The sequence below is a fragment of the Adiantum capillus-veneris genome, chromosome 3, assembly GCF_014529385.1.
Source record: "Adiantum capillus-veneris isolate H3 chromosome 3, ASM1452938v2, whole genome shotgun sequence".
NCBI lineage: Eukaryota > Viridiplantae > Streptophyta > Polypodiopsida > Polypodiales > Pteridaceae > Adiantum > Adiantum capillus-veneris.
The window spans coordinates 103,275,209-103,347,297 of record NC_140933.1 but is presented as its reverse complement, the minus strand read 5'-3'; the positions used below and the strand labels follow the sequence as shown (position 1 = coordinate 103,347,297).

Genomic DNA, 72,089 nt, shown 5'->3' with positions numbered 1-72,089 from the left:
GTACAGAAACATGAAGTTATGGGAGATCGAGACACGTAAATGTATATGTGTACATGCAATGGAGGGAAATGATAGTAATTATGCTTTATTTTTATCATGCTTTAGCAAGAAGGTGTACAAAGGTGTACATACAAAGCTTTGTATGTGCTTTATTTTTATCATGCTTTAGCAAGAAGGTATACATACAAACCATTGTACCTAGATAATGTATAGCTAATAATGCAAAGCTCATTTGCCTTCTATTGGGTTTTGGAGATTGGCCCATGGGCCATCATTAGTTGAGTATACTCTCCATCATACCACTCATCATTGGAGTGTTCATCTTGGATATGCCTCATCATTTGCATGCAGCAATTTAGATTTTTTTCTTTTAATTGTCTTATAGTTGTGCTCATTCATCAGCTTTTGTAGCCTCAATATTATCTTTGTGAGGTATTGGTATCATACAGACTGAGCAATTTCATATCGATAGTAGCTAGTTCATACCGTTCACATACCACTCTCATACTAGTAGCATATACCAATGCTCCTTAACTTTTTACATTACACCACAATCTAACTCTTAGCTTGGTATAGGATCCCCTAATTTTTTGCATGGTATTAGAGAGGGTTTGCGAACCTAGCTAGAGAGAAAGATTGAGTGAGAGCAAAAATCCCCATTGGTTGCATTATCTTCTCAAAGCTAAAGATGGCACTAGATAGTCTACACAACCCACATTTGGAGAGAGCTGAAAAGGTGAATGGTGCCAACTATGCTACTTGAAAGGTGAATCTAGATTCACTACTCTTCTCTTAATATTGTTGGAAGATGAGTCTCCAAAAGAGACCAAACCCTTATCAAATTAGTGAGGAGAATGTGGCCAAATGCAACAAGATAGCCATGTTTAGTGTCCACATGATGAGATAAGTGTCAAGGATGATATCCATCTACTTCAAGTGAAGACTCCATAGAAAGCTTGGTATATCTTGAAGTACATCTGAGTCAAAGAGAGCATAAAGACAAGCAGCCCTGAGGATTGAGATCTACATTAGCAACTAGTTCAATAGCAGACAAGATGGGCCATGGCAAACAATGAACATTCTACAAAAATCATCTGTGTATTGAGAGAGGGATACAAGGGCCTTGTTCAAGGACTCATTATCTTGAGGGATAATCCATAACTTGATGTAATGGAGTAAATCCTTAGAGATCAACCAAGGGCAAGGGCAAGGGCAAGCAACCATGAAGACCATGCATAATGGAGGAAGAACCACAAGCATCATGATAGAGCCCTATGCTCAACAAGAGAAAGAGGAAGATTAATACTCGAACAAGTAGAGCAAAACATGAGACCCCAACCACAACAATGATCAACATTTTCATGAAGGTAACCACTTCTTCTATGGAATGAGGCCATTCCACCAGAGGTCGAGGAAGAGGTTGATGTAGAAGCTCTCATAACTCTATCCAAATTGAGTACTGCTCAAAGTATGGACATTTTGAGAAAAATTATAGGAAGAATCAAACTGATTTGATGGGAAAATTAGGCAACAACATAGATGGAGAGGAAGTCCTCAAAGCTTCCAAGATAGCAACCTTTATCTCATATTTGAGGAGATCAAGCAAGCGAATAGTGAAGAGACATGGTTGATTGATGGTGGAGAAAGCTCCCACATGACCTATCATACTGAATGTTTCTCAACTTTGATCGAATGCTACTCACAATGGTAGTACCTACATTATAGATACTCTTAATGCAATTGTAGAGAAAGGAAAAGTACCCATTAGGGCCAGGGATAGGGCTCAAGGAGAAATGGGAATGTACTCTTGGTACCCTACATGACCTATCATACTGAATGTTTCTCAACTTTGAATGCTACTCACAATGGTAATACCTACATTATAGATACTCTTAATGCAATTGTAGAGAAAGGAAAAGTACCCATTAGGGCCAGGGATAGGGCTCAAGGAGAAATTTGGGAATGTGCTCTTGGTACCCTCACTTACCAAGAATCTATATCACTTGGATCCATGATAGAGAAGGGCCTCAAGGTGCATTTTGAAGCCCAAAAATGTTTCATCAAAGACCCCAAGCAAAAGTACAAAGTCATAGCCAAAGATGAGAAGCATAGAAACCTCTTCAAGTTGGAAGGAGCACCTTCACCATTTTCAACAGTAGTTGATGAAAGATCAACCCTTCTTATTCCCACAAAATTACGTCACAAAAGGTATGGACATTTGATTTCAGAAGCATGTATATGCCAAAGAATCAAGGCATGATTTTGGGAATTCCATGCTCACAAAGGATCAAAAAATGTGTGAATCATGCTACCTTAGAAAGGAAGTTCGAAGCAAGTTTCCAAGGAGCAGTAGTAGGTCTCTTGGATATTGAGTTGATCCATGCAAATGTGTGTGGATCAACCCACACCCCCTCAGAGGACACACATGTGTGAGTGAACACACTACTTGTTTAGAGATCGAGACATTCAAGCGTGTGAACAATTTTTGAAAGTTTAATATTTACAATGCAATGAAATGCACTTATGGGTTGCATTGTGCAACCATCACTATTTTCATGCCTTTCCACATGTTTGTGAATTTTTTTTTGCAGGTGATGTGCATCGTACGCCCACTGTGTGGATTGTGAAAAGTGGCGAGGCTCTAGGTGCTATTCCTCTCAATGCTTGGGAGTCAAAGGTCATCCAACACAAGGGTGACACCATCAGGTGGTGTTCCTCCCAAAATCTTTGCTCCTCCCTTCTTCCCTGCCCACACACACGGGGCATGCCTCCCCTCACGACTGGCATCAGAGCTTCTTTTCAATCCCGAGCCCAGTTTCTCAAGCCCCTCTCCACCCCTCGCATGCACAACAACTAGATCTTGACAGTTCTTCTTGGTCGAATCTCTGCAAAAAAATTGAAAGCAGGTAGGAAGTTTTCAAGGCCCGATTTTGTAGATCTACATACGAGTGAGGAATCGGGTAGTACTGTTTTCTTTTTGTGAAAGCAAAGTGTTCATGGAGCTTGGCTCTAGCAAGGTGAGGATCACTATGAGGTCAATTTCCCTTGTGCCAAGCAAGCAAGAAGCAACATTTTTTTAATAAAAAGAGTGAAAATGTGGTTGTGCACACACACACACATTGCAAAATAGAATTGGTAGCTTTGTGCACTAAGGCTAAACTTACGAGATTGAACAAAACAAGCTCAAATAGCGTTGGAATTCTCAGCTAGGTAAGGGGGAAATTCGCAAGCACAACAGATCTCAAAGATCTTTGGGGCCTAGAATCAGGCTTCAAAAAGGTACAAGAATCTGGCAACAACAAATGGGGCAGCAATGGAATTCTCAAAGCTTGTAAATTTTCTAAGGGGCTTTTTTGGGAGACTTTAAACGTTAGGGAAGAAAATACTAGCTTGCCGAATATCTTTTTGTGGTTGTGTGTGCACATCTCTCTCTCTCTCTCTCTCACACACACACACACACACACACACAAAAGCTTGTGTGTGTCCTTAGCAGCAACAGAAAGCGGTTGTGTGAGGACGCATGTATGGACGCGCACACCGCACCGTGCATGCATGCATCCATACACTCGTCCTCACAAAACCGCTTTCTATCGCAGCTAAAGACACACACAAGCTTAGCAATTTGTTGCGGGAACAGCACTTCACCTTTGCCTGGGGCCAGACGTCTGTTGTCCGACCACCCGCCCACGTGTGTACATACCCTTATTCCTTCTATATGAAGAATGAGGAGCTCCTCACTCATAGCTCCAGAGGCTGCTCCACCCACATCGTCTTATGCTTCTCCCCTTCCACACACACACACACACACACACACACCGCATCACACCACGCACGTATCCGTGCACACACACACTCATAAGTGGTATCAGAGCAGTTTGTTGTGGTAAAGGCGTTGCGCCTTTGCCCGGGGCCGGACGTCCAGTGTTCAACCGTCGGCCCACATGTGTACATACCCTTATTCCTTATATATGAAGAATAAGGAGCTCCTCATTCATAGTTCTAGAGGTTGATCCACCCACACCGTCTCGTGCTTCTCCCCTTCCCCGCACACACACATCGCATGGCATCGTGCACGCACACACATGCACTCACAGTGCGTTCCAGAGAGATTTTGGCACGATCTTGTGCAGTTTCATGCTATGTATGCATTTTGCGGATACAATTTGAGCTAGTCATAGCTCGCAGGTAGCAGGCTCGCAGGTTTACAGGTGTTTTTGGACAGATATACGTCCATAGAGACACTCAATCATGAGTGAGTTTTTTTGCCAGGGTTTTGATAGTGCTATCTATACCATTTGTGGATTTTTCTACTGAGACACTGAGTGTCTATTTTCATGCATATTTGGTGAGGTTTTTTGAGTTTTTGCTTAGTTTTCAAGAGAAACCTACCGGATTTTTCTTTAGATTTTCTCGCCATGGTTTATGCGTATTTGCAGTTACTCTCTGATGGTTTAGTGATCGAGTCTACTCCCACTCTGGCAGTTATCTATAGTTTTTAAGCTTGTGGTTTGCGTTGAGCTAAGAACTCATTTAGCAAAGGAAATTTTGTTCGTTTTTTCCTGTCTTCTCGCCATAAAGGTTTGCAGTGTTATGCCATCTTGTACAGTGGTCGATATATTCGCACTTTGACAGGTTTTATCAGCTTGGACACAACTTGGTGTTCTTGTACCACTCTCAAAGGAGTGCGGATTAGCATATGCTTGTGTGGATGCAGACTTTACCAGTCACATGTTTCACAAGTTTTTTGCAGACAATTTCTCTTGTGGGATGCGTTTTGAGCTAGTTTGCTCTCTACTTGCGTATATGGTTATGCACTTTCCGCTCGATTGAGCAGCTTGTCCCAGTTTATGCTTGCAGATAGCAGATTGTGGAGTTGTTTTATGCATATGTGAGCATCGGTTTTGATGCGATTGGTCATGGTTTTCATGGTTGTGTAGTGGTCGAGTGATCTTCCACTTTTGTTGCCATTTGGCATTCACTTATGGCACCAAAAATGTGACATTGAGAGACGATGGTCTCCTTCTTGCCAATACGTACGATGTTAGGATTGTGGTCACACAGGTCAGATTAGGCACCGTTGTTTCATGCGTATGATATAGCAGTGGAGATCTATGCATGGTGCACATGAGGTTTTGACACATGCTAGAGTAGTGGCTTCATTTGCCAGTGACGGTGATGTCACATTTGCCTTTAGCGTTCCTCTTGATTACATGTCTTTGAGCAGTGACACTTCTCTACGTTGGTTGCTAGATGAGGTGCAATTTTCCATGTCACACCGCATTGTGACTGGTTTAGCACCTTCTCTAGTGGGAGTTTTGGTTGTTTATGTAATGGAATTGATATTTTGATGATTTATATGAGAGATATTTGATATTTTGATGAAGCATTGCAATGTTGATTTGAACTGTGGAATATAATCACTTGCCGGGTGTTGTGTGAGCAAATCAGTGACTGACACATGCGGCGATAGCAGTTATTCCGAATAAAACTATTACCATTGGATCTCATGTCAATCCTTAGTATTTTATGGTTCATTTATAAGTTGAGATGTAGAAAACTATTTATTGTTATGTTAAGCTCTTTACGAGCCATGACTATTTTATACCCAAGTGTGAACTGATGTAACTCATTTTTTGAGCATGAACTTTTGTATATATAAAATACGTGCAAGAGGGACATGCTCACTCCTCCACCGGGGGGGATTGCACCCAGTGTCTGTGTTATTCTTCTCCTCTCCTCTTTTCTCTCTCGCCGTGTTGGTGTAGCACTCTGCTCTAGGAAGTGTGTCTACACATGCTTTCTCTCTTTCTCCCGCACTCTACTTCTCTCGTGTCAGGCTTGCTATGGATTGTATGCATATTTGATTAGCCAAGTACATGGATTTTTGGATTATATTGTCGATTGTGTTCTATTTGTATATTTTGCAGGGACACGACGCTTTCGTTTGTAGCAGTGGTATCAAAGCTAAGGCTATGTTCTCGGATTTTCCACAATCATGACTATGGAGATTGTCGCGACCCAAGATACGTCATGCATACCTACCACTTAATTCTTCCTGTTTAAAATTACATGTATGTGATTATTATTAATCTGCTAAGCTCACATGTGTGTTGGGATTATTTAGGAATCATAGAATTGTCATGGTTTGTGAATTGGAGTGTAATGATCGATTATAGTAACAATTTACTTAGAGAGAAAGAGTTAGGCTATTGTATTGCCTACAGTAGTTAGATCTAGGACACTGGAAAGAATAAGAATAAGAAGACCAAAATCATCTTAGTAAGCAACCCCAAGAGCAGTAGAAGAAGAGTTACGGCATAGGAAAAATTTTGAGAGATCTTAAAGATCTACCCGAAGAGGCTTTGATCCTATAAGAAGATAGAATCAAAAAGTACTATACTAGGGTGATGTATAAGGAGAAGAGCAAAGAGAATTTTTATTTATTTTTAACAAGGAACCTCAAGAGTTTGACCATAACCAAGCGTTTGGCAACCACTAACTCTCGAAAAATTCTCTTCAATAAATATAAATTCTCTTCAATCTCCCTTTCCCTCTTGCATGGCGGTGCCGAGGCTATATATCTGTCACTATTAGTAATCGCCACAAGAGATCAACCTCACGATCATTGAAAACACACACACTCTCTTTCTCTACCCCTCATTTGCATAGCTATACACACACTACACCGCCAACCAACCTCCCTTGCCCCACTTTCCTCTTGAGCAACTGGAGCAAACAATTCGGCACCACCCCATGTAGTAGGCCACCCACCAACTTTTGTTTTCTCTTTCTTGCCCTCTCGTTTCCTACTCACACACACACACACACACACACACACACACACACACACACACACACACACACACACCTACTCCGGCCACCACCAGCTTCCATGCAAGTTTTCTCCACTCTCTTCCACTACCTTGCAACAACGACCATACTGGTGCCAACAAGTTCTCTCTCTTTATCCCTTTCTCTCTATCCCCTAGCACAACTATCTACAGAAACGGATATTGACGAAGTTGCACACACATTTATGATGGTGAAGCAATTGTGCACACACACACTCACCTTATGATGACTCAAGCATTAGTGACACACCACTAGGCAAAGACAAACAAACGTCTCCGGCACCCTCTATGTCAAATGTCAAACCATCGGCTAAGTGTAGATTGCTACATACAGAAGCGTAGTTTCCCTGCAAAATATACAAATGGTGCACAAAATCGATGATATAATCCACAAATCCACGTACCTAGATAATCAAATATGCATAGAATGCATAGAATCCATAGCAAGTCTGACACGAGAGAGGTAGAGTGCGGGAGAAAGAAAGAAAGCATGTGCAGACGCACCTCCTAGAACAGAGTGCTACGCCGGCATGGCGAGAGAGAAGAGAGGAGAGGAGAAGAATAGCGCAGACACTGGGTGAAATCTCCCCCGTGCAAAGTGAACATGTCCCTCTTGCACGTATTTTATTTATAGAAAAGTTCATGCTCGAAAAATGAGTTACAATTAGTTTGCACTTGGGTATAAAATAGTCATGGCTCGTAAGGAGCTTAATATAACAATAAATAGTTGTCTACATCTCAACTTATAAATGAACCATAAAATACTAAGGATTGCCATGAGATCAAATGGTGGAAGGTTTATTCCGAATAACTGCTATCGCCTTATTGTCCAGCACATGCTAATCATTGATTTTCTCACACAACATCCGACAAGTGATCATATTCCACAGTTCAAATCAACATTGCAATGCTTCATCAAAATATCAAATATTTCACAAATAAATCATCAAAATATGCATGCCATTACATACCCCGAGGTTGAAAAACAATTGTCCTCAATTGTTACCGAAACGAAACTAGCGACAGTGGTGGTGGCTAGCCACTGGTAGAGTGGTCTAGTAATTGGTGTTGCCTAAACCGACGGATCTACACCAATGGCCGTGCTCCCTAAATCGGCGAATCTGCACTAATGCTGCCTAGATCGGTGAGTCTGCGTTTAATTTTGTGATGCCTAAATTGGCTAATCTGCACTAATGCTGCTTAGATCGACGAATTTGCATTTTAAGTTCGTGTTGCCTAAATCAGCGAATCTACACTATTGTTGCCTAAATCGGCAAATCGGCACTTGAAAGAGAGGCACTGCCTAAATCGGTGAATTTGTGTCTGTAAGTGTGTTGTATGCAAGTAGTTGTGTTGTATGCAAGTATCAACAAGGGATGGTAGTGCAAACGCAATGATTATTCAAAAATCCATTGACACTTTTCCAAATAATGATTTTTATATTTTATCAAATATTTTATGTACTGGTTTCCTGTGCGGGTAGTGGTCATGTCATGCTGTAGAATTATTTTGGAAGTCAGAATTTGTTCGTTGTCCTCAATTAAGGGGGGGTGAGATATGAAAGGAGTATTAGGAATAGGTCCCTTATGTGGTCTCAACAAACTAACATGGAAGGAATTGTGTATTTTCCAATGTGAGGGAATGCCCAAGTGAAACGCATTGTCATTGATCTTTTGAAGGATTTTGAATGGGCCACATAATCTAGGGGCCAATTTTACTTTGGGATGTTTTTCTACGCTTTTCAAGCATTGTTTTTCTATTCTAAGCCAAAAAGGTGCAGGTCTTCGTTTCTTGTTGGCTTGTGCAGTGTATCTTTGTTGTGCTCGTTTAATGCAAGTTGTGGCTTCTTGTAAAATGTGTGTGTGGTCTCTTGCTAAAGTGTCAGCCACGCAGGGACATCATTGCTAATAGTGGAGACAGGGACAGGGAGTTTTTTCCCGTAGACAATTTCAAAGGGTGCACAGTTTGTGGAGAAGTGAGGTGTGTTATTGTAAGAAAATTGAAGCATAGGGAGGTGTTGGTCCCACTTTGGAGTATTTTCAGTGGTTTAAGATCTAAGGAGGTCCATCATGGTGCTATTCGTGGCTTTTCTTTGATCACTACTTTCAGGGTGAAATGCAGATGTGAAATCCATTGTAGAGCCTAAGTTTTTGGCTAGGGCGACCCAAAAGTGATTGCAGAAGCGGCCATCTTGGTCATAGAGAATGACCTTGGGGAAGCCATGATAGGGAAAGACGGTTTTGAGGAAAAGGTTTGCAGCCTATGGTGCGGACAGTGTCTTTTTGCAGGGTACAAAGTACGCTTGTTTGCTAAAACGGTCAACTATGGTCCATATCATATAAGATGTGTTGGGAAAACCTGCAATGAAATCCATGGAGATTTGTTCCCAAGGGCCAGTAGGGATAGGCAGAGGCATTAAAAGACCATAAAACTTAGCATGCTGACGTTTAACTCTTTGACATATCAAGCATTCTGAAACAAATTTTGTGATATCGTGCTTCATTTCACGCCAAAAAAAAAGATCTTGACATGTAGTGAATATAGACTAAATTTCTTGTTGACCCATACATAGTAGTGCATGCATTTCAGTCATTGCTAGTTCCCACTAGAATGGTAACCTAACAGGACATAAAAGTGTCCTTTCAGGGTTTTGGGAAAAAAATCCAAAACCATATTAGATCCACTTATTTTGAAAAATCCTTTCATGAGCTTATAGTTCAATAACTACTACATATGGAAAAATAAGAAACTTGTAATTTTTCTCATCCCTTGGTCACTACAAGCCTCCAAAGTTGATGGACCAGTGCATTTTGCCCAAAACAGCAATTTCTTACGGTTGATTGCATATAAATAAGAGTGGGGATTTTTGTAGGACATGAGATAAAATGCCCCGTTAACTTCAATGGGTTGGTGACCAAAACATATGGTTGCTTTTACCTCACTAATTTTTTTTTGGGCAAAAGATATAGGTACAAAAAAGTTGCATTTTTGCCATTCTGCGGACCTATCATCAAAGTTTCTATAGTCACGCTCAATACAGATACTATATACATGTTTTCTTAGTTCCCTTTGGGCCTTTGGATTCAAAAGGAGCCATGGAGCATGTCAAAAGGATAATGGATCTCTTACAATTGGAACCTTAGGGGCAATGATAAAGTGCTAAATACAACAAACATGAAAAAACTGGGTTTAGCATTATGACCTCTAGAAACCCATAGAAACTACTCAATAGCTAGCCAAGTTTGTAGTCTATGATTAGATATGGTTACTACCTACAAAATACACACAATTGGCCTAAGAAACTAGCAATATTGAGAAAGTTATACTTGCTACTCTAAAATGTATCGTATTCTTCAGTAATCAAAAAACTCAACCATCATCATGTACTATGCTATATAGCATATTAGGTCCCCCAAAACTCAAGGAAGATTATCTTTATGTTATATATTACACTTATACAATCAAAATTGAATTTGGATATCAAGAAAGCCCCCAAAAAAAATCATAAAAGTGCTAATTTTGGCCAAAAAACAGGATTATGCAATTCTTGTAAATTGGTCGTAACTTTCAATTTTAACGCTTATCTCTCCCTACAAGCATCAAAACATGTTGAGAACTATGAAGGCCTAACCTCTAGCCATCTAAACATCACAAATATGAAGTTTAGAGTGGTATAGTTGCCAAAAATTGAAAAAAAACCAAAAACAGGACCTGTTTTTTCCCATAGTTTAGGTTCAAAAAGGTTGTGCAAGAGTAAGGTTAATGGTGAGATCGATACTCCAAAAAAAATGCTAAGTTTTTTTCAGCTCATAAGGCATCTTTGTGGATATATAGCACCTAGAAATCCATTCTCATACTCTTCAAATAATTCAAGCAAAATGGTCACTTAACAGGACACAAAAGTGTCCTGTTACCATTCTAGTGTTAAAGGGTGTTGTGATGCTGAAAATAAAGATAACCATTTTCTAAGGTATAGTGTTAAAAGGGAAGACCATTTTTATGATGTATTTCAAACCAAGCATGTGCAAAATGCGGATCTTGAGCATATGTGTTAGGCATAGAATGAAATGATTGCACATCACTCACAAAAATAAAGATAACCATTTGCTAAGGTATAGTGTTCAAAGGATAGACTATTATTATGATGTATTTCAAACCAAGCACGTTTAAAATGCGGATCTTGAGCATATGTGTTAGGCATAGAATGAAATGATTGCACATCACCTCACAGAAATGTGATTCAAATAAATATGCTTTTGCTGAAAATAAAGATAACCATTTGCTAAGGTATAGTGTTCAAAGGGAAGACCATTATTATGATGTATTTCAAACCAAGCACGTGCAAAATGCAAATCTTCAGCATATGTGCTAGGCATAGAATGAAATGATTGCACATTACTCATAAAAAAGTGATTCAAACAAATATGCTTGATTTTATTGAAGATACATGAATGAATAACAAAAAGAACATTCACTTCAGGTTTTCTACTTAATGTGTCTGCTACTTCATTCGCTTTACCTGGTTGGTATTGTATCATGCGATGGAAGTTTTGAATGAAACCGGCCCATTTGATATGACGGTTAGAAATGGTGGATTGAGTAAGAAGATGTTTAATGGCATGTTGGTTGGTCTTGATTTGAACTTCAAAGCCCATAATATAGTGTTTCCAAATGTCTAGAGCATGGACTATTGCTAGCAGTTCTTTATCATATGTGTTATATTTGGTTTCAAAGGGTTTGAGTTTTCGACTTTCGAAGGCAAGTGGGTGATCATTTTGCATTAAGACTGTACCTATACCTGAGCCACTAGCATCTTTAACAACTATAAAGAAGGGTTATGTGAAGTCAGTCAATTGTAGGACGGGAGCATGTGTGAGGAGATATTTGAGAGTGTCAAATGACTTTTGTTGTGTGGGACCCCAATTGAACGATACTTTCTGACGAAGCAAAGTGGTCATCGATGATGCAATGTGTGAGAAGTTTTTGATAAATTTTTGATAGAAGCCTCCTAAGCCTAGAAAGGATTTGATGTCATGTACGATTTGGGACTAGGCCATGTTTTGATACTGTCAATCTTTTGAGGGTCAACGGATAGGCCTATTTCATAGACGATGTGGCCTAAATAATCAATATGAGTTTGGAAAAATGTACTTTTGTCAGGATTTGCAAACAATTGGTGCTCACGTAATAGCGCAAAGAAAATATGCAGGTGATTTTTGTGCTCGTGCTCATTACGACTGAAAATCAAGCTGTCGTCAAAGAACATAATAACAAAGTCTTGACAATCAAGAAATATTTTGTTCATCATCCTAGCAAATGTGGCAAGTGCATTTGTGAGACCAAACGATAAAACAATAAACTATAATGACCAAACTGTGTATGAAATGCAGTTTTGAAAATGTCGTTAGGATGCATAAGGATCTGATGGTATCATGATTTTAGGTTGACTTTGCTAAACATTTTGGCTCCTCGTAGGTGATCTAGGAGGTCGTCTATAGGTGGAATGGGATAGCAGTTTTTGACAGTGACCTTGTTCAATGCTCGGTTGTCTATGCACATGCGGAAAGTGTTGTTTTTCTTTTGGACTAGAAGAACTAGGGCACCAAAAGGGGATGCAATAGGAAGGATGACGCCCTTGTCTAGGAGTTCGGTGATTTTTTTTTGGATTTCTTGCTAATGCAAGGTCGCAAGACAGCAAGAAATGTGACAATGACGGCAAGGAAAAAGCTAAAATTGAAGTTTCAATGTACTAGAGTCTCCTAAAATTGTAGATGTGTCCAAGGTCCAAAATTTCTCAGATATTCTAGAGTTTACAATAGATCTTAATCTAGATGCTCCTATTTCACAAGATGCTAGCTTTTATCAAATTTGGGTCATCCTGTACGAGTTTCCATCTACACCTCATGGAGAATGGTTCTCCTCCTGCTCTTCTACTTGCTACATTTTTTCAATCTCTTCATCCTTTTTCTCTCTAGATGTGGATATGAAAAAGGAGCACGATGCACAGCAGGTAGTGGCCCGAGATCGTTGCCCGATCGTTGAAGACGTAAATTAAGTTGATGTAATCATCCACGATAGGAGCATGGCCATGTCCCTTTCCGCATTGTTTCTCCTCGATGATGATGATGATGAGAGGAGGACCCTCTCCTTCTCATCCTTGTTGGTCCTCCTTGCTCCCTCTCCACCTTTTTGCTCGTGATGCACAACGATGGAAGGAGGGCCCTCAATGACAATGGGAGAATTGTTAGCTCCCTCTCCACTTTCTTGCTCATGAACAACGATGGGAGAAGGGCCCTCAGTGCAACTTGATCAATTGTGCGCCCATGCTCTTCAAGTTTCTTTTTTTGCACAGCCACCTCTTCCATGAGATTGCCATTTTTTTGAGTCATCCGTTTGTTCTCCTCACCAAAAGAGGTTTGAAGTTGGTTACAATATCCAAGTAGACCATTGAATCTATCACCAAACCTCATAAAACCAGTGATGGTAGTGAAGGGTGGAGGAGCACCAAAGGCTAAGTCGAGCAGGTAGAGATTCCCCTCTGTCCATATGTCAATGGCTTTGGCTTCAACCATTCGAAACTGGTCGGGTGGAATGGTAATACACTTGCTATGTAAAGTAGCATACTCTGCATCCAAATCTATATGAAAATGGAACTTGTATGGAAAAGGCATGACAAGACAAAATCTCTATGGAAGGAAGGGTATGAAGGTGGATAAGGAAACTAAGGAGAATGAGAATATTCTTTAGCTTTTTGAGCTTAGAACATGTAGATGAAGATAGGAGGCAAGCAAGGCGGTGGAGATGGAGGTGAATAATGGTGGTGGAGAAAGATTAAAGGGAGAGAATGGAGATGGTGCAGATCTCCTATTACTAGCTTGTAGAGGTAGGGAATGCTCATCTATTGACCACTCCCTAAAAGAAATGGCGACCACATGGCGATCGGTGAATGTCGAGAGCCATGGTGGGAGCACTTTCTAAAGGGAATGGTCAATGGATGACCATTCCCGGTCGTCAAATATCGTGGGGAGGGAGGCAAGTGTATAGAGAGTGACAAGGCGATTGCAGCAACAAAGAAAAATCTTGATAGGTGACTACAAATTACGAGCGTTGCTGTGGCAGCAGCTCATCACATTCCCCTGAGTTGAATTGGGGCTCCTTCATTACGTGCACACTGGATAAATTCTGTGTGCTGACATGCCATGCATCTAAGAGCTGCAACACTTCATTCTGCAAAGGAATGCTGAGTAGATGGACGACTGTGGTGAGCAGCTCCCCAACTCACGACTTTGATAGTGGTGGATAGAGATTGGAGGGTGGGAATGGAAATGGAGAAGAAGATGGTGTCGATCTGCTAAATATGACACGTAAGAAAGAAAATGAAGCACTTTCTCATATGAAACTAGTGTATGGCATTTTAGAGAGAGGATAGAGAGAGAATGTAGATCTACAAACCCTTGAAAAGTAAGAAAAAAATGGACAAAAATTTGAAGAGTATTAGGGGAATAAAGAGAAAGATATGATTTGGTCGAATGTGAGAAATCTATGACAACTTAAAAGTATCTCTTACGCAGTTAAAGCTACATTCCTTTTCCATGAGCTTGAATGCAATAATACCACTTTTTGGTTAGGCTCTATTTTGTAAAAATAAAAAGAAGTATTTTGAAACCTATTTCTTTAAGCTTGGTCAAAGTTAAATTAAGAGTTAATCATTTTACTAACATCCAAACAAAAGAAGACTCCATTGAAGCCCTAATGCATTAGCACATGCAGCGTACACAGTTTTGTGTCTAGCTACATGTTACATGGGACACAGATTGGAAACTCAAGGGGAGAAAAAGACAGAAACAACGTTATATCAACATCCTAGGTGGCAAGAATATAAGCATAAGAAAGAAAGTATTGAAATCTAAAAATATATGACACTGTTATTAATCATAAGAGTGAAAGAAAATTGGAAATCGATGTTGCAATATGGGGAGAGAGAGAGAGAGAGAGAGAGGAGAGAGAAGATACACATTGCAAGGCGGAATCGCTACTAGCCATTCATGTCGCTGAAGAGCTTTGTCATTTTGCAAGAATGTTCATTTGCATAGTTGTGCGACTGTGCTGAAAACACATGTGCATATAGTAGAACTAAGTCGGCTACTATGTTGCACATGGCCAGCACTCGGGTACAGTTATCTGTCAAGAATTACAGGGTAGGGAAAGGTCGTTGACTCACTTTTCCCCTAATCCATGCGACTCGTTGCAACCAGCGGAGATTGGGAGCCACGGGGAGCATGGATTGTCCAGAAAGGTCGTTGATCGTCAAAGTCTAGGGAGGGGGGCGGCCAATCTGGCCGCTCATCTGCTCTGCATTCTGCTACGGAATTCAGCATGCAGCCACCATGCATAATAATTATCTCTCAAGCCAACCATTCACAAGAACAAGGACATGTCGCTGTCTTTGTGTGTAATCGCCAAGATATCGCTTTCGATGCACAGAATCCATGGCACGTCGCTCTCTGGCCCCTCTCGCCCTGGACATTTGACGGCTGGGAATGGTCACTGTAAGGTCGGGGAGTGGGGGGCAGTGGATCTGGCCGTGCATCCACTGTCCATTATATGAAGGCATATATGCATGAGCCAACTCAACTTATGGAATGTCGAAGTCGATTATCACCTGCATACCAATCATACGCTACCAAATCAACATGCATAATGGACACCTCAGCAACGGGAATGTTGCAGCTCCATGTGCGCTGAGAAGCTGACACTGGAATTCGGGCGTCTTGAATTTGCAGAGATATCCTCTTCAATTTGCACTGCTGAGGCTATGGGAGCATCCCTTGCACCCTCATTGTTTGAAGCAGAGTAGAGGCTGCATTGACATGGCGACTATTACAGTGGCATACGGTGCAGGTAAGCAAGAGCACGATTGCAAAGATGGGGAGGGCTACCATGAGCCACGGCAAAAACTTGAATGCAGATTTTTAAGGAAATGAGATGTAGGTGGGCGATGGAGGAGGGAGAGAAAACTGGTTCGAAAAGTCATAGAAATCTGGGCCAACGATGCCGTTGTCTCATTTTCTGTGACGGCTGCTGAGCTGGTAGGAATCTGACGACCAACCACCTGAATTCCGGTGGATAGTGCAGATTGAATGGAGGGTGCAGATCTACTGTCCTCCGATCCCCGACATTGACGGACCACTAGTGCCTTTTCCTAGAGCTAGATAAAAGCCTTTTGGACTTGTGCTGCTCAAAAGCTCCATTGATGAGTTTTTGTATAATATTTGAATTTGTTTAAAAAAGCATTTATTATAATGACAAACAAAGCTCATAGATGCAGGTTTTGCCACTTTCCTAGAAACAAGTTTGAAATTGGGAAACAAGCATTGTGCAAGCCTTGCATATTGGCAGAACGATCGCACTTATATCTATCATTAGGGTAAAATGTTAAGTTATTCAAGTCAAGAAATTTGTATGGCTTTGTACCTCAACATCATATCCCAAGTAAAATCGCATGTCTTCTTGAGAATGGATCATGCAAAACAAACTAAGCAAGATATTCTTATTACAGAGGCTGACATTGAAAAAGCCTCTGATTTTGTTCATTAGAATTTTTAGATATCTAAACAATGTCAAAATTAGTTTTAGTTATTGTACACAGAACGTGGTATATTGAGTGCATGGTCACAATGTCCCTAAAGGTGTTATTGATGAGTTCTCCTCGCCATCGATTGCGTTGCTAACCAGATGCTAGCTCTTTTAATGTTTTCATATCATATTGTTTTGGCAAAATAAGCATCATAAGAAACCCTTGCACTTGCTGCATACGCAGAGAGAGAGAGAGAGAGAGAGAGAGAGAGAGAGAGAGAGAGAGAGAGCCAGCCAGCCAATTGACACAACAAGCTTGATACATGACAACAGCCTATTTGATTGTCGATTGAAAAGCGAACCCCACGGATGCACTGTATTAAAACACGAAAATATTGAGTGCTAGAAATTAGGGTAGATCAACCAAAGAAGGCAAATCACCCAAAATGCCATAGATCCTGCTAGAGAAGAAAGATAATAATGTGACTACAATAGCATCACATTTGAAATCAACTCTAGATATTTGAGGCCGCAAGCCAGGAAATTCAGGAGCTTGGTTACCACATTAGTAGGTACATGAGAGCTTAATGCCAACATGCTGAAGCTGTGATAACATTATAATGAAGTGTTTTCACTACCTAAAAGTAAAATCTTGAGCTTACACTTGCCAGGAAAGGTAGGTAACTCGGACGAAAATGCAGCTACTGCTGCTAGACCTGATTATACAAAACTGCTGCATTGCTTCAATTGAACAAGTTTGCTCAAGGACATGGGTAAGAGCAAGCTCTCTATACAACCTACATCTGATACAAATCCCCTGTACTCTAATGAAGCGCTGCCATTGCCACTGATTCCTTGTTCGCACATAAGAATATTTTCTGGCTTCGTGTAATGAGGAGAGGAACCTAAAACCAGTTAGAAATTGGATAATCTCGGAAACTTTTAAGGTAGTTATCCAAATCTTTTTTGGTTTTATGAAACTGTCTTTCGAGAACAATTTGATCAGGCGTCTTCCGCTTCCACTGCAAGTGAGAAGAAAACTCTCTCTCTCTCTCTCTCTCTCTCTCTCTCTCTCTCTCTCTCTCTCTCTACACACAAACACACTCGCGCACACACACACATCTAGTACACAAACAAGCCCAAAAAGATTTTGAAAATCATAAAAGAGAAGATTTTACCTCTTCAATCACTGTAAAAGTGGCCCCATCATCATGTACGACCAATAATTCTGAGCGCCGATCTCTATCCACAATATTGGGAAGATCCAACTACAGCAATCATAAATGAAAAATAAGAATAATCTCTCTCTCTCTCTCTCTCTCTCTCTCTCTCTCTCTCAACAGGTCTTGAGTTCAACTCTCGTCAGATAGATCTTTGAGGTCTCTTGGGATAGCTTCCTACGTCGTTAAACTTTTTCTTCTTCTTCTTCTTCTCTTCTCTCTCTCTCTCTCTCTCTCTCTCTCTCCACTTAGGATGTTAGTCTTTCTTTCTTTCAGCACACAGACTTTGTATTAGATTCACCAGTTTGTAACTTGTTGGTCTCATAGGTCATTTTGGCCTTTTGTAGACATTAATATCATTTCATTTCTCTCAAAAAAAGAAAATTAAAGAAAAAAACTCATTAAAGAAACACCTCAAGGGCACAGCCACAAGACAAATGTACAAAGCCTATCACCATGTAGGTGTAATCCCAAAAGTGTCCATAAAATATACAACAAATGACCAAGACTATTTCTTAAAAAGTCTCTCACATCTCCTAACATTTACATTCTTCTGCGATCCAAGAGGGGGAAATCTCTCCTCGTACAGTGTCTAGCACACCAAGAGGAAGGTACGGAAAAATCCCCGAGAACCCTAGTGGGCTCAAGAGAAGCAAGTGGTTTGTCTGCCGATGGAGAGCAAGCCTGAAGAGGTCGATCCTATGGAGGATCCCTCCGCCTGTATACCTGTTTGACGGGAGGCACCTCTATCTATCTCTATCACCTTCTCCACTTGCTTGCTTGATACACAGGGCATCCATGATGGGCTGCTCGAGAGGGACAGCCCTACCTAAGGATGCGACACCATTGTTGGTGCAAGCTTCTCCTTTTGCATCAGTCCCTTGTGGGCTGACCAGCTTTGACATTTGTCGACGATGGGATTTATTCGACTACGACTTTACACGCTTTCTTGGCGACCCATCCCCTAACCTTGAGGTGGCTTGCTTCAGAGTTCTTGTTCTTTTTCTCATGGCTAGAGGTGCAAAGGCCTTGGACACAACGGTTGGTTTCTCTTTTCTGCTGTGTGGCAGGGATCACACAAAGTGGACTATGGATGCAGTGCTAGATTGGCTCCATGTCCAAGCTCTTGAGCTCTCTCACCATACGGGGAACTTACGAGTGACAGACTTGATGTAGACCCTATGGCACCTGGCCAAGTTCTATGTGACACCGCCTGATGCAACAGGATGTAGACACATTGCATTGCTTTCTTGCAACGGATGCAGGAACGTCACCCAGATAGCCCTTGGATGGAGGAGTAGATGCAGTAGGCTCGGCAGAAGCCATTGAGGAGCCACGCCACAAATTTGCCTTCCATCGTCAGGCATCTGAGTGGACTCAAGTGGGAGACAGAGTTACTAGTGAGCTTTTTGAGACGGTGGGTGCACATACAATGTTTCCCAGCTGAGGAGACCCGATGGGCATGTTGCCACCAAGTCAGATGATATGCAAGCAGTTGCTACTACTGACTTTTATCATGAGTTTCTTTCAGCCGAGACACAGTCAGAGCACATGGATGCATGCAGAGAGCAGGTGTGGGCATACAATATGCATGCCTTGCTTAGTCACTGAGGAGATGCGCCAGAGATTTGAGAGCCCATTTCAGCGAGAGGAGCTTCGAGAGGCTCTCAGGGCATTCCCCCGTGGTAGCTACCCAAGGGAGGATGGTTCGACTCCCAACTTCTTCTTGGAGTACTGGGAGGTGCTTGGAGGAGACTAATGTAGTCCATACCTGCACATTTTGCACACTGGGGGAGATGCCAGATAGCATGAGTAATCTTATCCCCAAGGAGGGGGGCTCCTTGGACAAGATTCGACACTGGCGACCCATCACCATTCTCAACTCAGCCTACAAAATTCTAGCAAAGGCTCTCAATTTGAGAATTAAGCCGCTACTTGAGAGCATCATACATGAGACACAAACGGGTTTTGTCAAGGAGCGCAGCATCCTTGACAACAATTTCAACTTTTGAGAGATACCTCCTTTTGCTAGTCTCCAAGGAGAGGATCTTGTAGCCTTGACAGGTGTTTATAGGCCACTTCTTTTGTTCCATGCTTTGGACTGCCTCAACTCATGTGTTGGGATATCCAACGCTTAATTGTGGATAAAAAGATTTGGAGTCTTTTGAAAAGATGCAAGCGGAGGATGTTTGTTTGGATGTACCAATCTTATATATATACCTAGATGAATCCAGGATAAGCCCAGATTCACCCAATCGAAGGCTAATGTACCAATCTTATTTATACATCGAAGGCTAATGTACCAATCTTATTTATACATCGAAGGCTAATGTACCAATCTTATTTATACATTGAAGGCTTATGACAGAGTTGAATGGGGCTTCCTTGAGGGCACTATTGGGCTTTTCAAGACTGCTCTATTGGAGTTCGGCACGGCTTTCTCTTGTTGGCAGGGCTGTAGTAGCCAACTAGGTGTTTCTGGCTACTATGCGGTGCATCACGTCTTCCTGGATTTTCTCGAGGTCCTGCATCACCCAGTTAGAAGAGGTTGATCGGGAACTTTTTGTGGTCAGTGCAAGGCATGCCTTCTCCCTTGTCCACTCTCGTGCATCTCTCTCCCCCTTTGAATAGAGAAATGTAATGCCAGCTCAAGGGCTTTCCATATGTATGTACAATTGTGTGGGTTCATGGGCGTTTGCCGAGGCAAGAGCCTATTGCACACGTATTAGATTAGCTAATTGCTAATCCCCCGCACGCACAAGTGAATTTGGAGAGATTTCGAGCGAGAAATCTCGTCGGATTCAAAGGGCAAGTAGCCCTCCATGTGCGGGAGGTCGCGGGCTTGCTACGGATGCGACTGGCAAGCGAAACGAAGCCCGAAACTGTAAATTACAGCCTGCTGTGTATTTTTGCAGGTTTAGGGTTTTGACCCTTTTGATCCCTAATACCCCCAAGAACTTTGGGGAAGCGAGGGGATCAATGTACATGTGATCTGGTGCATTTTCGGGGCTGAAAACAGAGGATTCAGCCTGCTGCAGATTCTCACAAGGTTTGGAAAAGTGCTCGAATGCGCCTATGAAGCCTCCTACAACGGTTATGTTGCTGAAATTGGGATAGAGTGGGTCACCCGGTAAAAGCAGGACAGCTCGTAGGAATTTGCAGGTTTCCTCCCAAGTTTAATAAGAATAAAGAATACCGAAAGGGGCGCCAGTCTTTGGGGCCTACAGAGTGTCGTTGTCCGCTTGGAAGCACTCTAGCTACCAAGCCGTGATTTTGTTGGAAGTGTTCAATTCCAATATCATGTTTATTTGTGGGGTTGCTTTGTATCCTAAAGTTCCAAGTAAAGATTTGGGTGAAAGCTAAAGTCTACCGCCCTCTAGCGAGTCTACTGAGCCTTGGTTGGTTTTCGGCGAGGACACACAACACAGAAACTTAAAATTACACTATGGCTGACACAGTGAATGACACCACGGAAGAGGGGACTTCAAGGACAGACAGGATGTTCCTCCTCCACTGTTCGAGCGTGGGGAAAGTTCGCGGCCACTTGTTCGTTGATGTGAATGCTCCACAAGGTCAAGGGTTTATGACTGGGCAACTAGACGAGGATGCGTTTAGGACACAGTTGGTTGCTGCTCTGAATGTGTTTTCTCGGTTGGTGCAGAATCCTAGGTTTATGGAATTTCTGCAAGCGCCACCAGTGTCACAGTAGACAAGGCAACTTTCTCATGCAGGAGAGCCCGTTGAGGCTCAAGCCCAGGTCCGACTCAGAATGTCAATGGCAAAGGGGGGCCCATGATATATATATACCTAGATGATCCCTATTACAGTGCCCATGTTGCAGACACTTTCCTATGATAATTTGGAAGCACTGGAAAAGCCAAAACCATACAAAGAAAGTGGTGCAACTGTGAAGTTTGATACTTTCAACGGATTTGAGAGCAAGACGAAGGCTCTAACTTTCCTCCAGCAGTTTGATAGTGCTTATGCAGGGGGGAATTTTACAGAAGCCTCCAAGGTCATGACAGTTGCCACTTTCTTGAAAGGTAATGCGCGTACATGGTGGACAACTCTGTTGATGCAAGGACACGCACCCGCCACATGGGTTTACTGCAAGTAAATGTTTGCATCTGTGTGGCTGTCAAATGAATTTGAAGCAGATGTCATGACCAACTTACTACGGCTACTTGCGAGAGCTAGAGGAGTACAATCAGAGGTTTTGTAAAGCGTTTCTCTCAGTAATCTCTTACATGTTGTTGGGGTAAATGCCCAGATGTCACCTTCGGACCGTTTCCACTGCGTAGCTTTGTTAAAGAGCTTCGCTAATATATATTTTTTGTATATTTCAAGCCCACCATTTTGGGCCTGTATAGGCATTATTATACTTCATTTATTGACCTTTTAGCCACTTGGACTATTTTTAGAGGTTTCACATTGTCCCAAGTCACCAAATGGCACATTTTAATAAAAGAATCCCAAAACCTCATCACTTTAGTTTTTGGACTTTTGAAAACTTACGTAGCCTCTTCTCCTGTAACTAGCGCAGCCTCTCTTCGTCTCTCTGCACTCCACCTGAGCGCACACGCACCGCCGCCCAAACTCACCCCACTTGGGTTCGCAAACCTCCTCTTTCAACTAGTATCAAAGCCTCATTCAAATCTCTCGTGTCTATGTTGTGTGGGAAAAACTCAAGGTCGCTTATGAAAACAAGACGTCGGTGAACCAGGTGCACTTGATGTGTAAATTGATGCATAAGCAATTGGATATTGCAAAGTCAGCAGCTGAGCACATTGGTGCTTTTACAAGTGTTCTTTCCCAGTTGTAGGACACTTGTTTGCCCGCTTTTGATGACAAGTTCAAGGCCATCTATTTGCTTATGACCTTGTTTGATTCTTGGGAGAGCCTCATTGTCTAATAACCCAACCTTACCTTTGATGGAGTAATGGGTTCTATCCTCAATGAGAAAATTAGGCGAAAGGCAAGTGGTGAATCTAATGCTTCGGCTCACATGGTTAGAGTCAGGACAGATGAAAGGAATCCAATGCTGGTCAAAGAAACAGGAGCAAGAGCAAAGGAAAGCAATCTAATGTCACTTGTTATCAATGTGGTCGGAAAGGCCATAAGAAGCCGATTCAAGGTACTTTAAGAAAGAGCAAGAAAGAAAAAAGACTGCGAGTGACAAGCACAAAAAGGATGACAAGGCAGATGTATACGATAGTTCCAAGAACAAGGAGAAGGTCAATCTAATCTCCAATGTGGTGATTGAAGAACTGTCTGACATAGATGATATTTTGTGTGCCATTATGTCTCCTATGGATGCCCATGTTTATCATGCACAGGACATGCAGATCACCAAGGGTGATGTCATTGACGCTTTGCTGTCTATGAGTAATGGCTTGTCCGAGTCCTGGATAGTGGACTCAGGTGCCTCTTTTCATGTGACTCCATATCTAGGGAGTGTTTCGCCACTTAAGAGCTTGTTTTACCACTCAAGAGCTTGTTTTGCCACTCAAGAGCTTGTTTTGCATGAGGTCAGATATGTTCCTGGCATCAAGAAGAGTATGCTCTCTATTGGACAACTTGATATGCATGGTTATAACACCATTTTCAGTGGTCGTACTTGGAAGCTCACAAAAGGTGCTATGCAAATTGTCAAGGGCACAAAGAAGGGGACACTTTACTTCTTGCATTGCAAAGCCTTGCCAGGCAAGTTTGTTGCTATAGCAGAGATTGCCTCTCACTTGGAGCTTTGGCACAAAAGATTAGGCCATAATGTTCTTTCCTCTCGTGTTGATACTAAGGGCTTAAGCTTAATTTTTGTAATGAATGCCAATATGGAAAGCAAGTGAGAAATTCTTATTACTCTAGTGTCTCTTGCAAATCTGATCGTCTTGATCTTTACATTCTGATGTGTGTAGCATGCCTGTAAAGAGAATGGGTGGTGCTGAGTATTTTGTTTCCTTTGTTGATGATTTCTCTAGGAAAATATGGGTTTATTTGCTCAAGATAAAAGTGACATGTTTGCTTCTTTGAAAACTTTTCATGCATTTGTGACTACCCAAACAGGTAGAAAGCTAAAATGCTTGCGTACAAACAATGGGGGTGAGTTCACATCTGCTCAATTTGTCAAGTTTTGCCAAGAAAATGGTATCAAGAGGGAGCTAACAGCCCCTTATAGTCCCTCGTTTAATGATGTGGCTGACAAAGAGAACACGATCTTATGTGAGAGGGTTCGATGCATGTTGTCCACCGCTAATCTTCCTTAAGGTTTTTGGGGAGAGGCACTTAAAACAGCAGTTCATATTTGCAATCGTTCACCCCACATTGCATTGAAAGCTGGCATCTCTGAAGAGGTTTGGTCTGCCAAACCCACTTAATATAACCACTTACGCATTTCCGGTTGTGAGGCATTTGTGCATGTAAAGCCTGAGTTGAGGAGCAAGCTTGATGCTAAGTCCATGGAATCTTTATGGGATATGGATATGAAGGAGAAATGGGCTGTAGAGTATGGCTACCTCAACTTCAAAGGGTTATAGCATGTACAGCCACGTATTAGTTCTGAAATTGAGCCTCAGGATGCACCACAAAGACCCGAAACTCTCAATGAGCTAGTGCTTATTGAGCCAGAAGATGTTGAACAACCATCGCATGCACCTGAAGGCGATTTGCAACCAAGAGAACATGCTGGAAATAGGGTTGAAAATAATGTACAATAGCCCATAAATGATGATGTTGTCGTCCCTCCTAATCTAGAACCTATGCCAGATAATGTAGATCACTGGGTGCGGAGATCTGGCAAGGTGAGGAGACCGATTTAGAGATTTGACCCCTCTTTGCAATGCAGATGAGGGAGAGCCTCTTACGTATAATGAGACCATGTCATGTGATTCTAAGAGCAAGTAGGATCTGGCTATGCAGGAAGAAATCAAGGCACTACATGCCAATGATACTTGAGATTCGGTTAAGTTACCCAAAGGTAGCAAAGCCATTCCTAACCAGTGGGTCTACAAAATCAAAACTGTCAATGGCAAACCCAAGTACAAAGCTAGGTTTGTTGCCAAAGGATATGCATAGAAGGCAGGCATTGATTTTCAGGAGGTGTTTTCTCTTGTTGTTAAAATGACTACCCTTCGCGTTCTTTTTGCTCTCGTTGCTATCTTGGATTTGGAGATGGATCAAATGGATGTAAAGACAGCATTCTAGCATGGTGATCTTGAAGAAGAGATGTACATGATGCAGCTGGTCATACCTGGCATGGAAGACCTTGTATGCATGCTGAAAAGAAGTTTGTATGGGCTGAAACAAGCTTATGTGGACCACATGGTATTAGACGGGAAGAATAAGAGCACTCTTGACACACTCAAAAACCAGCTGAATTCAGCTTTTGTAATGAAAGATTTGGATTCAACTGAACATATTTTGGCCATGCGCATAATGAGAGATAGACAACAGGAAGTGTTGTATTTGTCTCAAGAAAAGTACATTGAAAAAGTACTTGACAGGTTTAATATGGCTGATGCTAAGCCTTTGAGCGTGCCATTGCAGCCAAAGTTGAGTGCAAGTGATTGCCCAAAAATTGATGATACAACCAATGCTATGAGGGGAGTATATTATGCTTCAGCTTGCGGCTCTCTCATGTATGCTATGGTTGCCACTAGACCTGACATTGCTTATTCAGTGGGAATAGTGAGCAGGTTTATATCGAATCCTGGCAAAGCAGATTGGGATGATGTAAAGTCCATAATGAGGTACTTGAAAGGGACCAAAAGCAAATGCCTATGTTATGGAAAGGGTCCATTAAAACTGCAGGGATATTGTGATTCTAACATGGCAGGTGATGTTGATACCTGCAAGTCAACTAGTGGGTACATTTACACCCTAGCAAGTAGTGCTATTTCATCGTGCTCTAAACTTCAGAGGATAGTTGCACTCTCTACTACCGAGGCTGAATATATTTCAGTCACTGAGGCTTCCAAAGAAGCATATGGTTAGCCCCCTTGGTCAGTGATCTTGGATTGCCTCAAGACACGTCCTTGGATGTGATAGCCAGAGTGCAATGTGTTTGGCTAAAAATGCCATGTTTCATACGCGTGCCAAACACATTGATGTGCGGTACCATTTTATCAGTTTGATGATGGTTTGGTCTCATTGAACAAAATCAGCACGCATGAAAACCCTGCTGATGCTCTTACCAAACAAATTTCTAAGACACAACATAAGCATTGCCTACACATGGTGGGAGTTACATAGCTTAAAGGCGACACTCTGAGCCTTTAAGTGGGAGGTTGTTGGGATAAATGCCTAGATGTCACCTCCAAACCGTTTCCACCGCGTAGCTCTACTCGAGAGCTTCGGATATTTTTTATTTTTACTTTTTTAGTCCACCATTTTGGGCCTATACAGGCATTATACTTCATTTATTGGCCTTTGGGCCACTTGGACTATTTTTAAAGGTTTCACACTGTCCAAGAGGCCAAATGGCACATTTTAATAGAAGAGTCCCAAAAACCTCATCACTTGAGTTTTTGGACTTCTGAAAACTTACGTAGCCTCTTCTCCTACAACTAGCGTTGCCTCTCTCTGCACTCCATCTGCGCGCACACAAACAGCTACCCAAACTCACCCAACCTAGGTTCGCAAACCTCCTCTTTCACAGGTTTGTGCCACTGACAGAGCAGATTGAGAAGTATTGTTGTGGGCTGTCTAAAGGGGGCTTAGAAACTACTGTACAAAGAGCAAAGTGGCCACTCTTACTAAGCTTATGGAAGTTGCCAACACCGGACATGCCTTGTTGATGGGAGAAGACAATGGGTTCCACGGCAACGTGAAAGAGGGCAGGCAAGAAAAAAATCAGTAAAGAAGCCCTTTGTGAAAGCGACTCCTAAAGCGTCCCAAGGGTAAAAAAAGACACGGAAAGCTAAGGACTCAACGGAGACATCTGCTGGATAGGAAAAGAAACAGAAAAGGAATCCTTTTGTGTGCGAGTCATTCGAAGAGAAGAAGGCTTTAATGGCTGAGAACAAATGCTTTATATGCAAGCAACCTAGCCATTTTGCTACAGATTGTCCACAGAGAAAGAGGCCAGCTGACTTAGAGGACAAAGAGGACTAGAAAGGAAAGAAGCCCAAACCCACGGCCAGGTTAATGCTAAATATGGTGGGTGATAGGCCAAACTCAAACGCCAGTGAATTATGCAGAGCGTGGGGTAAAGTCAGAGATAAGACAATACTTATCTTCTTTGATCCAAGTGCTGAAGCAAACTTTATCTCACCAGAGTTGGCCATCAAGTTGGGTATCAAAGCTAAAGAGATGGGGTACACAGCAAAAGCAGGGTTGGCATGTCTTGGCCACTCAGAGTGTGTTACTCCTATCATTGGAAAGTTGCGTTTGCATATTCAGTCATACGTGTTGGATGTCTTCGACAAAAAGATCACCCTTTAGCATAGGGACCAAACTCACATCCTTGATGTAAAGCTTAGAGGGGAGTCTGTCCCTATTGCATCTGCTTCGACTATCACTTCTGTATTAAGAATCATCTTTCTGCGTACTTGATTTTTGCACGTGATGTTTCAAATAATTGTCAGTCAAATTTATCTGTGTTAGATAAAGAAAGGTCAACATTTTTTCGAGAGTTTACTGGCTGTTTTTCTGATTTATTACTATCTTAGTTGCTGCCGCCAAAGAGGCCCGAGGATCATGCGATAGCTTTGGTGCCAGGTTGTAGCCCACCAAATAGGCCTCCCTACAAGGTTAGTGGGACCCAACAGAAAGAGATTATTTTCCAAGTAGAGGAGCTGTTAGAAAAAGGGTTGATTCAACCCAGTTCTTCACCCTTTTGCTCCCTAGTGCTTCTAGTGCAGAAGAAGGATGGCTCTTGGCCTATTCCAAGGATTGATGACATTCTTGACCATTAAGAGGGTGTTGCAATGTTCAGCACGATAGACCTTAAGAGTGGGTACCATCAGATTCGTATCAAAGTTATCTAAAAAGCATATGCGATGGGCAAACATTCTCTATATGTTCCACTTTCAGATGTGAATGTGGAAGGCAAGAAGAATGTTGTGGCTGATGCGTAATCAAGAAAGCCACAAATTTTAGTTGTGTAAATTCCTTATCATCATGAGCTTGATGACATGAAGGAGCAGTAAGGTGAATGGTTGTTGATTGGGAAATATTTGAGTACACTGAAGAAGCAGGAGGACTGGACAGAGCAGGAGTTTAGGCGAATCCGTAAGAAGGCTTATGGATATTTCTTACAGGACGGGCTTTTATGAAAACATCCAAAGAAGCGAAGAGGAACCCCTCAACGAGTGGTTTGTGATAGGGTAACACAACTCCAAGTACTTAAAGAATTCCACGAGTCATTATGGGCAGGCCACAGGGGAGTTTGGGCCACTTTTGCTAAAATCAAAGATCGATATTGGTGGAAGGGAATGTATAAAGATGTGGTACACTTTGTTGAAACTTGTAATGTGTGTCAAATGTATACTAATGAAGATTTTGCAAGGATCTTTGAACAGTTGCAAGATGGGCAACACCATGAGCACTATCTCCTCATGGACGGTTTTATAATGATGCATGGCAGACCATGTGTCACTAGGCCATTGCAACATAAAGTTATGGGAGAAAGCCATGTCCCACCGTATGCAGGGCATCATGGTATATATGCGACAGTGAAAGCGATCGAGACATTCTTTTATTGGCCTACTTTGAGGAGAGATGTAAATGCCTTTGAGCGAGCATGCGTGATTTGCCAAAAGGTCAAGTTGGACAAGCAAAAGTCACCACGGTTGTTACAACCACTGCCAATTCCAAATAAGCCGTGGGAACGTATTGCTATGGATTTTATCTTTAATCTTCCAAGAATGTCGACAAGAAATGATGGTATATGGACCATTATTAGCAAGTTCAACAAACGGGCCCATTTTATTCCTATCAGAAAGAAGATAAAATCTGATCAGATGGCACGATTGTTTATGTACAATGCGTTCAAGTACATTGGTATGCCACAGTCTATTATCAACGATCGTGATCCTCGTATAACGAGCCTGTTTTGGAGAGGCATGTTTGAAAACATGGGCAACATTCCTCCTCATTTCATCCACAAACCAATGGACCATCAGAAGAGGCTGATTCTACTGTCTTAGATTTGCTGAAATGCTATGTGTCAAATAATAAAAGCAAGTGGGAACAATATTTACCTATACTTGAGTATGTGTACAACAATACGGTGCATTCGTCATCGAGGAAGGCACCTTTTGAGTTGTTGAGGGTGGCAAAAAGGTTCCTCCCATTTTGCACACAAAGGACAAGATCTTTGAAACAGATCGATATGTAGAGAACATGGATGAAATGTATAAGAAAATTAAGCTTGTTTTAGAGAAGACTCAGGCAAAGCAGAAAAAGGTTATTGATCGTCACCGACGTGAATTGTTGCTTTCACCTGGTGATTGGGTACTCTTACGGTTTGAAAAGGCAAGGTTGAAGAAGATGAAGGTCAAGGAAAGGTTGTTTCCTAAGCTCAACATGCGTTACTATGGGCCTTTTCAAGTACTTGACAAGATCAACGATGTTGCTTATAGGCTGAAATTGCTTGACACTTGGAAGATTCATAATGCGTTTCACGTGAGTCTTCTAAGACCCTTCGTGGGTGATGTGCCAGAAGGTATGCCAGATGAGGATCAACCGGAAGTTGAGGAGCTTGATAAGATCTTGGTACTTGAGCAGATCTTGGCACATAAGGAAAGAAAAGTTAAGGGAGAAGTTGCACGACGTTATTTGGTGAAGTTCAAGAACTATCCACCTATGGATGCAAAGTGGATGGAAGAGTGTGAACTACTAGAGTTACCGAATGTATTGCAGCTTTACATTGAGGCCTTTGGGTTATAGCCTACGTATGTCCCAACCCAACGTGCTCAAAAGAGGGGTAATGATGGAGCTAGCACATCATAAGTACATACGGATTTAGTGCAATAGAAGTGTACATTGCTCTACAAATGCTAAAGGTAGCACGTTCACTTCTATCGTAGATAGAAATGGCAAAAGTATATAGGATTCATTAAGTCATGTGTATCTATGTTTTATGACCTTTCCTACGGATACATGTGATGATAAAAGGGTGCTAATCACAATAAATCATCTATGGCATGTATATTTGACATGCAATCGATGACGGTTGCAATTTCAACAGGGGGGTATGTCACGAGGTTGCGGCAACCACTAACCTTAGTTGTTGGTTTCTTTCCCTTGATTTTTATTTACTTTTTGGGACCCTCTTTTTGAAGTCACTAATGGCCGGCCATTCTATGGCCAGTGTGAAACAGTCGATGGCCGAGAGTTTCACCCCCCAGCAGTTAAGGCCAGGTCTCCACGAGTTGGTTAGGCTAGTCGGCACTGAAATCCGAGCATTAAAAGTATGTCTAGGCTCAGTTCAAAGTCATTTTAGGCCCATGTGACATTTAAAAGTTGGTGGGTACTAGGAAATTAATTCAAAAGAGGCAAAGAGGACACATGGCGGCACCAGATCAATTTGCCAAACTCATCCCAAGAGGGGGCGCCCATTTTTGAGAGAGGGGGGCTGATCTTCTTCATTAAGTGCCTACAGTGTATGTAGTGGGTGCATGTCTTACAGCTTTAATGGAAAGCCTGCCTTCTCCATTGTTCTATGTAGCACGATGGTTCCGCTCTCATGCGTCTCTCTCCCCCTTTGAATACATAAACGTAATGTCCAGCTTAAGGGCTTTCCATCTATATGTACATTTGTGTGGGTTTCATGCGCGTTTGCCGAGGCAAAAAAGCCTCTTGCACACGTACTTGATTAGCTAACTCCTAATCCCCTGCAGGTACAAGTGAACTCAGAGAGATTTCACATGAGAAAACTTGTCCGATTCAAAGGGCAAGTAGCCCTACATGTGTGGGAGCTCCAGGGCTTGCTACGGATGTGACCGGCACGCGAAACGGAGCCCGAAACAGTAAATTACAGCCTGCTGTGTATTTTTGCAGGTTTAGAGTTTTGACCCTTTTTTATCCCTAATACCCCTAGGACCTTCGGGGAGCAAGGGGATCACTATACAGGTGATCTGGTGCATCTGTGGGGCAGAAAACAGAGAATTCAGCGTGCTGCAGATTCTCGCCAGGTTTGGGAAAGTGCTCGAATGTGCCGGGAAAGTCACCTTTTGCACGGGGATTTTGCCTATGAAGCTTCGAACTGCGGTTATGCTGCCGAAATCGGGCTAGAGTAGGTCATTTTCAGCCAAGTAAAAGCGGGACAGCTTGTAGGAATTTGCAGGTTTTCTCCCAAGTTTAATAACAATAAAGAAACACCGAAAAGGGTCGTTGGGGCCTACAGGGTGTCGTCCGCTTGAAAGACTCTAGCTGCCAAGCCGTGTCTAAGTTAAATTCCAATCACACGTTTATTCGTGGAGTTGCTTTGTGTCGTAAAGTTCAAGTATAGATTTGGGTGAAAGCTAAAGTCTACCTACCGCCCTCTAGCGAGTCTACGGGCCGGTTTCAGATGGGAGGACCATTTTTCTTTTTAGCCTACTTCGGTCTAGGGAACAACTGTGGAGTGGCCTTGAGCAGCACCAACCCACATGCATTAGAGCCTCCAACTGCGAGACATGAGGGGGGTGCAGAGCATGTGGCAGGATATTGTAGAGACTATACTAACAGAGTGGCACATCCCTCTTGAGCCGGCGGCTCCCCACTGGATGGGGGCTTTCAATCGACTGGAGATCCTCATTGCAATTAGGGCTTGCTCAGTCACAAGTTTCTGCATGTTCTTTGAGATTCAGAGAGAGGGTCACCTCCATAGAGTCATTACCAAGGCACCAAAGGTGGCCGAGTGTTGCTTTTAGCGGATCCGAGTTGTGGGCATTAGCGGGAGGACTTGTGTAATAGACCCTGACTCGTCAGCTATTGAGCGAGGACACTGGTGGTTATGGGCCTGGGAAAGCCGCCCTCTAGTGCGAGTGCAGTGGGACCCGAGGGAGTGGTTTTGGGGAGACCCTTTTACCCCATACGCTCACCTGGGAACCCTCTTTTTTTAGTACACAGCACGACTGGTGCATCACATACTGACAGCGTGGGGAGAGGCTCGTCCTGCTGCAGCCGATCATTGGCAGGAGGAGGGCAGCTGATACAATCCAAGTCGCAATTTGAGAACAAATGGTCACCTGGCCTCTCATTTATAGGCACTTGGCCCCAATAGCCCCAAAAGCTTAGAAAAATAGCTTATTATATTTACAATGTGCTAAAATCACAATAATCATCTGGTATCAATAATTGCATGCAAAACCAGTAAAAATCATCAGCTTTGATAATCTGACACCCAAAAGCAACTCCTCAGCATAGAATCAGCCACGTCAACAGTTTTTGTACAATGTCCCCATCATGAGGCCGAACACTGCCACATCAGCACAGTTCGATATTCATGCCATGAATTGTAGCACATTTCACGAGCATCTACGCTAAGACTTGGGCGATGAGGTTCTGCTTCCAACCGGCTATCTGCTCCAGTCAGATAAGTTTAATGGTCACACTTAGCTGCTAACAGCATGCACAACATCAATCCTAGATGCGGATATCTATCTCAAATCCGATGATTTGTGGATAGAAGTCACTAATTGGAACAAGGCCTCAACCACCATGGGTCATGCGCTGTCCCCATCTCTGTTCTAATGATCTCGTGTGGAATGGAGGCCTTTGCCCTGTCCCAAACTCTGCTCTAATGATCTTGTGTGGAATGGAGGTCTTTCCGTATGCTTGAAGCCATCATAATACTCCCTCCTTGCCTGTCTTCTTGCAGGGTAAAGACACGGTCCCCAAATTGCTGGCCCATACAAGAATGTGGGTGTAACTATAGTAAAAGTCACCAAGTGCACATAGCCTCTCTAATACACCAAGTGCTGCATATGCTCATGCAAGTCAAACCTCTCATATCTCTCATCAAGAGAACCCTGAGATATACATCTTGATATCAACCCCCGGCCAAACTAGCTCCAGTCTTTCCTCCTCTCTTGATACAATCTGATACCTCATCTATATAGAACCAAATAATGTAGGTGAATGTGGGCTTCCCTGTTTTACTACTGCCGACTGCAAAACCATTGGACCCCAATACCTTGTAGTGTCTTCATCACTCTCCCACATGGCACCTTATCAATGCTTTCTGGGGATCTACAAAACAGTAACAGATCATCTTTTTATGTGCTCAACCCTCCTATATCACAAGGCATTGAGGTGTGAGGAACCAAATACTCCATTACCAGAACACTGAACAAGGTACAAGGGCGGTCAACTAATAAGGCTCCCACATACAAAGGAGGGCAGCCTCAAAAGATCAGGCCACAACAAAATAAAGTGATCCACTTCATTACCAGACGAAGGTTAGCCACCACATATCATGAAAAGATGGACCAATCTCTCATGAAAGAAGGTGCACACACCAGGTTGAGCTACTACAAGCAAGGCACACACACACGTACATAGACAGTGATGACCCTTAACACTTATATCCTACCTATCCTTTTTTTTTCAAGAAAAACCAAACATAACCTGCATCCATGCACAAACTATCTGTACAAGCTCGGGAATTCTCACAATGCAAATCTTTTACTTACCGTAACTTTCGCCCTTGAAATGGACCTGGCCTTTGAATCGATTACATATATTTGATCAAAGTCTAAAACAAAATTTGGATCACTTGCTCTTCGATTTTTGAAGTGCTTCATCAAAAATATCTGTAGAATTGAAAAACACGAAATCAAATACATGTAAAACTTTAAGACTATTAGCCTGCAGATATTATAACAGCTGCTTACTTTCAGCATTTACTCCAGTCACATGTATAAAATTTAAAATGCCGACTCTAAAACAGAAAGAAAATTTAAAATGTTTTGCAGACCTTCATCACTTGCAGTTCATTCTTCACCATTGGTGCTCGAAGCGAGTCAACAGGTAATTCATGGGTACAAAAGTGCTCGTGCTTTTGCACCGTAAACCGCACTGGCTGCCAAGGGACATTGAAAAACCAGACTCATTTAGAAGTAGCCTTTTTGGTAGTGACCTAGTTTAGAGAAGATTTACATGGAATATTCCTGTCACGAAGCACTAAAAGAGGTAAGAAGAATGCCAGGAACCAACCCTTTTAGGCAATTTCTCATCAGCCCTTGGAATTGCATACACGTCTGTATCTGGATCAGTAACATACATCTGGAAGCGTAAAACAATTTTCACATTTTAAGAAATAATGGCACACTTCACTCATCCTCTTCAATGTACATAAAGACAGCACGCTCAGCTTACATTAGAAAAGGTCAGTGCTCAAAAGCATCAAATGTGTGGAGCAATGTCCAGGTCATAATACATAAAAATTGATGGGCCAGGATATGACTTCAAGATGAGCAAACTAAAAACAGCTTAGAAAGACAAAACTTTGTCAAATTCAATAACAATCTTGGGCTCCTTTACTTTTCCCTAAACTTCAAGATCTCTTAGGATACCGAAAGACATCTTCAAATGGAAGAAGTGTCACGACTTTGCTAAAGAGATGACAGCGAAAGTTGGCAGAAGACTATGTTAAGAGTTTCACCTCCTGTCCGGTAGTGGCTCCAGCATCTCCAAGAACAGATCAGGGAGTGAGGGCTGTTTCATGGCTGTGCCAGGTAGTATGTGAGGTAGACATTCCTGCACAGAGGCTGTCGAGCCATGTGTGTGCCAGCATTGCTAGCTAGAGACAAGACCCCTGTTCATAAATCTGTATGGGGTCAAAGTCTCATTCTCGGCAGTTCCATGCCATACGGCATTTTATTGCTGAAGGGCATAAGTTGCCCAGGCACAACTTATCATCGCATAGCAAATTTATAGGGCACCCTTTTATGTAGGTCAAAGGTGATCTTTGTGAGATGTAGAGGAGGTCCCTATATCGGACCCCCTGTGTTAGTGCTCCCCAAGAGCCCATCCTGCACACGACACAAGCAATGCAAGGGATTGACATCCATTTCACCTCCCAGCCATAGAGCCTAGCTGGCTCCCTAGAGCTAGGAAGCCTGTGGCTACTCTAGTCTAGTGCCTCACCTCGGTCCTCAAGGAAAAGCATCCACCACACCCTAGATTGGGTGTTCGGGCAAGCACTAGTCCAAGTGTGCTGATCACACAAGATAGCTCACAAATGAGCCTTGGGTCCTATTTTTAGGTTTCCTTAACCTCCCTTCAACTAAGGTTATGTTCACACTGGCCGTCCACTTGGCTAGACACCGACCAAGCGTTCTCAAGTCCATAATGTGCCGGGCTACACGCCGTCTAAACCTCAAATCCCGTGTGGACTCCACCCTTTAAATCTCCATAAATGCTGTCATGTACACACCCTATCCGTGCATGCCATACGTGTTCCATGGTCCCGATGCTCTAGCTGACACAGCACAAATACTTGATCATCCTTAGAGAATGCAGTAGTGGAGCAGAAGAATAGGAATGGTGAGAAAATGGCACAAATTGCTCGAGCTTCAAGATCTGCAGAAGTTCAATCCCTCGACAAACTCCATTTGAGAGTTACTTCATTAAAAAACCTGACACCTCCTGTTTTCCAATTTTTGGGAGCAATGTCTACATCTGTCTTCCGAAAAAGCAAAGGGGGAAGTTCAACTCCAAGTCTAACTGAATCAATTGTGTCAGCTATCATACTCTTTCCAAGGTATATCAACTTTATAATCCAGACAAGAAGGAGATCATGGTGAGCCGTGATATGGTCTTCCACATTAACCCCAAAAATGGATCCTCTTCTCTAGATCATGTCCCTCCAGTTCTGGGCAGCAATGCAGAGTCTCAAGACCATGCAGTCGATGATGGTTCTTATCACAGTGCGGAGGAGATACCAATAGCTCCTGAAACTGGGGGCGAACCCATCAAGTTACCGAATTTGCTATTGGATACATTGTGAGATGCTACGACTACAAACTTTCCACCAGATAGGCATGCTCTGAGTACTATAAGCGGACTCGCGCAGTTGTAAGAAAGTTAAGGTTTATTACATGTGAACTATGTCTTGATGTCCTCCATGGACATGGACAGAGAACCTCTTATAGTTGAGGAGGCTCTTTCATAGTCGATGTGTCACAAATTGCTGACGTGTCAAGCCACTGAAGAACAAGGGGGTTAGGGCTTCCCGAGCCTAACCCTTGCAGACCTACAGATCCTAGCCGATGGGCCTAAACCTTGGCCACATCATTCGAGCAGGTGTAAGAATAATGGATCCTATGTCACGTGACACATCTAACCCTATGTGAACGTGGACAAGCTACTTCATGACATGGGTTCAGTTCAGTTCAGTAGCCTAGATTAGGAAGTGATATGGCACTTTTGTGAGTCTGTTCGCAGACCGTGCATGTCCAGGCACTTAGAATAGATGCATATGCTCTGGTTGCACACAGCATGATCATCAGATTTCAGTTAGAACCCATCAGGAGCATTTTTACAGTGCATAGAACTATTTTCCCTATTTTTGACATTTTTCACTTATTATTTTTAAGTGACTTTTGTTGGGAACTAGGTAGGGAAAATTCAGTAAGTGACTATATAAGAAAAACCTAACGCTAGCAATTCTGGCAAAAGAGGCAGCAGGAGCACCTTTGCTCAACAAGCACCTTCTCAGCAGAAACCCCAAGACCAACCTAGTTCGTCCACAGCAGAAGCCAAGGTTTTTGCACTTGCAGATTTCTGGCGACAGTAGAACAACAGATCAGCCTAGCATTTTGCATCTGCAAGACAACCGGCGACAGCAGAACCAGCAAAAGCCCTAGCGTTTTTGCATCAGGACTCATTTTCAGCCCTAGTATTTTTGCATCAACCTAATCTCAGCGTTTTTGCAGATCTTCACGACAACATCAGTAGTAGGACCAACGTTTTCAATTACGCGGTTTGCAGATTTAGCCCGGAAGACGCAAATTTCAGCATCTGCATTTTCAACGCCTCGTCGTCGCATCGTCGTCATCGACATGTCACCAACATGGAGTCAAAATTCAGCATATAAAGATTTGCAAATTTCAGCCCGTCGCGTCGTCGTCCTCATCATCGTCAACATCGTCGGCAAGTCCAAAGCATTGTAGAGATTTGTGCAATCAATAGTAGACCGCTCTCGCCATAGAGAGTGGGGCCTTCAGAGGAGGGTTTTGACAACATTCTGGTGTCGTATTCTTCTCTCTCTATCTCTCTGAAACCAGCCCGTGGGGCGGTAGGCGTTGGCTTTTCACCCGAAATTCTTTACTTTGGACACACACAGAGTGAACGTGCAGGGGAAACCAACGCGACGGCAATGAACACTTGAATACACACACGGCTCGAAAGCTAGAATGCCCCGAGCAGACGCCGACAACCTGTAGGTCCCAAAATTGGCACCCCTTTCGGTATTTCTTTATTCTTTGAGAGGGAAAATTACAAAGTAAGGTCATGGGAATCCTTTACCTGTATCACACTAGATACTACCTGATTTGGCCAAATTTCGGCAACATAACAGCCTCAAAACTTGTGCGAAACCAATTCCCCTTCTAGATCTCACTTGCACTGGCGTAAACCCTCTGATTCCTGGCCAAAAACAAAAAATTCAGCTCGCTGTATTTATTGGTTTCTGCCCTATTTTCAGCCCCAAACAATCCCCTAACTATCCTCTGCCAGTGGGGCACTATTCCCAATGGTTCTGGCGTCCGTATGGCTGAAAAACAGTCAATTTTCTGCGCATACACAGCGCTGAATTTGCACCTGTACGGTGAGGTTATGACCCTCACCGGTGCCTGCTTCAGAGTAGCAGCTAGCTACCCCTATTCCTGCTCAAGGAGGCTCTTGCCTCAGCACAAAAGCATGAACCCACACAATTGTACATCAGTCAAATGAAGAGCCCTCTTGTGGGGCATCACATAACTGCACGTAGAGGAGAGAGAGAGCAGTGTGTAGCGTGCAGGGCATCACTCCTAGCACCACACTGTACATAAGAAGGAAAGAAAGCACTCCATAGTCACGGGTTCTCAATGAAGCATCCCCCAAGCATAAATCGAGCGCCCCCTCTTCTATCCTTAACCTGTAATGCATCTGAGAACAAATAGATGCAAAAAGGGAAAGATTTTCATGGCTGCCGAAACCTGCGTATCGCTGAAAACGCAGAAAAACAGCCCTATAAAACACGCATCTGATGCCTTCCAATGCTGAGAATGAGCTCCTTGGTCCTAGGTAAAGTCATTGGAAGCTCAAAAATGGAGAAAAATGGCTGAAAATCACAGTTATCAGCCTCCAAAACTGCTCCAAAAAGTCAGATACGAGTTCTCTTCTCCCAGACTTGGTAAATTGGCCAAAAAGTGTCACTTGGCACTCATACATGCAATTTCCCGTATTGGGCTTCCCGCTTAAAAATCTCTCAACTGGTGCATCATTTGACTTTACAGCAGAGTAATAAAATGTTCCCCTTGTCATACCGGAGGTAATGACGCCAACAAATTTCACGGCCCAAATAGCAGTTTCCTAATTTTTAGGAGATGCTTCCGTTGGGCTTTCACTGGTCATCTGACCATCTATCCTCATTGGGGCCGCATCCAAAAGTGCAACGTGGTCCAACTGTCGGATACTTTCTGTTGGTGATCCCACCTTGACTTTATGCCTTTATTGAGTTCACTTCCTCGTATCCACCAACTTGCTAAGTGCGACGGGGGGACCTATATGATCTTGCTCTGAGCCTAAATATCCTCTTACTATACGAATTCCAGTGCCGACCCACTTCCCGTCTGCGGGTGAAACTACCGTTCACATTGGTCATACAATGTCCGACCATTTGCAACTTCAAAAAGAGGGTCTCAAAAATAAAACAAAAATCATTGGAAAGAAACCAACAACTAAGGTTAGCAGTTGCCACGTCCTCGTGACATACCCCCCTCTTGAAATCGCAAACGTCCTCGATTGCATACCATAAATACATGCCACTGATGATCTTGTGTTGTTAGCACTCTTTTATCATCGCATGCATCCGCAAGAAAGACTGTCAAAACATGTGTACAAATGACTTAATGAGACCTTCATACTTTGTCAAATTGTACACTGCTATTGCACTGAATCCATGAGTACATTTGATGTGCTAGCTCTATCATTACCCCTCCTTTGCAGACATTGGGTTGGGACATACGTAGGCTGTAACCCAAAGGCCTCAAGGTACAGCTGCAATACATTTGGTGACTCTGACAGTTCATGCTCTTCCATCCACTTTGCATCCATAGGTGGATAGTTCTTGAACTTCACCACATAGCATCTTGCAACCTGTCCCTTAACTTTTTACCTGTGCAAGAGGCTCTTGCCTCTGCAAACGAGCATAATTCCACAACCTGTGACGTACCACCCACGACCAAGTAAGCTCAAATTTCAAGATGATTTACCGATGCGTCAAAGAATCCAAGCAATCGCCTCAGAGAATCGGCAAGCAGAGTATCACCTGGCAGACCCACATCACACCCGCAAGAGATCTAGTGGCCAATCTACAACCGTGAGACCTCTCCTTGTCTCATCTTGGTTCATACTTGCAAACCCTAAAAACGCAGCAGAGAATCAACCCTAATTTGACCACTTTTTAGGAGGGCGTACATGCGGAATTTCCTGTCTAGCCTGTGAAGAGGAACCCTCTTCCATGATGCCCTTCCCTTTGTCGGCCATAGTGTAATCCCGCGTTCCTGCACTCTATCTTTACCCAAAACAACCGAGGCTCACTTTTTGAGGAAAAAGTGATTGATATCCCGGCAATGGAACCTTGAAACCCGGTAGGCGTTGGCTTTCACCCGAAATTCTTTACTTTAGACACACACAGAGTGAACGTGCAGGGGAAACCTGCGACGGGAATGAACACTTGAATACACACACGGCTCGAAAGCTAGAATGCCCCGAGCAGACGCCGACAACCTGTAGGCCCCAAAATTGGCGCCCCTTTCGGTATTTCTTTATTCTTTGAGAGGGAAAATTACAAAGTAAGGTCATGGGAATCCTTTACCTGTATCACACTAGATACTACCTGATTTGGCCAAATTTCGGCAACATAACATCCTCAAAACTTGTGCGAAACCAATTCCCTTGCTGGATCTCACTTGCACTGGCGTAAACCCTCTGATTGCCGGCCAAAAACAAAAAATTCAGCTCGCTGTATTTACTGGTTTCTGCCATGTTTTCAGCCCCAAACAATCCCCTAACTGTCCTCTGCCAGTGGGGCACTATTCCCAATGGTTCTAGCGTCCGTATGGCTGAAAAACAGTCAATTTTCTGCGCATACACAGCACTGAATTTGCACCTGTACGGTGAGGTTATGACCCTCACCGGTGCCTGCTTCAGAGTAGCAGCTAGCGACCCCTATTCATGCTCAAGTAGGCTCTTGCCTCAGCACAAAAGCATGAACCCACACAACTGTACATCAGTCAAATGAAGAGCCCTCTTATGGGGCATCACATAACTGCACGTAGGGGAGAGAGAGAGCAGTGTGTAGCGTGCAGGGCATCACTCCTAGCACCACACTGTACATGAGAGGGAAAGAAAGCACTCCATAGTCACAGGTTCTCAATGAAGATCCCCCAAGCATAAATCGAGCGCTCCCTTTTCTACCCTTAACCTGTAATGCATCTGAGAACAAATAGATGCAAAAAGGGGAAGATTTTCATGGCTGCCGAAACCTGCGTATCGCTGAAAACGCAGAAAAACAGCCCTGTAAAACACGCATCTGATGCCTTCCAATGCTGAAAATGAGCTCCTTGGTTCTAGGTAAAGTCATTGGAAGCTCAAAAATGGAGAGAAATCGCTGAAAATCACAGTTATCAACCTCTAAAACTGCTCCAAAAAGTCAGTTACGAGTTCTCTTCTCCCAGACTTGGTAAATTGGCCAAAAAGTGTCACTTGGCACTCATACATGCAATTTCTACGTATTGGGCTTCCCGCTTAAAAATCTCTCAACTGGTGCATTAGTTGACTTTGCAACAGAGTAATAAAATGTTCCCCTTGTCATACCGGAGGTAATGACGCGAACACATTTCACGGCCCAAAATAACAGTTTCCTAATTTTTAGGAGATGCTTCTATTGGGCTCCCACTGGTCATCTGACCATCTATCCTCATTGGGACCGCATCCAAAAGTGCAATGTGGTCCAACTGTCGGATACTTTTTGTTGGTGATCCCACCTTGACTTTATGCCTTTATTGAGTTCACTTCCTAGTATCCACCAACTTGCTAAGTGCGACAGGGGGACCTATATGATCTTGCTCAGAGCCTAGACATCCTCTTACTATATGAATTCCAGTGCCGACCCACTTCCAGTCTGCGAGTGAAACTACCGTTTACATTAGTCATACAATGTCCGACCACCAACTTCAAAAAGAGGGTCTCAAAATTAAAACAAAACTCATTGGAAAGAAACCAACAACTAAGGTTAGCAATTGCCACGTCCTCGTGACACTCTCAGTCTCACCACCTTCATTCACAGTGTTCACCACTTTGTTTGTGTCCATTGTACTCTCTCACTAAAGGAAAGGAAGGCTCTCCCCTCCGTAAGTAAACGGAACCTTAAGCACACTTTGGAGCACTCATCTTGAGCAAAGTTCAACATTCACTTCCGCTGCACCTTACATTGGTATCAGAGCTTTGGCAGTGTTTTGTATCACTCAAGGAAAGAACCACAAGAACCCCAGAATTTTTTTTACTTGTTGAGGTCGCACATAACCAAAGTCTTCTTGGGCGTGTCGATTCCTAATCGTGTTTTTGAAGAGTGACAGGAAACCCAAGAAAGAAGGGGCTTGTCCAACCTCCCCTTGTTTCTCTTTTTGCTCATTGAGAGCGGACCATGCACTTAGGGGCCGGCCAATTAACGTGAGGTGGGAAAAAGCAACCTTGGTGTGAGCACAAGGCCACCAAGGGGTGCGCCCGCGGAAAAGAGAAGAGCTCGGGTAAGAGAAGATCCTTCTCTAACACAGATTGCAAGCTAAAGAAGACCCTCAAGAACCTCAAGACTCAAGAGCCCCAAGAACCCAAGACCCCAAGTTCCTCGTGAACTTAAGAACCCAAGACTTCAGTGGATGGTCATCACCCGAAGCGGAATGGATACTTCGCATGGAGGTGGTGAGCATGGGAGTGGCGAAGAAGAGTTTTCCCCACCAGGAGGTTTTTCCGACCCTCCCCCTTCCCATCTACGCCAAGGATTGCACTAACTCCTATGGAGGCTTTCGACAAAATGATGATGGATAGGAAGTTAGAACGCGAAGCACAAACAGCAGAAAGAATGGCAGAAATTGATCGTAAGTACCAAGAAAGAATGGTAGCCATAGCGCGTGAGAGCGAGCAAGCATGCTTGGCAGCCATAGAAAGACAAGCAGAATACGCGAGAACAAAGAAAGAGAAGCAGAATTTGATCGCGAGAACAAAGCAAGAAAAGAAAAGAGCAACCAACACATGAAAGAGTTCTCTTGCGACTCTTTTTTATTGTGCAGGCGCAGTTTGAACAAAATCAGGAGCAGGAGACTCTCTCAGTCTCTTCTTCTCCAAAGCATGACACGCATGAAGATTTGCATGATGATAAGCATGATGATTTGAATGATAATGATGAGCATGATGAATTGGATGATAATGATAAGCATGATGATTTGCATGATCAAGATGTGATTTCTCACGAGCATGATGGTGTGTATGATCACGATGTGATTGTTAACAAGGATGATGGGTTGGTTGATACTTTTTCTAGTGAAGCTAACCTCATTGCAGATTCGATCAATCACGAAGAACCGATCTTGGCTCTCGAGTCGAGGCCCAAAGAACCCACACAGGAAGTATTCTGTGTTCGAATAATTAGTCAGTACGCATTGTTCGAGTGTTTCATTCGTGATGCTTTCCTGTATTTTAGTCATCGTCCTTGTGTGATCCATTTTCATAGGCATGCCATACTGTACGTTGAGCACGATTCACTCATGAATGAGCACGGATATATGTGGATTACTCATGAAAAGATGACATGTTTGCATTAAAGAAATTCACATTCCATGTCTCTTCCTTGGCATGACACAGTATCCGAAAGAGCACAAGAAGGATTGAGCATCAAGCATCGGCATTTTCATTGTGCTTTGCCACAGTTGATTGATTTAGATAAGAAAGACAAGTTTCGAAGCCATTGTTTGTGTGTGTTTGATGAACGGTTTGGCACTCCATCTCTATGTTCATCTACATTGCATGCACAGTTTTTTTGAAGGAATAGTACTTTTCCAGTCACTTTGTTGGGTCTAAAGGCCCTCTTATAGCCTCTCTTACTCATTTATTCATTCTTTTATACTTGGGTGTGTTCACACCCAAATGCCATTTAAATGGTCATAAGTTTGTACCCTTACATAAGAATAAAACATAGGGCTTTTAGTTGTGTGCCCAAGAAACACACTAAGAAATCGTACGATCTCCTCTCTCCCTCTCTCTGCAACAGCGCTCGCGCTTACTCTCTCTCTGCTCGTGGGCTCTTCTACACCCATCGCTAGCCCCTCTATCACTTCAAACTGGTATCAGAGCCAAGTTCCCTACTCCCGCGCGCATTCCCTCGCGAGAAATCTTCATTTTCTCTCTCCTATGCAATTTTCTCTCTCTAAAAACAGCAAGCGCAGGTGTCTTCTCTCTCCTCCCCGGACTCAAGGAAGGCAATATCTTAGCCCACAAGTGCTTATATGCTGAAAACAGGTTGAAAACATGTCATTTCGAGTTGTTTCTCTTCAAAAAACAGGTTTTTTCTGTTGATTACAGCAAGCACAAGTGTTACAGGTACATTTGGGACACTTTGGGCAACACCAATCTACCCGGAGAATTGGGAGTTTTGCCCTATTTGCTGAAATTTCAGTAAATTTCAGCAAGTTGTCATTTTAAACTTGGGGGTTTTGCACATTAGTGCAAGATTATTCAAGTCTACGTCTACAGGTGTAATTACAAGAGAAATTCTCGGGGATTCGAGTTGAGAAATTTAGAGCTTTTGCTGATTTTTCAGAAATTTCAACAAATTGTGTAGTAACTTTTGGGGCTTTTGCAAATGTGATGCAATTCTGGACATTTTGTGTCATGTATTGCAATTTGTGGTACAATTGAGCAGAGTTTGAGACCTCTCTCACATATACAGGAGGTTTATGTGACAATAAACACATGTATTTACTTGTGGATCCTTCCCATTGAGTATATGTATTGCTGAAAATACATTTTGCAGCAGCTTTTACCTCAGTTTTACAGGTTTGAGGTTGTTGCAAATGCACTTTGGTTTTACTGGTGAAGTGGAAGCATTCATGCACAAGATGTATGCTTCATGTGTGTGCTGAAATTTCAGTATTTACTACTGAAATTTATCTCTTTTACTGTTGTACACTTTGGATAAAGTGTTTGTAACCCAGTGTTACGTTTCCTTGCACGTCTATAGTGTTCTTTGAGCCTGAAAGAGGCTAAAATTGCAACTTGCAGCCTGCTGTTATAAAATTACAGCAGTAAATTTTTGGTCTATTTTGCATCGAAATGGCTTCCAATGCATCTACAAGTAGCAGTGAGTCAAAGTCTTTGATGGAAATCAAAAGATTTGATGGCACTGGCTTTGATTTGTGGAAGGAAAGAATGCAAAGCATTCTATTCCTTAAAGATTGCGAAGATGCATTGCTCGCAGCAAAACTTGTCAGATGCAGATTGAGCAAAGCTGAACAAAAAGGCTATTGCTTATATCAAAATGGCTGTGTCAGATGATGTGCTTACTGATATTAAGCGTCTTGACACTACACATGCTATTGGCAGAAGTTGACTAGTTCATATGAGAATAAAACTCCTCTGAATCAAGTTCATCTCATGCGGAAACTTGTAAACATGGAATCGAATGAGGCAAAGCCTGCATCTGAGCATTTGAATGCGTATACAGGTGTTTAAGTCAACTTCAGGATTCAAGGCTGCAACCATTTGATAACAAGTTGAAAGCTATCTTTCTTTTGATGACTTTGCCTGACAGTTGGGAAGCGCTTGTTGTGTCATTGTCAAACAATGCTGCTTTAACCTATGATGGTGTAAGAGGCTCCATTCTCAATGAGGAGATTAGGAGGAAAGCCAGTGGTGAAGGCAGTGGCACAGCTTATCATGTAAGGGGTAGGTCAGAGAAAAGGAACAATGTAGCTCAAAGGGGCAAGAGTAGAAGTAAGAGCAAGGGAAAATCTCAAGATATAACTTGCTATCAATGTAGACGCAAAGGGCATAAAAAGCCTGATTGCAGATTTTACAAGCAAGAGCTTGAGAGGAAGAAGCAACAGCAGGGTAAGAAGAAGAAGGATGCAAAAGATGCTAAAGGTGATGATGACACCTCCTCTTCTTCCAAGGATGCTAGCAAGGCCAATGTGGCCTCTAGTGTGGTCATAGAGGAAATTGTTGATGTGGACGAAGCACTTGTCGTAGCTTCGAGTGTCTTTGATGATGTTGTGGCTATGGCAAGTGATATGTATATCACGAAGCCAGATCTTATTGACGCTTTGCTTTCAACACATGATGGGCTGTCCCAGTCTTGGATAGTAGACAGTGGTGCCTCATTTCATGTAACTCCTTTGGAGTCTTTTGCCACATACACTGCAGGTAACCTAGGTAAAGTTTACTTGGGTAATAACTATGCATGTGACATTGAGGGTGTTGGCACCATTCACTTGGCTTTGGAAAATGGCCAAGAACTTGTTTTGCATGATGTTAGGTATGTGCCTGGCATTAAGAAGAGTCTGCTATCAGTTGGGCAGCTGGATGTAAAGGGCTACTTCACTACCTTTGGTGGTGGCTCTTGGAAAATACAAAAGGGTTCTATGTTGATTGTGAAGGGCAGCAAAAGGAGAACTTTATACTATTTGCATTGCAAGGCCTTACCTGGCAAGTTTGTTGCTATGGCTGAAGTTCATTGTCCAATGGAACTTTGGCATAAGAGACTTGGCCATATGAGTGAGAAAGGACTGCAGGTTCTCTCCTCTCTTGGGAGATTTGATGTAAAAGGTCCTTGCCTTGAATTTTGTAAAGATTGTATCTATGGTAAACAAGTGAAGTTCTCTTATTCGTCTGGCGTCTCTAAAAAGTTGCATGCTCTTGATTTAGTACATTCAGATGTTTGCACTATGTCTATGAGCTCACATGGTGGTGCATGCTATTTTGTATCTTTCATTGATGATTTCAGTAGAAAGACTTGGGTGTATGTACTTAAAAACAAGAGTTATGTTTTTGACGCTTTTAAAAGATTTCATGCTTTTGTGACCACACAAAAGGGTCTCAAGTTAAAGGCCATAAGAACAGATAATAGGGGAGAGTATGTATCACGTGAATTTAATGTTTTTTGTGAGATGCATGGTATTAAAAGGGAGTTAACAGCCCCTTATAATCCATCATCTAATGGCGTGGCTGAGAGATATAACCGCACAATTTGTGAGAGGATACGTTGCATGTTGTCCACAGCTAATCTTCCGCAAGAATTTTGGGGAGAGGCTTTGAAAACTGCAGTTCATGTATGCAACCGTTCCCCAAATCGTGTTTTGGACAATGGCATCCCCGAAGAGATTTGGTCTGGCAAACCTACTTCATATGACCATTTGCGTGTTTTTGGCTGCGAGGCATTTGTGCATGTGCCTGTAGATCAGAGGACTAAGCTAGACATGAAATCCATCAGAGGCATCTTCATGGGTTATGGAGATGAGGGTGAGATGGGTTACAAAGTATGGCTACCTGATTACAGGAAGGTTGTACGCAGCCGAGATGTAGTATTTCATGAGGCTAAATTGCTCCAAAATGCTACACATGTAGACCGTGATAAAAAGAGGGTCAAATTTCATAATGACCAACCAGCCATAAAGCCTTCCTTGGCTGAAAATATGGTGCCTATTGATGCTGAAAATGAGCAGCAACCATTTGTGCAACAGCCAGAAGAGAACGGACAACAAATAGATACACAAAATGGGGTAGAACACAATGATCAGCAAGCTGAAAATGATTTACAGTAGGGTATAAATGCTGAAAATCAGCCGCTAAATGATAACGGAATCATTCCTGAGGCTGTAGACCCTTTACCGGCAAATGTAGATCACTGGGTGAGGAGATCTACACGTCAGAGACGTCAACCAGAGAGGTTTCAGCCATCTTTGGATTGTGTTTTGTTGACTGATGAGGGAGAGCCTCTTACATACAAAGAGGCCCAATCTTGTGACGACAAAAGTAAGTGAGAGCTTGCTATGAAATCTGAGATGCAATCACTGTATGCAAATAATACATGGGAGCTTGTGCCTTTGCCCAAAGGTAGGAAAGCTATTCCTAACAAGTGGGTTTATAAGATCAAATGTGTTGATGACAAACCCAAATACAAAGCGCGTTTAGTTGCTAAGGGTTATGCACAGAAGGAAGGCATTGACTTCCAGAAAATCTTCTCACCTGTAGTGAAGATGTCTACTCTCCATGTGTTGTTTGCTCTATGTGCTATCTTGGATTTCGAGCTTGATCAAATGGATGTGATCACTGCGTTCTTACATGGTGACTTGGATGAGGAACTGTATATGCTGCAGCCTGAGGGCTTTGTCATTCCAGGGAAAGAGATTTGGTATGCAAACTAAAACACAGCTTGTATGGGCTGAAACAAGCTCCTAGACAGTGGTACAAAAAGTTTGATACTTTTATGCTCAATCATGGTTTCAAACGCAGTCAAGCAGATCACTGTCTTTACACTAAAAAGGCTCTTGATGGTAATCTTATTGTGCTAGTCCTATATGTGGATGACATGTTGATTGCTGGCAAGCATAAGGAGACTTTGAATGCTTTGAAAAAGGAGCTGAATTCAGCTTTCTCGATGAAAGATTTGGGTGCAGCTGAACATATTTTGGGTATGCGTATTACGAGGGATAGAAAGAAGCGTCTTTTATTCCTTTCTCAAGACAAGTACATCAAGAAAGTACTTGAGAGATTTAATATGGCTGATGCTAAGCCTCTTGGTGTGCCCTTACCTCCGCACACAAAGCTTAGCAAGCTTGATTGCCCAAAAGATGATATAGCTGCTCATGCTATGAAACGCATTCCTTATGCTTCAGCTTGTGGTTCATTGATGTATGCCATGGTTGCTACACGACCAGACATTGCTTATGCAGTGGGAGTTGTTAGCAGGTTCATGTCTAATCCTGGCAAACCACATTGGGAGGCAGTGAAGAGCATCTTCAAATACTTAAAAGGTACACTGGACACATGTATACGTTATGGCAAGGGTACACTATCATTGCGGGGATTCTGTGATTCGGACATGGCAAGTGATCTTGACACTAGAAAGTCTACCAGTGGATATGTATTCACACCTGTTGGAGGTGCTATTTCATGGTGTTCAAGGTTATAGAAGATCGTGGCACTAAGCACTACAGAGGCTGAATATATTTCAGCCACAGAGGCTTCTAAGGAAGCTATTTGGCTTGGCAGGTTGGTCAGAGACTTTGGTCTTCCTGCATATGCTCCAGTGCTTGGTTGTGATAGTCAAAGCGCTGTATGCCTGGCTAAGAATGCCATGTTCCATGCTCGTACCAAACACATTGATGTGCGGTACCATTTTATACGACAGGTATTGGATGATGGCCTTGTCACACTGACAAAGATCAAGACACAGGATAACCCTGCAGATGTTCTCACTAAGTGTCTTGCTAAGACACACCATCAGCATTGCTTACACTTAGTGGGAGTTACTTAAAGGTACCACATCGGGCCTTTAAGTGAGAGGTTGTTGGGTCTAAAGGCCCTCTTCTAGCCTCTCTTACTCATTTATTCATTCTTTTATACTTGGGTGTGTTCACACCCAAATGCCATTTAAATGGTCATAAGCTTGTACCCTTACATAATAATAAAACATAGGGCTTTTAGTTGTGTGCCCAAGAAACACACTAAGAAATCGTACAATCTCCTCTCTCCCTCTCTCTGCAACAACACTCGCGCTCACTCTCTCTCTGCTTGTGGGCTCTTCTACACCCATCGCTAGCCCCTCTATCACTTCACACTTTACATGGAATGGGTATGTTCATGTTTTTGTGTTGAAAGTGGTTTCAAGAATTTTCATCCTCGGAGATTCTTGAAGAAGGTAGACGCATGACTATAGACGAAGTTGAAGCATTGAAGGATCCACAAAAGACTTTGTGTCACTTTCAACGCGGCCCAAAGAAGCAAGCGTTGCAGACCTTTATGAAGTTCAAGTATCGCACAACCCACGCATCAGAGTGGGCCGGCGACGAGTCCTTCCTACGATTCCGGATGTTGTTGGTAATCTCTCTCGACGCCATACAATTCGGTACCAGTACCTCACTTTGAAAAGGAGGGGATGTCACGTGACACATCTAACCCTATGTGTACGTGGACAAGCTACTTCATGACATGGGTTCAGTTCGGTTCAATCAGCCTAGATTAGGAAGTGATCTGGCACTTTTGTGAGTCTGTTCGCAGACCGTGCATGTCCAAGCACTTAGAATAGATGCATATCCTCAGGCTGCACACAGCATGATCATCAGATTTCAGTTGGAACCCATCAGGAGCATTTTTACAGTGCATAGACCTATTTTTCCTATTTTTGACATTTTTCACTTATTATTTTTAAGTGACTTTTGTTGGGAACTAGGTAGGGCAAATTCAGTAAGTGACTATATAAGAAAAACCTAGCGCTAGCAACTCTAGCAGAAGTGGCAGCAGGAGCACCTTTGCTAAACAGGCACCTTCTCAGCAGAACCCCCAAGACCAACCTAGCGTTTCAGTGACCTAGCGTTTTCATCCACAGCAGAAGCCAGCGTTTTTGCACTTGCAGATTCCCGACGCCAGTAGAACAACAAATCAACCTAGCGTTATGCATCTACAAGACAACCGGCCATAGCAGAACCAGCAAAAGCCCTAGTGTTTTTGCATCAGCCTGATAGCTCAGCGTTTTTGCAGATATTCGCGACAGAATCAGCAGTAGGATCAGCGTTTTCAGTTTCAACAGTCAAACATCGCAGTAGGACCCCCAAACCTTACAGATCTCACCTTCTCACAGCAGATCCTCGCCGCACGGTCAGATCCTACGCAGTTTGCAGATTTCGCCCAAAAAGCACAGACTTCAACATCTGCGTTTTCAGCACGTCGTCGTCGTCATCGACATCGTCACCGACATAGAGTCAGAATTCAACAGATAAAGATTTTCATATTTCAAACATTAGCATTTTCACATTTCAGTCCATCTCGTCGTTGTCACAAGGCGGGCACCACGTGCCAATAGAAAAGAACAGACTGAACAAAATTTTAGCACTTCAATAACGACTGTTCAATAACAACTGAACTGAGAGAGAGAGAGAGAGAGAATAGTCCGGGAGCACCTCCTCTGCAATCTGCGCGCTAAAGAGTGCCAGAGCAGACCCCCAAGGCTCATATTTAAAGGCCCAAAGCTTAAAAGCATCAAATATGAAAAGCTGACCCCAAAAAATCACTTTCCTAAAATTTCGGGATTTTCCTAAAAATCTTCCGCGAACTCCGAAACGTCCGTACATGTGTCACATCATCATATTTTGATGTGCAAAGTCTTTTAAGTGTGTTCTGCTTTATTTTCAATGCCTTTATGTCACTTGGGCCCCATCGGACGGGGTCCCATAAGTTAGTGGGAACTCTTCGTTAAAAATAGGCCACTCGTCAAGACTTTGTAAGTCTGTAAAACTTCTTCTTCTCCTTCTGTTGCTTCTTCGTAGGGTTTCTGATTTTAGGGTTAGGGTTTCGGGCAGAATTAGGGTTTCTTATTTTAGGGTTAGGGTTTCAACAGAATTAGGGTTTTGGACAAAATTAGGGTTTAGGCCCCTCGGCCACATCTGTAAGTTGACTCCATTCTTTAGGCTTTGACACGTCAGCATTTTGTTACATCTCCCCTTCTTGAAAGAGAGTAATCGTCCGCGATTACAGCATATCTGCAAAACAATTCAAGTTAGCTCAAAAAATTCCAAGGGACATTTCAAGGGACAATCAGTTCGCTCTTTTTATGAAGGAGTTAGCTTCTCCTTTCTCCTCTTTTGATCAAGGAGTTAGCTTCTCCTTTCGTCCAGATTGGAACTCTTGATATTCCGGCGTAGTAAAATTAGCCATCACACCCAGACCGTATTGATCTTCCACGGGTGTCTTGATGCACTAAAATTACATACCGAGGCAATCTCATCCAATTAGGAATATTCAGTGGTTGGCACATCACAATGCAACACAAATGCTCACATATGCATGTTACAAGACATAGAAACATAAAGTCGCCGATGAACACTCCCCCCGCAAATAACCATCTAGGTCCGAGCCATGAGCCGTTCAACGACTCCCTCATCACTCCTCCCGCAAATAACCTAAAAAGGTCCGGGCCATGAGATATAGAGGCCTTTTACAACCAAACGCCCCCCAAACCGTAGCCTGCGTCGTTTGGAGGTGTTGAGAGTAACACACTGCTCAGACTTCTTAATACTCCTCCCGCATAACCATCTAGGTCCGGGCCATGAGTAACAACAACAATACTCCCCCCGTAAATAACCACAAGGGTCCGGGCCATGAGTAAAAACAACACTTTTCAATCATTCAATACTCCCCCCGCAAATAACCACAAGGGTCCGGGCCATGAGTATGAACAAGCATTCTCAAACATCATTTCTCACTTCTCCACCCGGGAGTAAAATCACCAATCATTGAAACCTGTATCAAACCACAGTCAAACAATTCAATTCGGCACCAAAACAGGTTCGAAACAAATAGCATCCATTTCAAACAAATTCCAAAGAGGATCACCAAACAAGTTTTCAAACAGATTTGAAACTTAAAAAAGCAATCTCGACATCAGTCGAGCTTGAAAAGTCGATCAACTTTCCATCCTAGAACCTGCACCAAAAATTAGGGTTAGGTTCATTCCGTAAGGTCGTAGCTGAGCACAGCATGGTCCATCAGCTCTTGGACAGACAGTGTTTTTGTTGGCGGCGATGGTAGTCCCAAAATAGCAATCGCACTCGATTTCCAATGTCATCTGCTCAAGAAGAGACACCTATTGAAAGATGTCGAGAAATTTCAAGTTATAATTTGCTAGGGTTACTATGGCAAGTATTTCAGGATACCCCACTCTGCCAGAAGTTGCACTTCGAAGGAAGATGTCAGAAAGCATATAACTTCGGACAAAATTTTTCTTGAAAGCTTGCCAAGTACTTTGAGTATGCTGCTTGGTAGCTATCAACATCTGCATGGCACTGCCTCTGAGAAAACAGTGACTCGAAACAAATCTTGGATCCTTCTTTTGCAAGTGATCTTAATGGCTTATGCCCTGTAAGACATGAGCGGTGAAGACGGGAGCGCGCCCGATGCGCGATGAAGTAAGGGTGGGAGTGGCTAGGGTTGGAGGGCGAAGATACCTCAAATTCTGTCCTCTGTCTGCTCTTTTGTGGGACCGGTATGCTTTCAAAAAAGCACACGCCTGATGCTCTGATACCACTGTCACAAGGCGGGCACCACGTGCCAATAGAAAAGAACAGACCGAACAAACTTTTAGCACTTCAATAACAACTGAACTGAGAGAGAGAGAGAGAGAGAGAGAGAGAGAGAGAGAGAGAGAGAGAGAGATGACATGCGACACGGAGTGGCGGAATTCCACCCCAGAGAGTAGTGGCCCCAAACCTCGGCGCCCCTTGCGGTATTTCTTTATATTATTGCTGATTCGCAAAGTACAACGGTCCGGGAGCACCTCCTCTGCAATCTGCGCGCTGAAGAGTGCCAGAGAGGGCCCCCAAGGCTCATATTTAAAGGCCCAAAGCTTAAAAGCATCAAATATGAAAAGCTGACCCCAAAAAATCACTTTCCTAAAATTTTGGGATTTTCCTAAAAATCTGCCGCGAACTCTGGAACGTCCGTACATGTGTCACATCATCATATTTTGATGTGCAAAGTCTTTTGAGTGTGTTCTGCTTTATTTTCAATGCCTTTATGTCACTTGGGCCCCATCGGACGGAGTCCCATAAGTTGGTGGAAACTCTTCATTAAAAATAGGCCACTCGTCAAGACTTTGTAAGTCTGTAAAACTTCTTCTTCTTCTTCTGCTGCTTCTTCGTAGGGTTACTGATTTTAGGGTTAGGGTCTCGGGAAAAATTAGGGTTTCTCATTTTAGGGTTAGGGTTTCAACAGAATTAGGGTTTTGGGCAGAATTAGGGTATCTAGCAAAAATTAGGGTTTAGGCACCTCGGCCACATCTGTAAGTTGACTCCATTCTTTAGGCTTTGACACGTCAGCATTTTGTTACAGTCGTCGACATCGTCGGCAAGTCCAAAACATTGTAGAGATTTTTGCAATCAATTGTAGACCGCTCTCGCCATAGAGAGTGGGGCCTTCGGAGGAGGGTTTTGACAACATTCTGGTGTCGTATTCTTCTCTCTCTATCTCTCAGTCTAACCACCTTCATTCACAGTGTTCACCACTTTGTTTGTGTCCATTGCCCTCTCTCACTAAAGGAACAGAAGGCTCTCCCTTCCGTAAGTAAACGGAACCTTGAGCACAGTTCGGAGCACTCATCTTGAGCAAAGTTGAACATTCACTTCCGCTGCACCTTACATCCTACCAAAGTAAAGGCCATTGTAGAATGGTCAACTCCGAAGGATGTTCATGAAGTCAGAAGCTTTCTTGGACTTTGCTCTTACTACAGGCAATACGTTTGCTACTTCACGCACATTGCAACACATTTGCATGACTTGTGCAAAAAGAGAGTTGTCTTCATGTGGACGCAAATAGAAGAGCGAGCCTTCAAAAAATTGAAGGAAGAAGCTAGCAAGAATATTGTTTTACATCTTCCTGACTTAAACAAAGATTTTGTAATACATTGTGATGCTTGAGTTGTATTGATGCAAGATAGAAGACCGATTGCTTATGAGAGTCGGAAGTTGCAAGATGGAGAGAAGAATTACTCCACCTATCAAAAGGAATTGCTTGTTGTGGTTCATGCATTAACCATATCGAAGCACTATCTTTTAAGCACTACTTCTGTGGTCAAAACCGATCACCAAAGCTTAAAGTATTCCTCACACAAAAGAAGTTGTCACCAATGCAAACGTGGTGGGCAAATTTCTTATCTACTTTTCATTTCACTCTTGAAAACATGACGGATAAAGACAACATGGTGGCCGATGCTTTGTCAAGAAGACCTCAAGTTGGAGCCATTACTATTGGATATCACACTGATTTCACAGCAATGCGTGTGTAAATGAAGACTTTGCTCAAGCATGGTATTGTTTGCAGCAAGGAGACATTAAGATACCTTACCCAATACACGAGAACGTTTCTTGATGATGATCAACTTTGTGTTGTAAAGCAACTAAGGCCAAGAGTTATGGAGGAATGTCATGCACCTCCATTTGAGGGACATAGGGGTATTCTTCTAACCACTCAAATGGTTGAAAGATATTTCTATTAGCCAACTTTACAAAAGGACATTGTTGCATTTGTTCGACAATGCATAACATGTCAAAAGGTAAAATTCATCGAGGAAAATAAAAAGGCTTATTGCAGCCATTGCCGATTCCACACAGGCCATGGGAAAGCATTGCAATGGATTTTATTACAGGTTTTCCAAAGATCCATAAGGAAAATGACGCTATATGGACCATTGTGGATAGGTTTAGCAAGATGGCACACTTCATTCAGTAAAGAAGATAGTGGGAGCAAAACAAATGGAAACCATTTATTCAAGCACCATGGGCTTCCAAAGTCTATAGTGGGAGATAGGGATCCTAGAACGACAAGCCTATTTTGGAGAGCACTATTTGAAAATGTCGGCACTAAGCTAGATTTCTCTTCTTCTTATCATCCTCAAACAGACGGACAAAGAGAAAATGTCAATCTTCAAATCTTGGATTTATTGAAGTGCTTTTGTGTTGAGCAAAAGAACACTTGGGAAAAGTACCTACCTCTCCTTGAGTTTGCTTATAACAATATTGTACATTCTTCTACAAGAAAAGCATCTTTTGAAGTGATCTATGGGCAACCACATCTATTGCCTATTATGCAAATCAAAGAGCAAATATCTGCAACAGATAGGTTTGTTGAAGATGTGGATCAGATGCTCACTCAAGTGCATCAAGCCATAGCGAAGTCTCAAGCCAAGCAAAAGAAAGCTGCCGACAAACGAAGACAAGAAGCAGACTATAAAGAAGGACAATGGGTACTTCTCAAATTTGACAAGAAACGCCGAAAGAAGAAGAACAAGCTCTCAAACAGGTGTAATGGACTCTGCAAAATTAAACAAATAATCAATGATCATTGGAAATTTCACAACGCTTTTCATGTGAGTTTATTGAAGCCCTACCATGAAGAAGAACCACCCTCTCCTATCATGGCAGATCCACTTGAACTTCATGAAGAATCTATTGAAGTGCTACAACCAGAACAGATTGTTTTTCACAAAGAAAAGAAAGGGCCCAAAGGCAAGATTATTAGGAAATTCTTCGTGAAGTTTAAGAATTATTCAGCCCTTGATGCCAAATGGATGGAAACAGATGATTTGAAAGATTATCCGGAAGTACTAAACCCCTATTTGGAAGCCTTTCAATTGAGGACAACTGAAATTTAAGGGGGAGGTATGTCATCGGCTTTTGAATACGAATCAAAGGAATTTATGAAAGATTACATATGTTGTCTTTTCGATTCAAAGAATACATAACAAGACATGTGTTCTTGTACTTACGGAACCATGATCGGTTAGACATACTTCTATCCCTAAGTGGGGAAGTACGAATGTCCATTGACATGCTTGAAAGCATGAAGGACTATATTCTCTTACCTCTTTGGGAAGAAAGATATAGATGGATACAAGTGTATGGAACGGATGGAATCTACCTAAGGCACACACAATAAAACATGCATGATGACTTGCATTGAATGTTGTTTTGAAAATGCATGAGTCTTATGTATTCTACTCGAAAAGAGCTTTCATTTGATACCCATATTGATATTTCATGATAGTTAACAATTTTCCAGAGAAGTTTCTAGAAGATTCTAGAACTTGGCCTCAAATCTCAAAAGAGGCATCAAATTTCAAAGAAGGCCTCCAAATTCAAAGGAGGCCTCAAATTTCCAAGGAGGCCTCAAATTTCAAAGAACGCTTGAAATTTCAAAGAAGGTCTCAAATTTCAAAGAAGGACTGATATTTTAAAGGAAACCACCTCTCTTACAAATACAAGCCTTTTCCTTCATTTGAACACAATTCCATTTGCTGAATTTTCAGCCCAACGTCACTCCAAGAAGCCTCTACACCATTGCCCTCTACATGCTACTTCTCCTTTCCATTAAGCTTTGAATGTTACTTCTCTCTCTTATAAGTCCTACACGCTCTCTCTCTCTCTCTCTCTCTCTCTCTCTCTCTCTCTCTCTCTCTCTAGTTTATGAAGGGGAAGGAAGGCAACTGTTAGGTGCAACGGAATGAGTGTTTGAACTTTGCTCAAGATGAGTGCTCCGAACTGTGCTCAAGGTTCCTTTTACTTACAGAAGGGGGAGCCTTCCGTTCCTTTAGTGAGAGAGTGCAATGGACACAAACAAAGTGAATGGACACTGTGAATGGAAGTGCATGAGACTGAGAAATAGAGAGAGAAGAGAATACGACACCAGAGACGTAAAACCCTCCTCCGAAGGCCCCACTCTCTATGGCGAGAGCGGTCTACTTATGATTGCACAAATCTCTACAATGCTTGGACTTGCCGACGATGTCGACGACGATGAGGACAACGACGAGACGGGCTGAAATCTGTAAATCTTTATCTGCTGGATTCTGAGGCGGAGTGCCAAATCGTTCACCACACACACGCAAACAATGAGATCGAATCTCTCTTTTGATCTAAAGCAATCAACTATGGCAATTCACAACGGAAATGCCCATGCTTGGTGCTCATACTTTCATGTGCTCTTTCTACAATTGTGTCGTGCCAAGGAAGAGACATGGAATGTGACGTCCTTGAATGCATACTTTTCAGCTTTTCATGAACAATCCGCATACATCCGTGCTCATTCATGAGTGAAACGTGATCAACGAACAATATGTCATGCCTAAAAAAAGGGATCACATAAAGACGACGACTAAAATACAGGAAACGACCACGAATGAAACACTCGAACAATGCGTGCTGACTAATCATGTGAACACATAGTACTTCCTATGAGGGTTCTTTGAAACTCGACTCGAAAGCCAAGATCGGTTCTTTCTGAAGGGGTTCTTTGGACCTAGGCACGAGAGCCAAGATCGGTTCTTCGTGACTCATTGAATCTGCAATGACGTTAGCTTCACTAGAAAAAGTATCAACTAACACATCATCCTTGTAAACAATCACACATCTTCATGCAACTCATCATGCTTGTGAGAAATCACATCTTGATCAAGCAAATCATCATGCTTGTCATTGTCATCCAAATCATCATGCTCATCATTATCATTCAAATCATCATGCAAATCCTGTGTCATGCTTTGGAGAAGAAGAGACTGAGAGAGTCTCCTTCTCCTGATTCTCTGCAAACTGCACCTGCACAATAGAAAAGAGTAGCAAGAACTCTTTCATGTGTCGCGCTTGCTCATGCTCACGCTCTATGGCTGCCTCTCTTTCTGCTTTTCTTTCGGCGTGTCTACGATCCATTTCTGCTTTTCTTTCTTTGCATTTACGATCAAATTTTGCCATTCTTTCTACTCTTCTTGCTTCGCATTCTAACTTCCTGTCCATAAACATCTGCTCCAACTCCTCCATAGGAGTTAGTGCAATCCTTGGCGTAGATAGGGAAGTGATGACCATCCACTGAAGTCTTGGGTTCTTGTGGGTTCTTGTGGTCTTGGGTTCTTAAGTTCATGAGGAACTTGGGTTCTTGGGGGTCTTGGGTTCTTGTGGGTTCTTGAGGTTCTTCTTTCGCTTGCAATCTATGTTTGAGAAGGATCTTCTCTTTACCCGAGTTCTGCTCTTTTCCGCGGGCGCACCCCTTCGCGGCCTTGCGCTCACACCAAGGTTGCTTTCTCCCACCTCACGTCGATTGGCCGGCCGCTAAGTGCACGGTCCGCTCTCAATGAGTGAAAAGAGGCACAAGGGGAGGCGGGACAAGCCCTTCTTTCTTGGGATTCCTGTCACTCTTCAAAAACACGATTAGGAATCGACACGCCCAAGCGAGCTTGGGTTCGTGCGACCGCAACAAGCAAAAAGATTATTGTGATTCTTGTGGTTCTTTCCTTGAGTGATACAGAACACTGCCAAAGCTCTAATACCAATGTTAGGTGCAACAGAATGAGTGTTTAAACTTTGCTCAGATGAGTACTCCGAACTGTGCTCAAGGTTCCTTTTACTTACGGAAGGGAGAGTTTTCCGTTCCTTTAGTGAGAGTGCGCAATGGACACAAATAAAGTGAATGGACACTGTGAATGGAAGTGCATGAGACTGAGAGATAGAGAGAGAAGAGAATACGACACCAGAGACATTGTAAAACCCTCCTCCGAAGGCCCCACTCTCTATGGCGAGAGCAGTCTACTTATGATTGCACAAATCTCTACAATGCTTGGACTTGCCGACGATGTCGACGACGATGAGGACGACGACGAGACGGGCTGAAATCTGAAAACTCTAAGGCTGAAATCTGCAAATCTTTATCTGCTGGATTCTGACTCTCTGTCGGTGACAATGTCGATGGCGACGATGCGACGACAACGCACTCAAAACACAGATGCTGAAATCTGGGTTTTCCGGGCTGAAACTATAAACCTTGCGGAAACTGACCGTGCGGCGAGGAACTGCTGCGGGAAGGTGAGATCTGCGAGGTTCGGGGGTTCTTCTGCGGTGTCTAAAGGCTGAAAACTGAAAACACTGCTGGTTCTTGATGTTCCGTCGCGATGATCTGCAAAAACGCTAGGTTGTGATGCAAACCAAACCAAAAACGCTAGGGCTGAAATTGTCTTCTATTGTTGCCGGTTGTTCTGCAGATGCAGAACGCTAGGCTGATCTGCTGTGTTGTGATGACGCCGGGGCTGATCTGCTATGTGCACAAAACGCCAAGGCTGATCTGATGCAAAAACGCTAGGTCTTCTGTGGAGAGAAAACGCTAGGGCTACTGCGGGTGTTGGTCTTGCTGAGAAGTTGCTTGTTGAGCAAGGTGCTCCTGCTGCCTCTTCTGCCAGAAAGTGCTAACTCTGGTTTGCTTATATATTAACTTAGCAAAATTGCCCTACCTACTTTCCAACAAAAGTCACTTAAAAATAATAAGTGAAAAATGTCAAAAATAGGGAAAATAGGCTAAATGCACTGGAAAATTTCCCTGAAGGATTCTGATGGATTCTGATGGGAATGCTCATGATCATGCTGTAGGCAACCAGAGGATAAGCATCTACACTAAGTATCTAGGCATGCATGGTCTGCGAACAGACTCACAAGTGCTAGATCACTTCCTATTCTAGACTGATTGGACTGACTGAACCCTTGTCGTGTTGTAGCTTGTCCACGGACACACAGGGTTCGATGTGTCACGTGACAGCATCGAAAGAGGTGTTGCCAAAGTGATTGCATGTAGCAAAATGCACGGTGATTCCATGCAGAATTTTCAGCCTATATACTTGTTAATTTCTAGAGGAATAAATAATTCCTATGAAGGGGTCCGGCCGTTCCGAGTCAGCGGTGTGTCACTCTCTCAATCTTCTCTCATTAACTAATTTGTCTCTCTCGGTCTTTCAAATTATCTATATCTCCATACATATATGTCTCTCTCTCTCTCTCTCTCTCTCTCTCTCTCTCTCTCTCTCTCTCTCTCTCTCTCTCTCTCTCTCTCTCTCTCTCTCTCTCTCTCTCTCTCTCTCTCTCAAGCTCTAATGGGAGATTGGTATTTATCCTATGTGCAAAGCGTTGATCGGCAGTAACAAGCTTGTGGTGTAACGAGGTCATGAGTTTCAACAGCTATCGGAAGAAGTATCGCGCGACAGATTATCCAGCTATTTGGGTCGGAAATCTACTTTTGAGGCAACTAGCAAATTCAAGAAGCGTGTGCGCTTTGCGGATGACCCTATCAGAACTCTCTCTCTCTCTCTCTCTCTCTCTCTCTCTCTCTCTCTCTCTCTCTCTCTCTCTCTCTCTCTCTCTCTCTCTCTCTCTCTCTCCAAGTTTTATTCTGTTGTTTGCAATTCCTCATGTGGATTGTAGTTGATCTTTGATTTGGAGTGTCCAAGTATATTACAAGGCAAGTGTTATGGCTATGGTGAAAGGGACATATCTTCTCGAAGTGTCTAAAGAAAGAACCAAAGGAAACAGCTTCCAAAGATTCAAAATGATACGTCGGTGGACAAGGAGCTAGAGCAGTAACCAATAGGTCCTAGGACACAAGAAAAGCACAAAGGGTAAGCTAGGTTCGCCAATAATTCGATCAAGGGCAGGGACTTTCTGGCTCTTGATGCAAAGTGGATGGAGAAGAAGGACTTCACAGATTCTCCTCAATTTTGAGTTGTACTTTGAGGCTTTTGTATTTTTGGCAGTGTCTATTCCTTAAGTGCACATTCAATCAACAAGTTGAATCTAGTGCAGTGTGTGCTGCACAAGAGGGGAGCCACTCCACTCCTTTGTCACAAATTGTCTAGATTGAATAAAGTCACTAACATGTCCATGAGATTTTAGGGGTATTGATAGGTTGATAGACTCTATGGAATAACACCTCCCTCCCTGATCTCTTTATCCACCATACTCCAATTCAAACTTTATCTACTTAATACTATCCATAATCCACCCTCTCATATTATCTTCCTCTCTGTTCCTCTACCAGTTGAGTCTCCCTTGCTGATCAAACCTCTCTACCTCTTTCCGGTAATATCTGTCATGTTTTCTGTTTAAATTGGTGCAATTGTATGCTCGAAGTGTTGTTAGCTGGGCCTGATAGAGACCAAGCTTGCCTGGCCCATGGCATCGACATTAGACTCTCCTACGGGGAGCAAAGATTTATACCACATACACAGCACAGCGAGAAGAGAGGCACATCAAACCTCTCTGCCTCTTTCCGGTAATGCCAGTCATGTTTCTGTTTAAATTGGTGCAATTGTATGCTCGAAGAGTTGATAGCTGGGCCTGATAGAGACCACGCTTGCCTGGCCCATGGTATCAACATTAGACTCTCCTACGGGGAGCAAAGATTTATACCACATACACAGCAAAGCGAGAAGAGAGGCATCACTAGACCCCTTTCTCAGTTCTATTCAAAGTGGCCATCTCACCCTCTCCCATGTATTTTATCCTTAACCCTAGCATGTCCTCAGAATGGGAGTAGTTCCTTTAATAGAGAGCAAGTTGTATAACTATGACATGCTACAGTTAGGATGCATTTTGGGATCCCCTGTATACACAGTTTCAGCTGAGTACACCAGAGTTATATATGCCCCATCTTCTCCCTCTTTTAGTTTCACCAGAGTTGTATATGCCCCTTCTTCTTCCTTTTTTAATTCATGCATAATATACATGAACATGGACACCCTTGTATACTATTTTTTCTCATAGGCCAACATGGCATTTCGCAGACATTAATACAATATTCTATCTCTCAGCATGACATATTTTTCTCATAGGCCAACATGGCATTTCGCAGACGTTGATACAATATTCTTTCTCTCTGTCAGCATCTACCAGTAATTGAATATTGTGAGGTTAGTCTATGGTGCTGACTTTCAAGCATTCTTTCATAGGACTTCTTCGATGCTTTAAGAGAGATTCACTTAGCTCAAGACAATAGCTGCTACTTCAATTAATGCCATCAAGATTAGAAATATGAGATAAATCTCCAATGTGAAGACTACGAATGTGAGCAAGGATCGATTCTGCAAGGACCACCATTGACTTGCAATGAATACTTGAAGATAAATGGATTTCATCTTGCAGTTTTTGTTGATGGAAGGAAACAAGAGCATAAACATAATTGCACGAGAAGAGAGAAAAAAATCAAAAGCCCTCTCTTTTGAAGTACAAGCAATAACTCGCACTTCACAATCCATGCAACTGCAAACTTACATCATTGAAGTAGAAAACATAATTGTCAACAATCAATGCACCTCAAACTTACCTCATTGAAGTCGAAGACATCATTGTCAACGTCAGGCACTTTGCGAATGAAAAAGTCACAAGTCTGAAGAGAGAGCTTGTGAAATTCATCCTCATTGATCTTGTAATCAACAACTGATTCAGCGGCCTCCCCACGAGTAGAGATGAATGTATCACCCTCATGGTGACGGTCATGATCTCCAAACTTTCCGCCAACATCGTAATCAGTCTCAAAGTCCTGAAGATCCTCTTCGTCTTCTTCCTCCTTCTCCTCATCATCAAAATCAGCCATCCCCTCTACCTCAAAATCTTCTTGCGATGCATGTAAAGCCCACTTCATCCGAACTCTACCTTCTAGAGGAGGAAAGTCCCACTCTTCTGCCGATAATGAAGAGTGGGAGGCAGTAGCGACTCGACATTGTGACAGAGTTGCTGATAATGAGGACGAGGGACGGGCAGTCTGCTGCCCCGTCCATACATGCTGGTTCTGGCAAGGTAGAAAGCAAGCTCCGCCAACGCTCGTGGTGCGAGGTAGAGGGAAACTGGATATGTTGCCTGGCCGGGAGCACGGGCATGCCATGGTGGATACGAAAACGAGCTATCTACTAGAGAGAAGCCATAGATAAATTCACAAGAAGATTTAGAAATTTTTTCATGTAGGAAAATGGAGTCTATTCCAGTGTTTTTCATACAATGATCAATAACATCATGAGCTTCTCCACGCGAGGCACCGCATACCTAACTAGGTACGATTGGGGGCAGGGGACCCCTGATCCCCCCCATCGGGTCGACGGTCCCCTGCCCCCAATTGTACCTAGCTAGGAATGCGGTGCCTCCCTCAGAGAAGCTCATGATGTTGAGTAAGTCACAATGTGGGAATCATTGTGAGAATTTGTCCAAAACTTCTTGTGAAAGTCCTAACGATTCACGAAGTGTCTTAGGCCCCTGTCACACTAGGACGGGCAAAACGCGGCCCATCTGAGATGGCGTGTCCTCATAGGCTGCACGAAAAGCAAAAGTTGGTCTCCTCACCTTGTCAAAGTGCCGGCCTTACCAGCTCGGCCATCTTTTCTCTTGCGCGGCCATCCTCCAAAAGTGGAAGCGCGAACACAGCTCACAGGCTGTGAGCCCTGACACCCGACGAGAATCGCACACGCTATACCACCTGGCTACAGGTTGTTCATTGAAAAAAAATGGCCATCAGTAGTTATATAGCCCAGTGTGACATTGTGAGGTCGCCCGCCATCCAAAGGCAAAGCGAACGGGTGCCCCAGTGTGATAGAGGCCTTAGAAGCGTAGGTGCTTATTAAGAGACTACACCATCTAAAGACCAAATGAGAATGTGGTTTTTAAGTGGGTTCAAAAGCAAGAAGAACGAGCTCCAACTAGGAAATTCAATGACTTCGTTCATAGAGCCCTTAAACTGGGAAAATAAGCCGAAAAGGAGAAGGGCCAAAAAGCTAGAACCATATGAAGTTCTTGGACAAAGAAAATTGAACAAGTGTCAAAATGGATATCTAAAATCTTAAAGACCACACCTTCACTCTAAAAATTAGAAACTTGATGCATCATATGCAAATCAAACCAACACTGTACTGGTGAATATATTCAGTGTATGTGCTATAAAGCTTATGCTCATGTATGGAATGATTACAAAATCAAAGACAAGCAAGAATTTTACTTGTTATACATGTGGAAATACATGCACTTTTTAGCACAATGTCTGAATATGTGAATGCTATAGTGTCCAAGGGAAAGATGGCAAAGTCAATACTAGTGCACACAATCAATAGGAGCTCTGGCATTGTGATCAAGGAAATCACGTGCCAAGTCAGGGTAGTAGACTAGTCGAACATTAAGGATGACGAAGTATGGGTCATCCAAATAGATTACAAAGTTTGGAAGTAGTGGGGATTACTTATGGATGGAGACGATGGTGTAAATATACTTGGAAACACATTTTAAAAAATTTGAGGATTACTAAGATGAAGACTAGTTACACCATTCGAAATTAAAATGGCAGATCGACAAATCGTGCAAGCTAGTGACCTAGTAGAAATATCTAGATCAAGGTTGGTTTTGAAAAGTTAAAGACAAGTTTTCTAATTATGGATGTACAAGGTGTTTACAGTATGCTATTGGGAAGACCATGGCTAAGGAGTGTAGGGCCAATACATGATTATGCTAGTCAGACACTCACTATACAAAGGCTAAAGGATGTTAGCCTCCATAAATATATTCCTCATAATTGAGATTGACCTAAATGTAGTCCTTTTAGATCAAAAAAAGGACTCAAGAGCATCGGTGATACTACCCTGAGAGCTTTATTTAATTAAACCAAGGGGAATGACTAGTAAGCGTAGATGGGAGAGATTCAAAGAAAATAGGGAATTTGACATCTATGACGAGAAGTTCACATAGTGCCACAACTTCAGAGAACGCCCCACTAGGTATGGCCATACCAAATAGTATTAAATCATAGTTCAAAAATCAGAATGCGCAGACACAAGAAGGCGGTGGTCAGTTTATATCTGAAGGAGACCAGATCCCAGTGAGTTCAGACACCTCTTATAATGAATATGTTTGTGCGATAAAGACAAAGAAGGAAGTCAAATCCTTGGCCAGAAAAAAGGGCAAAGAAGCCTCCAATTGCTTGTTACTAGATGATCAAGATTAAGCAAGAAACCAATCTAATCCAAACAACTTTTTTAAAAGTATAGAGATGTTTTTAGATGAGAGCACACTGATTTAAAGGGAGTAGACCTTGAAGTTTGCTAACATAGAATACCACTAAAGCTTGCTCGACCAGCTAGATTATAGAGGTATAGAATAAACCCAAACTATGTGAAGAAGATCTAGGAAGAGATTGATAACCTTCTAAAGACAGGATTTATTATAGAGATAGCAAGCAATGACTGGTTATTTTCTATTGTGATGATACCTAAGAAGAACGTCATAGTTTTTATAGACTACTGGAAGCAAAACATTCATATGATTAAGGACCCATTTCCACTACCCTTGACGAATATGATGTTAGGTGAGATAGTTGGTCACAAAATGGTCAGCTTTTTGAATAGGTATAGTGGCTACAACCAATTCAAGATCATGCTACCTTTATCATTGAATGGGGAGCATTCATGTATTCAGTTATGACATTTGATTTATGTAATGCTCCAGGTACATTTTATAGGTATATGATGGAGATATTCTATGAATTCTTACATAATTTTTTAACCATCTTTGTGGAGGCTAAAAGCAAGCTTTGGTGGTACAAAAAAAGACCCAAACTTTTTCCCACCTACTGGATACATCTAGGGATAAAGTTCTTTTGTATTTTGGAGGGAATACCTTGACTTCAAGAAGGATTTTAATTCTAAACAAAAGAAAACTTATTATTGGGCTAAACGAAGATCATGGGCCCCGGCTACTTGTGTGAAGGAGGGCGGTATCATCATGTAGTGGTGAGCAATCAAATGTGATGCAAGTTGTCCTCGTGTACTTCTATGTTTCCTTTCCCTTGCTCTACATTGCTACACTCCGCTACTAGTTTGTGCCTTGTATGCTCCCTATTCTGCTAAAAGGGTTGCTCCTTGTGACTTAGTGTGTAGTCCCATTTGTGATCTCTTGAGTTATAGTGCTATGTGTTTTCTTCTTTGGGCCATGAGGACTCCATCCCGCAAGGCTGCTCCCAGAGCCTCATCACAAAGCGATCCCAAACCAAAGGGCAATGAAGGTGCATTGAAATCCCTTTGCAACATCAATCTAGTCTCTACACATCACCATTTGCTAAACACACAAACAAGTGTTAAGCAAACGGACATAGTAGAGGACTTCGAGCGAGCCTCTATGCTCCATGATGGTGGGGAGACAAACCATCCAATAGGAGAGGTGAATGAAACTTTATTTAAGTTGTTTATTTTTGCTACTTTGTATGTGCTTGAATGAAACCTGTGCATGGAAGTTTGGTACTTTGAAGTACCAAGTTTGATATTGTTTATCAACAGTTTGAGGAGGGAAAGAGCAGGTCTAAGTGGTCCTTATTTTCTCACATTTTGGGTTTTAAAAAAATGGATGAATTTCCTCAACAAACTACTATCATACATATGTGGTAGTGATGTGTGTGAACACATTTAGGACCGTGGGGGCATTTTTTTCCTCAGTAGGAGGTTTTTTCCCCCATGCATTGTATATACACCCATTATTCTAGGGCTAACTTATCTTTCCATTGTGCAATAAGCAATACTACTCTCTATTGTGTGCCTTGATCTTCTTCATCTTTTCTAAGATGTGTGTGTTTCCCTGCAACCCTATTTCCAACAATTGGTATCAAATCAAGTTGCTTCCTCACGGGCATAGTTGGCAGTGTCGCTAGCACCCGCTTGCTCACTTTCTCCAATTTAAGTAAGCTTTGGTGAGTGTCAGCAAGTCAACAATTACTTCGGGTCGGGTCATAGAGCTGGGTCTGCTCAGAATTTCCATTTGGGCTCATTTTAGCCTCCATTTCCACTAGAGGTAGTATTGAACAAGCAATTTTGTTCTTTTGTGTAGAATTTCTATCATTGCAATTTTTGCATAACAGGTCCTTTACAATTTTCTTTGGGTTGTGCTATATAGCACATTGTCATGTTGCTTTGCGGGTACGAGATAAAACACAAGGATCTGCATGCATTTTCAAACTTTTGACAAACTCATGATCTATGCTAGACTTGCTTATGACATTTGGTTGATAGAAATGTATGCTAACCGTGGACCAAGAAATGAAGTTTGATGCCTGCAATCTAAGGTGTAGTGATGTTGTTACAATGAGGTTATACAAGACAAAATTGTAGTACTCGGAATTCTCTACAAGCCTGTCTTTACGGCTCACTGATTGGAGTCCGAATGGAGAAGTTATGGGTAGTTTGGCATTTTCCAAGGATTGGTTCTGTTGTTCTTGGACCCACCTCAGGATGTGTGTCAGGGAAGTTGGATCAAGCCTAATAGAGGCTTGCTTGCTAGCATCTGGTATGGGCTAGAGTATGTGCTTTAGAAGGCTCAAATTGGGCATTTAGTGCTAAAGTTATGGCCGATTCTGCAGACTCGGACATCCAGGAGCAAGGGAAATCAAAGTGGATGCAGTTAAAGTTGTGCTCCACATTGCTTTAGTCAAAGTCTATGGGTGTTTGGCAATGCTTGGTTGATATGAACACCAAAATTTATGTATGGCAATGTTTGGGGTTGATATGTATGCTAAGTGTGTTGCTTTTACGAAAGCACGGACAATTCTTGAAGGGCTTCCATCCAGGATGTCATCACTTGAAATGTTTGGGGGGTGATAGTATGTTTAGGTGGCACCAAAAAGGAGTGTCTTGGACACTCCTTTGGGAGGATTTGAAATGGGTGGTGGATTATTCATTTTCATTTCATATAAAGGAAAGATAAAATCTTTTTGGCTGAGAGGTTGGAATTTAGGCGGGCTTGAAATTCCATTTACTTTAATACTAAAGCTTAAAGTAGCAAACTGCCTGCGCATTTAAATTCCCTCTCGCTGCCACTCCTCAGGGATCTTTGCAGCGCTGCCTCAATGGGTCCCTCCGCCTCTTGTGTCCATCTCTCTCTCTCTCTCTCTCTCTCTCTCTCTCTCTCTCTCTCTCTCTCTCTCATTGCCTCTCTTATCGGGCTCATGCAGCGTCTGCACTCTCTCTCTCTCTCTCTCTCTCTCTCTCCTCCATAGCCATTGTAGGTGCTTGCGGGCGCAGCACAAAGCCATATCAACCAGATCCTCATTGCCAGCCATATTCAGCTTCAACAAAACCTCTCTCTCTCTCTCTCTCTCTCTCTCTCTCTCTCTCTCTCTCTCTCTCTCTCTATGAGTATTATGGCACTGTTTTGATTGTCTTCATTGTCGTGTCAATAACATCCTCGCATGTTCCACATGGAATCGCATAATACTCATAATGGCCCCTTTACCTTCCTCCGTTATCTGCTACACAGTATATCCCAAGGGATCTTCTGCCGAGTCTACAAAACTACTGGGCTGCAAAGAAGAGGGAACAAAGAAACATGCAAAAAAGGATGGCACGAGCGTGAGAGGATGGTGACATTGATGAGCAGGAGGCAAAGAAAATGTGTAGGGCAGTTGCTAAGTGTTGGCGTAATCAAACAAACGGGCTTTCCGAGGGTCTTCAATGGAGCATTCTATAGCAACTTCTCAGTCATCCATCATTCTCAATGTTGCAACCAACATCAAAGACAGTTTGGAGGCTGATTTTCTCTAACATTTGTCATACATTGTTTGAGGTGAAGACTCCTCGTTCAAACAATGAGCTATTTTTGAAATGGGCTACTATCATGGCATGCCTCAATGGAGTCAATGGGGCTAACAATGTAATGAGCAATAATGATGTTGCGAAGGCATTAGGACTTCATCGAAGAAATGTCGCGGGAGCCATTTTCGGCTGCAAACTGATATGGAGGAGGGGTCGCTTCCCTTAGACACGTGTCAACGTCGACAGCATGGGACCAGTACCTTAACAATCAAAATCAAAGAAATCATGTTTCAATTCTAGTCAATGGAAACCCGCATCTCCCCAAACAAGAAAGATGTCGTTCGAAAGAGAATTGACAAGAGGGCACATGTGGTGTATCCGGTGCATCTCCTCGATTTACCTCAGGCATATCAGGCAGAACATTTTCAAAGTGTGTCACAATGCTTTACTTAGTAATTTTGGGTGCTTGCAAAAGCTTTGAAATGCTTTATAAGTGTCTCAAAGTGCATCACTTAGAGCCTGCAAATGCTTGAAAGCGCCAGAAAAGTGCATCTCAGTGTGCATGAAAGCACCAAAAAGTGCTTCAAAGTATTTCAAAGCGCTTCCAAAGTGCACTAAAGTGCTTCATGGTGCTTGAAAGTGCCACAAAGTACTTTAGAGTGCTTCAAAGTGCTTTCTAAACTCTAAAGTTCTTTGGAGTGTTGTAGAGTGCCATAAAGTGCCTCAGAATGCTCTTAAAAAGCACTGAAGTGCTTCCAAAGAGCCCTTGACGTGCACTTCAGAGTGCTTTCAAGTGCCCAAAAGTGCTTTAAAGTGTTACAGAGTGCTTCAAAGCGCTTCAAAGTACTTTAGAGTGCTTGAAAGAGTTAAAAAGTGCTTTATAGTGCTTCATCGTGTTTCAAAGTGCCACACAGTTCTATTTAGTGCACCAAAGTTCCCCAAAGTGCTTCATAGTGCTCAAACTACCATAAAGTACTTCATAGTGCTTGAAAGTGCCACAAAGTGCTTTGAAGTACCACAAAGTGCTTTTGAAGTGCCACCAAGTAGTTTAGAGTGCTTCCAAAGTGCATCAAAGTAGTTCAAAGTGCACCAAAGTGCTGGTAAAGTGCTTTAGAGTGCTAACAAATGCCTTAGAGTGCTTTTAAAGTGCTCTAAAGTGCTTTAGAATGCTTTCAAGTGCCCCAAAGTGCTTTACAGTGTTGCAGAGTGCTTCAAAGGGCACCAAAGTGCATGGCAGGTTGCTTGAAAGTGTCACGTAGTGCTTGAAAGTTCCACAAAGTGCTTCATAGTGCCCCAAAGTGCTTTAAAGTGCCGCAAAGTGCCCCAAAGTGCTTCAGAGTGTTCTCCAAGTGCACTGAAGTGCTTCACTAGTGGACACAAACTCCCACTGCTCAACCAACCCCACCTCACTTTGGTTGAAAAGGTGGAGAAATGACATACCTAATTTTTTTGTGGACAAAAGATGAAGTCATACCTACTTTTGTGAAAATACACCCCGAGGTGGTAGTAGGTAAGTGTTGCAACTAGATTTCAGTACTTTATAGTATTTTTAAATGTCTTTTGTGTGGTAGAGGGATTTGTACATGCGGTTCCAAGAGGCTCATCCTAACATTAGGATGTCCCTTAGATGCTTTGAGGGTCTGAAGCCATACTTCGTACGCAAGTTGAAGGACCGCAACACCTGCTGTTGTGAATACCATGCTCAACTTGTTTACTTGAAGGAAGGCTTAAATCAGATGCGTCATGGAAGATACGGGCTACATGGAACATCATGCTTTTGCAGGTGTCTTGCGTGCAGTCCGAGTGGTGGAATAACACAATGCATAGCATCAAAAACCACTTTTTCATCCTTGACAGAAATATGGGAGTCTGTATTGTGTCCAAAGCCAACTGATAGTACTTTTCACCGCAGCAAATGTCTTTTGGGAACATGCACTGATTGCCGGATTGAAAGGCTCTTGTTGTGTCCCGTCGAAGAGAGTGATGGTATCCCGAGAATGACTGTCAAGCTTTTTGACAAGGTTCCTACACAGGAAAAGGATGAAGAAAGTCTAGATAAATGTCAAAAAGACCTCCTGGTTCAGCAACTAAGTCCGATGAGTTTCATTTTTGTGCTCCGAGGGAAACTAGGAAAGTTCATCAAACACAACTACTTGTACAGGTGGCAAGCTCAACTATTCAAGGAGTGTTTGGCCAATTTTCTTGATGATGTAGTGGTGTCTATAGTGGATTTTGCAGAGAATTACTCCTTCAAGGTGCAGAATGAGATCTAGTTAATGCATTGGTATTCATCTGAGGTCACAATCTTTGTTCACATGTCATACTTACGTGATGCGCTTGGTGCTATACAAAAAGACGAATCACTTCTACATCTCTGACGACAAGACACATGACACTTTGTTTGTGCGATACTGTTTTCTTTTGTACAATGAATGGTTGAAAAGACACGGCTATAGTGTTAAGCGACATTGGGTGTGGTCGGATGGTGCTACATCACAATTCAAAGCAAGCGGCCATTCTATTTTGTTGCACGATTCTTCAATATGAAAGGTGTCAAAATGACACACAATTTCTTTGCTTCAGGCCATGGAAAGGGTGAACACGATGGGGCTAGTGCAGTGGTCAAAAGAGCCCTCACACACGAGAAATTGAAATCTGACGGGTGGGAGCTGCATAACGCTTCAAGCGTTGTCGCATTCCTCAATGCAACTCTCCGAAATCAATGCCCACAGACAGGCAAGAAAGTCGATCGTGCTTTCTGGGAGGTCAAACAAGCGGGTTATGTCGATAGAGTTATAGAGTGGGATTGCAAGTGCATGATAGGGTCTCAATCCTGGCACTGTGTCAATGGCTACAGTCAGACGGTTATGCATGGACTAAGGCATAGACTGCTCTCTTGCTTTTGTGGTGCGCGCATCAAAGGTCAATGGAGGAGATGTGCCAACAAAGATCATGTGTAGGGGTGGGTATACTTGCAAATATAACCCACAGTCATGGATGAAAGCGATGGAGAAGCATCGAGCGAGGATGAGGATGAATACGCCCCCATGTATGCTAGCCACCACGATGACCTGAGCGATGCCTTGATGGTTGGCTAGAACTTTGCAGTGACTACAGAGGAGGCAGGTGCATACTTCTACGTCCTGAAATGCACCAACACAAAGCACTTGGCCAAAACAGAGGAAAAGGATCAATGTCACAACATCATTAAGAAAAATTTGTATGTGGTTGAGGGCCTATTCTATGACAAGGTAAATGGCCGAGATGATACTTATGTCCTTTTTGACAACAAGCCCACTGCTCTAATCCACTCCCATCTGGTGCGATGCATCAGGTTTTCCATGTCCGCGATGGAAGGTGAGCATAATGTATATGATATGTCAAATGACATATTCGAGCAAACCTATAACAGCATGCCCCCAGAGGAGAACTTGTAAGATCTGTCTCTGTAAATTTGACTTTGGCCAACACTTTTAACAGTAGCTAGCACTTTTTTAAAAAATTAAATAAAAAGGAGGCAGTGAACTATATTGAAGAGAGTCACGAAGGATTACAGCAAAGCGGGGGGGGGGGATCACTTGATTACATCCCTCTAAAATTATAGCTAATCACCCCTGCTGAAAAGCTAGCACTTTTCACAGTAGAGTAATAAAAGACGTCTTTTAAAACAATTGAAATCACTTTTGAGCAATTGGCCAGTTGACCAACACTTTACTAACCCCCCTAAACCACTTTACCATCCCCCATAAACACTTAAAAGCACTTCTGAGCACTTTACCAGCCCCATGTACCACTAACCAGCTCTTTGGACCACTTAGGACCACCTGACTAGCACTTTTAAGCACTTCATACTACTTGACAAGCACTATGAACCACTTGACCACACCCTAAACCACTTGGCCAACACTTTAGACCACTTGACAAGCACTCTGAACCACCTGACCAGCACTTTGAAGCACTTGACCAATCCCCTGAACCACTTGGACAACACTTTGTTCCACTTATTACCAATCCCCTGAAAAACTTGTGACTAGCTCTTTGTACCACTTAGGACCTCTTGACTAGCACTTTTGAGCACTTTATACCACTTGACAAGCCCCTTGAACCACTTAACCACCCCCCTGAACCACTTGG

At 42.7% G+C, this 72,089-nt stretch overlaps 1 protein-coding gene across 2 annotated transcripts; it reads right to left on the bottom strand.

Annotated features, from left to right (window-relative positions):
• Positions 1-16,827: 16,827 nt before the first annotated feature.
• PTAC6 (plastid transcriptionally active 6) lies at positions 16,828-62,339 on the bottom strand. Of its 2 annotated transcripts, XM_086508977.1 has the most exons (6): positions 61,730-62,336; positions 33,788-33,856; positions 33,549-33,653; positions 33,265-33,384; positions 17,606-17,695; positions 16,828-17,449 (listed from the first exon to the last, which is right to left on the bottom strand). In XM_086508977.1, exons 1-6 carry the CDS (start codon positions 62,285-62,287, stop codon positions 17,333-17,335), a joined length of 1,059 nt encoding a protein of 352 aa, XP_086365103.1. In that variant the 5' UTR covers positions 62,288-62,336; the 3' UTR covers positions 16,828-17,332. The 2 variants fall into 2 exon arrangements, with proteins under 2 accessions (XP_086365103.1, XP_086365104.1); XM_086508978.1 differs by lacking the exon at positions 33,788-33,856 and having other exon boundaries at positions 61,730-62,339.
• Between the last annotated feature and the right edge of the window lie 9,750 nt (positions 62,340-72,089).

What these genes read in the sequence shown, in the direction of transcription:
- PTAC6 (XM_086508977.1), bottom strand. Translation starts at nt 62,287, where the DNA reads ATGGCATGCCCGTGCTCCCGGCCAGGCAACATATCCAGTTTCCCTCTA. An exon ending in ATGTCTTCGACTTCAATGAG is followed by an intron (nt 33,857 to 61,729) that starts GTAAGTTTGAGG and finishes TTACGCTTCCAG; the next exon opens with ATGTATGTTACTGATCCAGA. An exon ending in ATGAACTGCAAGTGATGAAG is followed by an intron (nt 33,385 to 33,548) that starts GTCTGCAAAACA and finishes TCAATTCTACAG; the next exon opens with ATATTTTTGATGAAGCACTT.